The 72,089-nt window shown below is 34.6% G+C and overlaps 2 protein-coding genes across 3 annotated transcripts; both read right to left on the bottom strand.

Annotated features, from left to right (window-relative positions):
• Window positions 1–17,866: 17,866 nt before the first annotated feature.
• Window positions 17,867–37,703, bottom strand: LOC127848416 (uncharacterized). Of its 2 annotated transcripts, XM_052380869.1 has the most exons (5): window positions 37,613–37,703; window positions 30,836–30,979; window positions 21,695–21,883; window positions 20,234–20,540; window positions 17,867–18,033 (listed from the first exon to the last, which is right to left on the bottom strand). In XM_052380869.1, the coding sequence occupies exons 1-4, from the start codon at window positions 37,680–37,682 to the stop codon at window positions 20,326–20,328; spliced, it is 618 nt and encodes a 205-aa protein (XP_052236829.1). In that variant the 5' UTR covers window positions 37,683–37,703; the 3' UTR covers window positions 17,867–18,033; window positions 20,234–20,325. The 2 variants fall into 2 exon arrangements, 1 of the variants encoding a protein (XP_052236829.1); XR_008034496.1 differs by lacking the exons at window positions 30,836–30,979; window positions 37,613–37,703 and adding an exon at window positions 23,145–23,286.
• A 9,024-nt stretch (window positions 37,704–46,727) lies between these two features.
• On the bottom strand, window positions 46,728–51,447 carry LOC127848362 (uncharacterized). The gene is made up of 5 exons (XM_052380784.1): window positions 51,300–51,447; window positions 49,786–49,992; window positions 49,311–49,451; window positions 48,016–48,254; window positions 46,728–47,250 (listed from the first exon to the last, which is right to left on the bottom strand). The coding sequence occupies exons 1-5, from the start codon at window positions 51,379–51,381 to the stop codon at window positions 46,918–46,920; spliced, it is 1,002 nt and encodes a 333-aa protein (XP_052236744.1). The 5' UTR covers window positions 51,382–51,447; the 3' UTR covers window positions 46,728–46,917.
• Window positions 51,448–72,089: the final 20,642 nt, after the last annotated feature.

Raw genomic sequence — 72,089 nt, forward strand, 5'->3', positions numbered from 1 at the left:
CATACGATAATAAAACGGGATGGTCGTAGATATTCTGAAATACCATTATTTAAGCAAAATGATACCGATATTCATATGCAAGATAGTTTGTTTTAAACTGTTTCACTTTATATTGAACAGTTTACGTAAAACACTTATTCGTTTTAAAAGTTCTAAATTGGATTAGAAAAGATATTAATATTGTTTTTATTTTATTTGTCCGGAAACCGGGAAAAAGCAAACAAAAGTACACGACAAGTACGTTTTTATATTTTTAGTGAATATGTAAGAAGTGTTTTATGTCATGTGGAACTATCAAACCACTATGTTAATACAAAAATGCATTAACCGCAAATGCCATACATCTTAATCTTTTTCAAAAGTCCACTTTGAACCTTAAGCTTTATTCACGATCATAAACAATAATAGCTACATAACTAAATCAAAATGTAAACTGTTATCAAACATACTATATGGAATAGTTTTAGAATTATCTGCACTTGCGTTTAGAAAGGAATAAAGGCTGTGTACACAGCATTGGATCAAGTTGCCATCAAATGTCGACCCAAAAATCAAGCTGATTAATTGGTTCCCAAATACACTAACTGACCATCGTTGTACAGTAAACAACAAACGAAAGCCTCAGTTCAGTGCTTGCATGACAGCATTATGGCAAGCGGTTCGACGCATTATCCCAAGAAACTAGGTTTCTCATGAGAACCTAGGTTCTCAGAATGAGAACCTAGGTTCTCGCTTGAAGATTGCACATGGCTTCCAGAACCCAAGTTTTTATTCGATATCCTAGATTTTCAAGAGGACCCAGGATCTCATGGAAAACTAGGTTTTTCATGAGAACCTAGGTTCTCATTTGAAAACCAAGGTTCTGGTAAGAACCTAGGTTCTCAGAATGAGAACCTAGGTTCTCATGAAAAACCAGGTTGCTTGGGATTATGCGTCGAACTGTGGCCATAATCCGTGGTTTTCATTTGGAACCATAGTTTTCATGAGAAACTAGGTTCTCATGATCACCTGGGTTTCCAGAATTACGCGTCTTTTATACTAAATCCGTGGTTTTCATTTGGGAACCATAGGTTCTCATGAGAACCTAGGTTTCCAGAATTACGCGTCGGACAGCGTGAAATTGCTCGTTTGGAATACGGTACACATAATATTCAGGGCGCAGGATCAATGCGGTTCACATATGATTACACACGGGCTTGACAGAATGAAAACACGCCGTTAAGAACTTTATTTTTGCAGATATCTCAAGTTATTGAAATATGTTTGCAAAGTCTTCAGTGCATAAGTTTGTCTTGCAGTGTGGGTCGATATCTTTAGATTGAATAATACATTATTACACATTATCAATAGAGATTAAACGTCTATTTATACCATAGTTATTGCTTAAATATATCACAGACATACTTAAAGTAGAAAACAAAAAAAATAGCCCAATACTATACCGTAGAGTCGTTTGAAGCCCGAACAAGGGAACTGAATATCTGAAACAATGAATTATGTAACGATTGATCTGAATTTGTTTCAATTTTTTTCTCAAAATAATATTTTAAAATTAAAGATGTATTTCATAAACAGTTTGATTTTTTATTCATGTATTCAGACCAGTGTAGACCGATTTCTTTACTGATTTCATTCCTAAGGAACACTCATGCACGGAAAACGTCGTATATATGAACAAGAGGCGGTCACCGACGGCTTATGCCTATTGTATAGTCCCAAAAAACCAGGTTTTTCATGAGAACTTAGGTTCTCATGAGAAACTAGATTTTTCATCAGGCCCTAGGTTCTCATTTGAAAATCTTAGTTTACGCTAGAGAACCTAGGTTATCATGAGAAACTATGTTTTTCATGAGAACCAATTTTCTCATAGACACATAGAACTTAGGTTCTCATGAGAAACCAGGTTTTTTATTGAGAACCTAGGTTCTCATTCTGAGAACTTAAGTTCTCGTTTGATATCCAAGGTTTTCACAAGAACCTAGGTTCTCGACAGCTTTTCGCGTCGTTTTCTTATATATCCTAAGTTTTCATGAGATTGAATCCAAGATTTCATTTGGGAACCATAGTTCTCATGAGAACCTAGGTTCTCAAAATCTAGGTTCTCATTCTGAGAACCTAGGTTCTCATGAGAAACCTAGTTTCTTGGGATTATGTGTCGAACCGCTTGCCATACAGCATTATATCGAACATTTCTCCCATTGGAGCAGGATTTTATGCGGGCTCATGTCAATCCTTAATACATTCATTTCAAAGCAAAGTTTGCCGCTGTTTCATTTTTTTTCACACGACATAAAATACGATTATATTAAAAAAACACACATGAAATTTCAATAACAAAAGAACAAACCTGACCGACCAAAGTCATCTCCATCCAATGTTGACGTAAACGATTTGAAACCGGAAACGTCTGGTCATTCACGTGCTGAATATATGCGCATCTGCCTTATTCGACAGCTCTGTACGTAAATCTTACGTACACAAGTGGGGCGCAGTCGATAACTTTCGACCAGGATCCTGGAAACAACGAAGTCGGAAATCGCTCTGAAATGACAGGAGTATGTGCGGATCTTTCGACCTCAACCGAAGTCGACGACAATGTTTCAAAAGTAGACAGGTTACGCTGGAAAGTATATGGTACATGAAATCGAAAACACACAAATTAAAGAAACGAACTTAGTACATTGTTTGTGTTGCAAATTAATCATCATTTTACCTTCTTTTTATGTGGCACCCTGAATGTAAAACTCGTTTACATTTATTGTTAAGCATTAACATCCCATCTACGAATATGACTATTCTTGGCGATTGCCATGTATTCTAAGTGTACGTTTTACTTTTCTTATAACATCATTTTTATACGTTATTCTCACAATTTCCTACATATTATTATAGTGTGTTGGTTCATATTAAAAAACAATTCACGTCTAGAATGAAAGACAGCGATGCTTTTGAACAAACACAAATTCAACAATGATGTTTAAAAAGCAAAAGCTGTGCCTCCACATTTATATAAATAAAATTGTATGTGACGCCTACCCGCCAGTGAATGCATCTTTACTTGTTTGTTTTCTTTAAAAATATAATTGCTAAATACAAACTGGTTCTATTGACGTGCGAATGAACTCTACATATTGGTAAGCTCGGATTAACATCTATTCTAGTTTCGAACTCTTACATCTTATTCAACTTATTGTTCCTATGTTTTGATCAATTAATATTTTACCTTTAAATAAGATTCAAAATACTTGATACAAACTAATATAAAATTTTAGGTAAAGAAAGTCACAGCGTGATAATATTGTATGTAGAACATAGATGATTGGAAGAACAAATGACGTCTATAATAAGTTTGTGTAACGCTCGCTCTATGTACTTGCAAGACAACATACCTTTATGTTCGCAAACACTTAAATTGTAATTCGCAAACGTCATTAAGCTTAACATACTCATAATTAAACTACGTATAGTTACACTTACAGTAAAATTGCGTATAGTTAAAGATACACTATAAAAGATGCATAACTATTTATTCTTTGAAATGTTTGCATGTGCTGCACCATCTGTTATTGTCAGCTTAAGTGTAACCGCGGTAAATTGATATCAGTAATAAGAACAGATATCAGCTCCATTGTGTAAATTTGTGATTACAAGTATAAGTAAAACTATGAACATATACACTTTGCGACGAGGTGGTCGAGTGGTTAAGGCGATGGACTGCTTATCCATTGGGGTCTGCCCGCGTGAGTTCGAATCACATCCTTGTGGGAAATTTCATTTTTATAAGGCATATAGTAATGCCATAGCGCTTATCATCACATTATCTCAAGTCCTAGGCCCGGTTGGTCAATAATTTAACGGTATTAAGCTGTTTTTTTCTCAGCAAAGTTGTTCATGTGACTGAATTTTTAATCCTTTTAAACACGTGTCATTTGTTAACACATTTGTTTGCTGGAGTAATTTGCATATGGCTGAAAATAGCTTTGCTTTTTAAATCAATTGCATTTGGGTCTGAATTTAACCTACTGTTACCTTAATTGGCGGTTCAAGTTTTGAGCACCCGGGCCAAATCCACAATTCTTTTTTCGGGCATCAACCAACACTTGTTCCTAAGCATACGACTGTTTGCCGTTGTTTAGTAGTTGGCATTCATTTGTTCATCATTCTATAATATAAAATATTCCACGTTTGTTCACAACCATGACTGCCTAATAAACCGGTAAAAATCAGACATTAGTCTTCACAGGGTCATCCGATCCCAGCGCCTGCAAGGGATCGGATTTAGCTGCAGCCCCATGGTGCACCCCTGTCAGACTCAACCGTACGCGTACGGCTACTGCCGGGGCCAGATGAACGACTTAGACTTTGACTTCCACTGCGCACACACGCCCTACACCGGACGAAACTGCAACGCGAGTATAACAGCGTCTAAATGAAGTTGCGTTGAATTATATATACATAAACTCCAATATATTCAGTCATGTTGTTATATTCGCGTTTTCTGAATTGTATTACTAAACACTGTTATACGGAAATATGTCGTGAAATTATATAACCACATATCGACAACTCTATAAGCCCGAAACTTTTGAAAAAAACAACAACAGGTATATCAAGTTTTATATGAAGGTGAAGTCGTTATTACAATGGAACTTCAAACTCAATCAACGTAACTTGTGTTGTATAAGTTTGAACCGGATAGCATGCTGCTTATATTTTATTTGCGAATCTCTGCAATAACGGTTTATGATTTTTAAAGCCTAAACGCATGCCCCGTCTCTTTACATTTACAGTATTATCATACTACTATCATAACCCCATAACTCCACTGTCCGCACTCGTTTACCAAATTGCAGACGCGCTGATCGTGGTTTGGAACGGCAACAACTGTAGCGCGTTTAACTTACTGACCCACACTAACGACCTCTCCGTTCGCTTTTACAGCTTTCTATAAAAGTTAGTACTCTATGGGGACTTTATTCATGATGCAAATATTATGTTCCTTAATATAGCGAAACATCTAGCAACGCTATTGCTTTGACTGCGCAGTACATGATTTTTCGGGGGACATTGTACATATAGTAATATATAATTTGATATATATAGATTGCACTGGCCCATCCAAATATACACTTCAATCCGGGTTTCTCATAATAATTATTCAAGCCAGGTTATACCACATGCGGCCAGTGTGACCAGAATGTGCGGATGGGCAGGCAAGTCTCAAGCTACGCTGTCCGCACATAACACAATACACATTATCGTATGACGCGTGTCAATACGAGTCTTATTCTGGAAAAACTGGCCTTTATTCATGTGGCTCAAGTATCGTCCCATATAAACCAGTGTAGTCCGCACAGTCTAAACCGGGACGACACTTTCCGTCAACACAGGATGTTTGCTACGAAGATACTTCCTTTAAACGGACCATAAACGCGGAAAATATCGTCAATGATTAGCCTGTGCGAACTGCACATGGACCGTCAGAAGAAACGCTAGACCGACAATATTAACGAGTGAACGTCTCTCCTCATGTATGAGCTACTCGCGGTAGCACAAAACCGGTCTGACTGGTAAAGAATCGTTGGTCGTCGTCCCTCATTCCCTTTAACCCAACAACAGGGAATGATGATTATGACGATGGTAATGAGGTTTAACCTTATATATATGGGCTATTTCCTTTATAGAGCTACAATTCATGTTAAGTAATACTCTACAAGTAGAAAATGTAGTAAAATATTAGTTTGAGTAACTAAATATTAATATTAAGTATGAAATATGTATTAATTGCTTTAAACAAATGTGCAGTACGCCAAGAAATGAATGATTTAGTAACTGCATAAATAACACTCCAATAACTATTCGTAAGCATCCGATATGTACTGTGACAAAAGGGAACATAGGAAATATTTTATTTAACGGTCTTTATGATGTGCGCATGCGATAGCTATGACGTACGCACGCGATAGCTATGATATGCGCACGCGATAGCTACGACATGCGCACGTCATAGCTATGACGTGCGCTCGTAATAGCTGACAAATCAAAACAGGTATCAGATCAGAATAGGTAGCGCGTGCGATTGTGCAATTGTAATATTGAGGTGTTTTTGTCAGGGTTTTGTCTAAGCAATGTTGTGGAACAAGTCAGTAAAAATATTTCATGTTATGACATGTAAGTCCTATAATATTTTACATAGTAAATATGTTGCGAAATGAAATTAAAAACATATTGAAAAAATGAATTTAACGTTGGTTTGAAAGGTTTTGATATTTTAAAATAATATAAAGTTAAAACAGACACTGATATATTCAAATTAATGACACATTTTTTTGAAAATCCCCTTAAGGCATTGTTATTTTAAGTGCACAAAAGGGATGCCCGAGCTAAATTTAAAGTTAATCTGAGTATATCTTCTGATGTGATGGTTTATGTTTTGGTGTTGTTTTAAGACAGAAAAAGTATACAAATAAAAGCGTTTGCATTCATTATCAAGAGTAATAACGGATTATCCGGCTGTGAGAGACAGTGAATGTGAACAATTTCAGTATGTAAAACATACGGCTCTTTAGAACTAGTTATATAATGTTATGAAGCATATTGCTTGCCTTGATAAACACTTAACACTTAAAAATTTAGATGGAACAGTTCCCACAGCCATGTCTGATTTGCTGTCCTTCGGAGATTTCCCCTGTGGCTTCCAAAAGCCAATTGACATACATTTCTTCACGCAAGATAACGCATTGACCCGTTTTCCTTATGTATCGACATGTTTCCTGGACTTGTGGCTGTCAAGAGGACATCTACCAGAGACCCTATCTGCCCTCCAATGACAGAGTGTGAATGAGTCTAAGAAATTTTTTAAGATATGAAAATTGTGATGAAAATCGAAAACCGAAACATGCCACACAAACATAATTATTGTAAAAATAATGTCACATTTTAACAACTGAATGGGTTCTGGGCTACACATTATTAACAATCACACTAACATAAATTATGTTCTTTATTGAACATGAACAAAAATATTGCACAAGGAATAGTGTGGTAGTTCTAACTTACAGAAGAACACTTATAGTTGCATTGTGTAATTATAATTGAAATAAAATAAAACTGATTTGTATACATAGTAACTAACATTAACTTTTCTTAAAACAATTATATGCATAATTCAGAAACGGGTCTCCTTATTTTTGCTTTCGATAAAATTCTCCTGACACACAGCAAAAAATAACCTTTGAAAATATTAAAATTACCTATATTAGAAAATTTATTCATATATAATTATATTTGTATATACCCTCCTCAAAAAGTGCATGTTTTTAACATGTTTTGCGTGCATTGGTATTGCATTAATCAGTATTTCTCTTACCGAGTGAGACTTTTATATAAACGACGAAAATCACACACTGCTTCTTTTTTTGCATGTTTTAATGCACACACCTAAATGTATGTATGTTTAAATAAAAGAGGTTTAAACTAAATGTATGTATGTTTTAAGAATCTCGCTAAACAAAGTGAGACAATTATGCGCGTTTAGCTGTGCTTAAAGTATGTTTTAACTGAATCATAAATTATGCATTTTATGCCCCCACTTTCAAAAGTTTGGGGTGGAGGCATATAGATATGCCCTCGTCTGACTGTCTTTTTGTACATACGTGGGATTTTCTTAACTCGCGTAACTCTTAAAGTATTGCTGCTGAAGGGTTGACACTTTATAAGCATGTACACCAGCATGTGAACTTACGCAACGCCATATTTTGGTTGAGATGTTGTAGATGGCATTAAGCATTAAACTTGTCCGTGCGTCTGTTTGTAAGTCCCGAAGCTTGTGTTTTCAACTCCTCTTTAACTACTGGATGGATCTCGCTCTAAACAGCTGAATGACCTTAATGTGCAGATAATCGTTATGAAAGAATTTCCGGCTGTGACAATTCAGGGCAGAATTATGTCTGTTTTCCAATAATGAATATATAGTCCCACAATTTTGTGTTTTTATCTCATCTAACTACTTGGCCGATTAAGCTTAGACTTTCACAGCTAAATTACCTGAATATAAAGATGATTGCTCAGAAAGAAATTTGAGCTCTGAACAGTTTTGGTTGAATTATATGACGCTTTGAAATTGTGTCATGTTTAGAATATATAGCCCCAATATAAGTACTCAACTCCTGTTTAACTTCTTGGCGCAATATGATAAAACTTTCACAGATGAATGGCCTTTATGTCGGTGATCATAAAGGAAGGAATCGTAGCTGAATTTTTTTTTTTAATTATGGCCCTTTTGTATTGAATATATATCAAGATTTTGTGTGTGGAAGTTAGACCTTTTTCAATGACTGGTGGATTTGTCAAAACTCATTAAATTGATAAAGTATTGGTCATTTACTCTAATACAATTAAGGCTTCCTTTAATGTGAGTGTTCACAGAAAATCATAAAAAATATTATTCATTCATTTCGGTGTGATTGTTTAAGTAAAAAAACATTTATGTTAAGTTGGTTTAAGTTTGTACTAAAATTTAAATGGATAAAATAGTTATTTAGTTTATGTTTAAGTATGTGATTCAGTCTGTGATTTATTGTTATACGAAATAAAATCTTTTTAAAAATGCTCATAGTCCTAAACTATCACTTGCCAATGAACTTGGAATGTTGACATTGAATAGCTTAAATTTCTACATCTCTGTTGTCATGTTTCTTAATGTCCATTGCTGGACTTCACTGCTGGCAATGGTGTATTTATTTGAATATTACATCGTCCATTGAAAACAAGAGTATGGTAGATATCGAAGTGCCTCATCTGAAGCCACTGACTCTTGGTTAGCGTATTCACTTGCATGACTCCTTTGTAACCTCGTAAATATAAGGTACCAAGATCGGCAAAACTCTAAGCAGCCTCCTAATTGTGTTTAGTACATCTAAACACGCTCACTTATGGAACACTTTGTTAAACATTAGAATGGAAGCGTAACGACTTAAATTTTTGAAGAAATGTGCATCAGTTAATAGTGCGTAGACATATGTTTACGGATGAAAGGTGATACTGTTATGTTAAGAATTGAGAACACATCTAACCGCACGCGCTACCCGTGCGACGTGACCTATTGGACAATTTTTGAATGTTCAAACCTTAGTCACAGGATAGTTTGTGAATTAAAGGATTCCATTACTGCAATTTAAATTATATTTTTACATAAATGTACTTTACTAAAACATCCATTACATTGATAAACTGTATTATTAAAATATGAGCAATTTGATTGAAAAAAGCACAATGTCAGAAAAATAAAACCCCAAGCGAGTAACAAACTCATGACTTAAATCAAAACGTAACGACGTTACGATCGGGAGACATCGTATGGCAGGTCACGTCCACTTGACATTATCAACAATACAGTTACCAGTCCTGCTGGGTCAAACTAGTCAAATTGCTTTTACATAAGCAAGTTTAGCGATTTTTTGGTGTGGCGAGCCAGTCGGACCCGACTTTTTCTAGGTCCGACAATATAAACGTTTTGAGGGAAAATACTGCAATACACACATCACGTTTCCACTTCACTTGGCAACGATGACAAATGCGAAGTCTATGACAAATATGTCGCTTACACTGAAGTATCGATATGATGTACGACTTTCGTGATGTTAATCAAGTGACGATTGTGACGATTATCTGTAATAAACAATGCGAATGAAAAGTAGTATAATCAAATGACAATCATTCCTGCAGGATCTAAATACATGTGCGTAATAATAACATATGCTATTGTTATAATTGTGCAAAATTGCTCTCAACTGATACAATAAAACATAATTGAAATGAAAACTATATTCCATTCACAAATGACTGTGTGGTTTTCCTTTACTCTTATTACAGAGTGGATTGATCAGACTTTTATATTCACTCAAACGCAATGTATCAATTAATTTACACTTTTAGAAAACTTCACAACATATTAATACAAAACAGAATCATAGAATAACAATATTAACTTACTGTACAGTGCATTTTTATATCCCCCAAAATTATATTTCGTTAATTTGAGACCACGCCCCACTTGTTTCAGAGTCTTAATGTGTTATGATGGCTTCGGTTTCGTTCCAATCGAACGTAAAATAATTTTAAATAAAACCATGAAAATTGCATCATGTTTGACCAATCAAATTTTAGTATAAGCCCCAGCAACAAGTTCTCAATATACCCCTAACCAACTTCAGAGACTTCCGGGAACGCCATCACCATATTCGGAGACCGCTTGTACACCATAGAACGATATGAAACACAGGTTTTCCTATCGAAACTTCAAAAGAATATTAAGCTTTAGATGTAACATAGCAATGAAGATACATGAGCGTCCCTCCCAAATTATCAAACATGGATTCTTAACACAAAGCGGTCTGATCGAGACCCGGTCAACCTTCCCATACCATTTGATAAGGAGATTTTCGCAACAGATCTTCGAGAAAATATCATGTACAGTACATTTTAGGTGGATGACAATGAATGTTCAGCGGTACCTTAGGCGATCAAACAGCCATTGTTCACATTAATTTAATTTGTCTGATTTTATTGATAGAAATGACATGCTATGATAGATGAATGGGAATTATCAGGCGTGTAAACGTTTTAAAGATGAAAATGGTTATTGATTCTCAAAGGACATGTATTGAAACGTGTTCAAGCGTAATACAAATAGCCGTTTCAACAATTATACATGTCATATCATGGATGAATGAAAAGGTAAACGAGGTCTGTGACAATGTAGGACCAGGCACGATATATAAACACAATACTTAAATAATTTAACAAATGTTCTTCTCCAGAGACTTAGATAAATTTAATCCAGTTATCACATGGTTCATACTCATATTACTTTTCATTTTAAAAACACAAAATTACATTGGAAACCACAGTTGTTGGAACAAATATACAATAAACATTGAAAATATGTGTTAACTTCGCATAAGGAATTATATGCAATTATGTATTCTGTTACGTCTTATGTACAGATGTTAAAGACCCACATGTTACCGCTAAGTTTTAAATTCTTCTAAGCATCATTTTCGTTTCATTCAAACTGTCCACATCTTTAAAGACTCTATACGTCACACCCCCTTCTCCCCAATTATAGACACTTCTTGTTCCAGGCGTACTATATTCTCCATTTAGGTTAGCGAATGCACAGTCATTATACCACCAACCACCACGATCCAGACTGGTACATTTGCTTTGGGTGTCATCTCTGTCATACGTGACAAATCAAGATCCACTGTGGTAAGAAAGACCTCCTTTATCACCTGTATCACCTGAAAAAAATGTGTGTTTTGCTATGACACCCTAACAACATTCACAGAATAAATAAATAAAAAAAAACACAATAGGAACCAGATGATCGCTCTCCTCTGTAAATGGGATTGGCAAGTTTCTCACCAAGGGCCTTAATTGGAACAACCACTTATGTGGACCAATATATAATGCCCTATACAACATAAACAATGTTGTTTTTGATGGATTTAGAAAAAAAATTTGTTCCTGTTATTAATTCAATATAATTCAGTCCACATGTAACATATTATACAACACACCCATTATCGGTAAAGTGTGAACATAATGTCATATTACAGTTTGTGTCATTGATATTCCAGAGATTTTTATGTACATATACTTCACTTTAAAGGTCTATTTAAAACGTGTTGGTCATAGGAAGTGGCTAGTTGTTACTCCAAAAGCTTTATTTGAACAAACATTGTAGAAAGTCAGTATACAATATTAAAAACGAATATTAAACGACATAATTATACGAACGACTACAGAAGCATCCACATTCACTTGATCGTTGCATACTTTCATCGGTCCAGTCGTTTTGAATCAACACCTTATTTGGGAATTATATGATTATATATTATATGAATTTTGTCATAGTGGGTTTCGTAAAAAGCGTTAATAATACACTGGTTCATACTAGGGATGCAAGAGGTTTACACAAAACAGTTTATCATTTTTCCGTAACCGGTTACTAACCGGTTAACCGAAAAACATTTAGTAGGAAAAATATAAGTATACGTAAAACATGTCATACCGCTCGTACTAGAACTCTATAAAATGAAAGTAATTTGATAACGCTTGTGTTTATAACATATCATTTCTAAATAAAAAATTAGTATAATATTTTTTTTAATAACTGTGTAAATGTATGCCTTATGTTTTCTGCGTTAAAGAATATACGTTACACATTAAAGGAACTACACTATGTCATTGTTTGTGTCAGTTATATATTTTTGGTTGGTCCGGTTATATAGCGCTCCAGTCGTATCGCATAAAATGATGGTGCGTGTCTTTGTTCATTCTGTTTTAATGTTTTACACTAAAATTAACTCAATACACAATGTTTTGTAAATAATTGTTAAACTAGTTCAACAATATCCCACATTTCAAACAAAACAGCAAAAATACGTGTATATGAAGAACATAAACGAAACAACGGTGTCCATTTGGTTAAGAAAATAAGCTTGTGGCTGAAGCGGTTGCACGATTCACTTAGGTACAGATTTAGAAAGAAATTAACCACACAACAGACTCCGCATATAATTTGGGGCTTTCTGGCTTCCCGGCTTGTGACAATTGTTCCAAGTGTTTATATATGTATTTATAAGTTTATTTATTTAACAAATGGTTTAATTGTCTAACGAGCTCTACAGCATAATAATCAAAAGAATATGGAAGTCCGTCTGTGTCTATTTAGCAGCGCCTAGATATGGATCGTTACGTTTTAAGCGCCGTACACGAATGTCTGGCTTTAATACAATAACATTTTTGCACACATACTACATTTAAGCTATAATCCACAACTATTTAACGGTTTAACTTCCCGTTCGGATGTTTCGACACCTTAAACCAACACATAAATACATTTGTAGTTGAAACTCAATAGCCTCGATTCAAACACGTATCAGAAAACTACCTATATGTTGAGTCATCATAGGACATACGTGAAATCAATTGGAAAAGCTTCAATTTATTTATCTCATTCATCAACCTCGTTTAAAAATGGACATATAGGTGCGACCGGTTTTTAAACTTTAAAGGAGAAGTAAAGATTTAAATGGACTCAACAATTAATGTTTAAATAATGGAAAGATTGATTCAGTTTGTGTCGCGTAGCATCATAGGATGGTACTCTATCATCGTATTTCAAATAACGGCAAATGGTAAACATTTTGCACAGCCTGAGGGACATTGTTTCACTTATATACATATTGAAATGGTTAAAAACAAAAATTCTCCTCCGAAACCGCTGTACACTAAGATTTGAAGTGTACCATGTAATATCAAATGCTGTCCCTATGCCGGGTTTGTTAGAAACATACCCATATATATATATATATATATATATATATATATATATATATATATATATATATATATATATATATATATATATATATATATATATATATATATATATATATATATATATATGTGTGTGTGTGTGTAAATATATATATATACTGAATTTTAACACAAACTCTTCTTAAAGCTCAGAGCCCATGGGTAATGATTTGACTTGTAGCATGGTATTGATTTCTCTTTAGGGGTTGAAACTGCCCACGCACTAGGGGGTACTGGTTGTTCTTATACGTATACGGATTTAAATAAAACATATATATGCAATGTACCATACATTCGAATTGTGTGCATAAATATAGGCATTGCCATGATATATGACACTTTTTAATGCGTTTTTTATTTTTTGCCGGATTGAGCTCGGGACCTCCGGCTAACAAGGCGAATGCTTTACCGAGTGAGCTGACCGGGTCGCTCACACATAAAATCACCAATCCCGCTTAAGTTCAGTACCGTGACAAACAACTGTATTTCATAAATAGTTCAGATATCGGTATTATCGTTTCCCGAATTATAATAATAAAAAGTTAGTGCTTATGCGTTCACCTTTAATTTCATCTTACCAATATATACCTATCTGCAACATACAGAGCTCGCTGTCTATATTGTCATTTAAAAAAAATGAGTATAACGTTAACATGTGATAACTGGATACATGATTACACGAACATTGTCACCTCAGCAGTATGACTCTGGCGAGTGAGTTTAAAAAATGTCCGATTAATGCAGAGGTTACCTCTCGTACAAGCTGTAGTATGCTCAAAATTGATATCTGACCCCAAATATGCGGCATTGACCTTTAATCAACACGTGGTTACGGTAATCTGCTCTTAAATTTCATACTTCAAACAAGGAATGTGTGCGTAAATTCCATATTATAAATTATCAAGTCTCATAAAAAAAATTTTTTTGCTTATAGCGCATGCAAAACATTCGATTATTTGAAATATGGTATATGCCTGTAGTATTTGCAGACACCTTTTTACATTAAAACAAGAACTTGAACTCAAACGATGATGGTATAGGTGTATTGAACAATTTGCAAAAATCAATCGCCTATCTTTAAGCATCTCCAGAAAAAAATATGAAAATAATACTGCTACAGAATATTTGTTCATAACGAACACTTATTCTTTGTCTCATATTTTTTTTCCTTTTAAAGTAACAATATACTTGGTGAAAATGATGCAAATACAAAACTGGCGCTACTTGCATAAAAATGCGCATTGATTAATTAAGTACACTTACTAGTATATAAACACTGATAAAAAAGCGATTGAGAAATAAGCATGCGGTATACATGTGTCTTCATGATTGTCACATCTTGTTTTGAAAATAAATACAAAATGAAATAAGCAGAAACAATACAATCGTGCTAAATAACATTTAAACCTTATCTCAATAAAATCAATAATATCATGCTGATATTAATCTCTGATAGGCATTTTAAGCACAGTGATTATTCATGACATGCTATCTTACATATAATAAATGGCCGTAATTCCTTCATTAGGACATAAAGATGCATGCTTAAAGAACGTTATTAAAACATGTTTAAGCTCGTGTACAATGCGTAGATCCGGCGGTCGGGTGACTCGAAAACTGGAAAATATATGGTCATATAGACTGCACTCATCAGACATATGGAATGTATTTCACATTTATCTTTCACATTTATACAAAATCATATATAATATACGAATATGTTTCGGTAATTCGTTTTTAATTTAAGTACATACATTTTGTTTTTATTGCCTGCTTACTATAACAGTATTCCATAGCGATTTCTGCATTTTTGATTCACTAAAAGGAGTGTCTTATATCTGAAAAAAGTGTCCATTAATCGGGAATGAAAGTGCCATTGTCATTGAGATGATCGGTAAACAAATTGCCCATGAAAAAAATGCATGCGATTCTTAAAACATTTAAATTTCCTCAAATACGTTAGTCAACTAAAATGTAACATGTTGTAACATTAATAAACATATTGATCTTTTATTCGAAAAGTAATAACGTTCTTTTGTTATTTCCAAGTATGTTCATTTTGTTAAAATATGTACCGATCATCCAATTCATGCTGATTATCGATGGAATTGTATCGCTTTTTGTTATAATTCACCGTTTGTCCGCGAATTTATTTCTTCGCAATACGAAGTGCTATACCATTAATCACCCAAACAAAATGCCGTGTCTTAAAACCAAATGAACAGAATATACATGCAAAAAGGCTAAAGAATTCACCTCTCGCGCGTGTCTTTTGTTGTTCTCGGTCATCGAAGTGCCATCCGTCATCAAAGTATGTCATCATAAACGGCGTGATTTTTAAATGAAATAATCCTTTTCGCTTGGTTAATCGAGCAACTGGTACCCTGTTACTCTGCTGGCACCGGTTGGCGTCGGAATCAGCTCTGTATTCAAACGATGGAACCAGAAAAATGAATCTGAACATCACCTCATGTGAAATTAATCGTATGAATATGAATAATATTTTATTTTGTTCAATATTGATTAATTACAACAGGCTTGATACATGCGGTAAGCCATTGCCGTATGAATTACGTTCTTATGGTTTAGTCGTCAAGTTTAGGTTTCATGATGTATGTTGTGTTATGTACTAAAGCATAAGTACAATTCGTAACAATTTAATACGTTTTTGTGTTTAGCCAAACGCTAAATCATCATATATTTCTAAACACAATTTTATTAACTACAACGTATTTATCGTATCATATTTCCCGTGACCTAAATAATGCTAAATATTTATTTTAGGCATTTTACAACCAAGTAGACCACTACTTTAAAAACGAGAGCCCTAACTGTATTTTATTCTGTATTAATTTGTTTCGCAGATGATAACGAATGCCAGAGTACATCCTTTAAATGTGACAACGGTCGATGCATTGAGGGAAGCATCACATGCAACGGTCATAATTCGTGCGGAGATCATAGCGACTGTCGGGCGGATGCATCCTCGTTGATACGGACCGCAACTGTGGTTTGTTGCGTTTTCGGCATAGTTACCATAGCCACCGTCGCTGTAATCTCATGTCGGGTAGTTCGTAGAAATAATTGCAGGACACCACACAATGTTTGTCTATTATAGTTTCCCGTTAATAATGAATGATGCATTTGTTTATTTTTTACTTATTTATTAATTATTATTCATATTTTTTTATTATTGTAATTTTTGTTTCTTATATTAATCTTAGTAGTGCATAGTGTTTCTGTTAAGGTGCATGAAGAAGAATGTGTTAGGAATCACAAATATAGTGTACAAACATACATGGTTATGTTGCTAGAATTAACATTTCTAATTTGATCCCATATGTTCTCGTGAATTGTGTTAACATGTTATAGCTACAATTACTTAGTTTGTGTTTGTATAGACACGAGTTACCAAACTATGATTTTGCGACTCATGTAGTATTTATTTCTGGAATCCCTTCGTGTTCAATTACTATCTCTTTAAAGAAACGAAGAGCAGCACGACGGAACAGAGAGTGTACACAACCAAGATGTGTAAATTTGAAACATCAACTATTTGGTTGTCACCCAAACGATATTAACGCAATGTCCCCAGAGAAAGACGAGGACGGTTTAGACATGAACAAGTCGCTTACAGCAGCGAAGAAGCCAGCATACCCAGTCTCTTGGATAGAGACAAGAAAAGTGTCATTTAAAGAGTGAACAGATGATCCTAATGATCTGATTGATTTATTGGAGTACAATCTCTGGTGTTGCATTATTGATAATACCCACTGGGCCAAGCAAATGAAGTTAAAAAGGAGATACATTGGTTCGCTAGTCTGTCGATGGTCGGTCAGTCCGTAAGATGTGTATGTGTGTTAAGCAACTCTTTTCAAAGTCCTCAATATGTCATTGCCATGACTTGGTAGATGTGCACGACACTTTTTATCATTGAAAGTGGCGATACATTCCTGAGTTATCAACCCTTGAACATGGTTTTCCATGCCCCATGAACATGCCCAAATTTAGATCAATCAGATTTATACTTTTACAAATTAGGTCAGATTTTATAATAAATGCATATGTAAAAACATATGTTAAATGTCAATGTTACATCAATTGAAATTATGATTGCGGAATGGTAAATTGAAATGAATCAAAGCAATCGTGTCTTTTATATTTTATGTTCCATTTAACAACGTAACATAATGTTTTTACTGTACTGTGTAATATTTTCAATGATATCAATATTGTACATGCAAAAACTGAAATGAGAAGCATTGAAATTAAATTTCGTTTTCATCAGAAACAATTCACACTTTGCAAATAATAAACAACGGCCTTATATACATTATATTTCGGTTGGTATATCTTGTTAATTACAGTGAATCGTTTGATTTCACTCACATAACGACACAAATTCATTCTGGTGTGCTACAAAAGCCTTTTGAACTTGCAGGTCTAATTTGTTGGTGCCCAGGCAGGATCATACGGAGGCGGTAACTGGAAATACAATGGCATTCTGTGAGGAACATTTTTTCTTGTTTGTTGCACCTGTATAACGTACAGCTCGTTTGAAAACCCCTGTTTAGTCTGCTCAAGATTTGTTGACTCATCTTGCATCGGAGGCGCAGTAAGACGAGGTTGCGCAATTGGGCGAGTTTGCTTAAAAAGACAGAGAGACAAACATATATATTTAGTACGGTTTGTCATAAACCGACGCAACGATATTTTATAAAAGACCGGCTACTGACAAAAAAATGTGCGAAACCAAAATTGTAACCAACAAAATTACCTTTTTTTAAAAACATTGAAACATAAATCCCACAGGGATGTATACATGTTTGTACCGTGTTTGCGTACTGCATTAAAGTATTTAAACATAATTTGTGAATTATAAAATGGTTTTGTGTAGAAAAATCAAAAAGAATAAGCCATATATGTGCCATAAAATGCTTCTACTTGCGTTGCCATGCAGCTTCTACGTTAACTTCCCAATACGTATACAAGCATATAAATGTGATAGGAAAACTATGTTTTTATTATTAAAAACGTTGTATGAGCATTTTAAAATCGATTTTAATGATGCACAGAGTAAGTGTGTGAGCATATTTACGTCCAACCTATGTTGATGATGATGTTTGCAAACGTTAAGTGGACGCGTCTCAAAGATATTTTGGCACAAAATGAAAATATTACTTCATATGTCTCGTCATACAACGCGCATAAGCACACATGTTAGTTGAGAAGCGACACATGTGGACACAATGCTAATGTGTATGATATTTGAAGGGAAACTGATTCCCACTAGCCGTGTTGGTGTTATATAACCGTGTGTTAACAAGGAATAACCGTGTGATATGTATCAGTTTAAAAATTCAGATTAACAAATGGGATTAACAAAACGATAAATAAAAATATATGATTTAGTGGACATTTGATGAATTGTCTATTTGAAAATATATTGTTTCTAAAATTGACAGTTTGTCTAAATAATCCCTTTATATCTCAAATTATGTCTTATAAACACTTATCAAAGTGTGAAAGTTCGATGCCTAGCGTAATATCCGGAAATTTATTGTCCTGTTTGACATATGTACATTTTTAATTCCAGTCAGTGTATAAATACAAAAAGTAATCTTTTACTTCAGCTGACTTGTTAATGACCCTTGTTGCCGCATAAGATATGTTTTGAATTCATCATAACAACATCACATGTTGCGACAACAGTAAATAAAGAACTACTTGATTCTGTTAAATATTACTAATACTATTGTAACATCAATACAAAAAAACATTTTTAAACAACTGCAGCAAACAGAAAAGCTGCCAAACTGCTGAGCGATTCAGATACACGTAAGTCAAGCTAAAGATATTCAGACTAAATGTCAATTATCATCAATCAAATAATGACATAATATAATATTTGAGTCGAATCATATTTAACTGCAAACAGTTCTGTTCTGTTAACAGCATAACTTCGGCAGCTTTATTGGTTGGTACAAAAGTTAGAAATAGTTGTGTTGTTGTTTATACAGCAGTCGTGGTGCACCACCGCTGACACCAGTACATCTACCACCACAGCCGCAGCTAAAAACACTAACACTGGCGAACCACAAGCACCAAGATACAATCACCCTATTGATATGAATTGTACTTGAATATACACATAGATACTTGATGATTTTGTTACAAATTTATTGTATAAAATGTCTTAACGTTTAATAAAGACGCGCTTCAATTACACCTAGATAACGAAATGCATGTTCCTATTGTGTTACCGATTGAATTGTAGGAACCCAGTGTTTTTATTTAAAAATCATAACACATACAACAAAAGGGTTATTACGTTCGCGCAACTTCGGTTTTGCAAAATTGTTCCCCCGACCAGTATAGCGTAAAACGTAACTGAGTGCTTTCTTAAGTAACAAACTTTAATACAATTGTTACTGATTACATATTAAAATTTACAGAAAATAAATTCCCTATTGTTCCTACATTTTTGACTATTTTTTTTAAGTTAACATTTCATTTGGAGAACTTTGTTTTAAATAAATAATAGTAAATTTGATTTTTTTTCTAACATATACTTATATTATATAATAGTTTGAACATATTGAAATTATAAAAGGCATTCTTTTGTTTATTTGTATTGTTTTGTGTCTTGTTCAACCATTATAGGCCAATGTGACTCTTAAACAAATTGTACACATAATATACCATGTATTGGGACCGGTCATCGTGGTACAAACGTAATTTTTAATTGTCTTCAATACGGTATCTTAAAAATACCGAACGAGAAAAGAAAGCCCTTTAAACTGCGGTACTGAGGAATTTAACTCCTTAAAATTCCGATTGTATTTACCCTAGAAGGCGGTCCGACTTGTATTCGTCTGTAAATGACCCTCGTGACAATAAAAATGACGATGATAAAAACGACAACACCAATGCCAGGCCCTACGAGTACGCTTGAGTTGTCTTCACTTTCGTCACCTTCGTCTTTGTGTCAGAAGTGGTGCGGACATTCCAATCCAAAATCATGGGGTTGGTGGGGTTGGTGGGGATGACCCAACAGCCAGAGTTGTCACCGCAAGAATCGTAGCCGTTGCAATACACTTTAGCGTCGATACATCGCCCGTTGTCACACACGTGGCCCCAGCTTTGACATTTATCTGGTATATAAAATATGCAGTTTTCATTTAATAAAATGTAGCTATTGAAAAAGAACTCACAATGACAAGATAGCAAACATTATTTACTAAACCCTTGTATTTAAAGTGAACTGTCGTTCTTTCTGTATTGCAAAATAAGTATTACGAAACATTTTATAACGTTTGATAACATGATTTAAATGTATATGGTTTTTACTTATTGCTGTGTTGATCAACGTGCGTAATGCATCATATAAACACACATGTTTCTACCATTTGCCAAACAATTAGACATAGGATAAAACAAATGACAGACAAAAACAACAATAAATACAACTGGAGTCAGAGTGAAACCGTTAATGCAAGGAATTGATTTAAGGTTGTAACACTTCGATTCCGATAACTTACGTAACATTGGCAATATATAATTAGTAGTTATATAAAGCGTTTGAAAAAAGTACATTCATGTATGAATCGAAGGTAAGACAACTTGTATTTATACTAAAAACATTATGAATCTCGAACGCATTGAAATTTACGTTAGAATTATGTCAATTGAGATTGCTAGAAGTGCCCACACAATTATATGATTAATATCTAATCAAAACATGTTTAGCAATACCTGAAAACGAAAACTGTGTAATGACCACAGTAAAGGAATTGAAGGTATTTGGTTTACATAGATGTTGACGTATTTTATCTTGACGTCACCATTTTTTGTGTACACGTAGCTAGAGGAAAAGTCACCTCAAGGGCTTCCCGACATTCCTACACGTTGAATAAATATACATCGACCTATTTAATAAATTCCATCTTTGCTTACAAACATTTTTAAACAGTGCATATATATACACGTACATGCAGTTGGTTTTTTATCATGCAAATGTAATTCATTGTTTACACTTAAATAAAATCATTAAGGGGTGCTGATTGAAGTATTGGGTGAATAACTGATGATGCGGTTGTGTATTGTCATTAAAAATGTATTCGCCATGACACATACAAGATAATTCATTTAAGTAAGTTTTAATATTTATTATTTATGTACATTTAGAATTTTGTAAACGAGGTTTTAGTAGCGCATTCGCCGATTGTGATGTGGAAAATATCACATTGCAGAGTAAATAATATTCGAATGTTTAGTATTAATTTGTTTATGTATATTTAAAATGTACCGTCTTGATTTGTTATGCTGACATATCCGGAATCGCAGCTCACTGGAGTCGCGAAGTAAAGCATCAACATTGGGAACTGATTGGTAGTTTCTAAAGTAACCTCGCAATCGTCGTCGCCAGAAAAGTCAAGTATGAGTTGGTGATTGACAAACGATGCGATGCGAGACCCACAATGATCCGTCATGTTCTCTGAAGTATAAATAGTCAAACTTTAATTGCAAAAAATCTTCAATTCTGGCGATTTACCTATTGCGAAAACAATATGTTAAGACACAAACATTAACGACCACAGACGAACGCATACCATATGGAATTAACCATGTTCCCCTGAACAAAATCTAAAAACGTCATTTATAGAAGTTTTCATTTGTATTTTCGTGCTTGATATATAATGTTAGCCAATATATCATTAAATTGACCTACATGTCAGATTAGCCGATAAACATTTTAAGAACACAAACAAACTAAGGCCCACCGTTTTAAATACGCGTCATTATAACACATGTCAAATATTTGACATCATTATTGGACATTCAAGTGCTTATTAAAACCGGGATGATTCGTCGTTTTATGCAATAGTATCTTAGACTGCCCGTTTCAGCGTTGTCTGTGTATATTTCGTTCAAATATGTCAAACTACTAACCAAAGGCAGTACTTGACACGGCGTTAAGTTTTAATGAGTAGAAATTCAATCGCGAGTATGACGCACACACATACTTTGATAGCACACATCTATACATTCTTGTATGAGTTGACCTTATTTACATTTATTTTTAAAATATAAACAAATATAAAAATACACGTTGTCCATAAGTCCCTAGCGCTCATACAAGGACTGATACTTCGCAAACAGGAGAGTAAAATGGAATCAATACTATCCGAACTTGAGTGTTGTTTCATTTTTTCTTTGGGAAATACGCATAACCGACCATAACAGTTTTAAGAAGTTGGCAACTGTTGTTCGTGTATTTTTATCGACTAAATATATAAATGTACATTATATATATATATATATATATATATATATATATATATATATATATATATATATATATATATATATATATTGTATTAACAAAAGGTACATAAATACATATTTAAACTCTTTCACACGGACGTCAGACGCAGACATAAGAAAAACTTCAATACACTAACTAATCCTGCTATTAAAAGTATAGGAGGATTTGCAAACAACTCAACAAAGCAACCGAAATTAGAATAACAAATAACCAATTTTAAAAGTAAAGGTGAACAATTGAACCCATTTAAATTTCATTTATTTCGGGTATTACAAATATAATGATATGAAGTACATTTCGTATGTTAGCATAATTAACCTATATAATATGTATAACGTGTTCATTTTTATTGTGAGCTATTTAAACGGAAAAGGGCACAAACACACAATGATGTTGTATAAATGTACGCCGTGATAAATTAACTACTAACCATGGGTAAATCCCTCCGCTCTTTCAAAGAGAATTAAACTCCCCTAAATTGTACTTAAAACTGACAGCCATAAAGCATCTATATTCGTGAATTCACAATTAAGAATAGTTCGACATTCATTGATCACATCCAAGCATGATTGTCAGCTGTAATAATCAGACACATGGCTGCAATAAACACTTCCTGGTGTGCATAAGATAAGTTTTGAATATAACTGTGATATTGTTTAATGTGCGTGCGTTCAAACGTTATCATAATTTAACTGTATGTATATAATTCGTATGAGTAAGTTAAAGCGACGGAAAGACGCGTGTAAGAATACCTGAAGGTACACGATGCGGGAAAGCTTAGCTGATAGATACGTGATATTTGAAGATGTTTTGATTGTATCAGCTCTCGGTTCTTAATAAGTTCAATGGTTTTTAACAAAAATTAAACTTCAAATATTATTAAATACGTTTGGAAAACCCTTTACTGCATTGTATGCAATAATTCAATCTTAAAACCCAAACAAACACTAAACAATGAAAATATACACAGCCCTGGTATGTTAAGTGGACTAAATCATGATCAATTATAAATCATTACTTATTTGTTAACGGCGCAGCTGCGATTTTAATGGTCATGCAACTTACATTGTGGTTATGAGATTGTATTTTGTAAATGTCTAGTTTTAAAAGTAACATGCCATCTGTTAAATCACTGTTAATATTTATATGTATTTCTTCGGTGGAATAGTTAATATGAAAACGAATACACTTTAGAACTCATATATAAGATACATTCCAAATACGAGTATAAAGCATACTAAAGTTTAAAACGCTTTTTATGCTAGGCGATCGCTAACCGTTCGTGCATGCTCACTTACGCTGATACACTTTTTATGCTAGGCGATCGCTAACCGATCGTGCAAGATCACTAACGCTGATACACATGCACGGTGGCATCGTCAAGTATACTGTTGAGCTCGTCAAACTGTTCAGCAGCTATAGTGTAATAAACATATCCATCTCCGTGTGTATTTACTCCTCCACGCACATATGTATTTTCGTCTGCCTCAGTAAGCTCTTGATTTGTTTCTTCGGACGCCCAATGTGGATCATACAGAGGTGGTCACTGGTCATACACTTGGACGGGAATTCTCTTCGGGTGGTTGCATCTGTGTATCGAACACTCGTTAACAAACTTGGTTAGATGAAGAAGCAATAGTTGGTTTTGTATACAAAATTTCCATTTGAGACTCGGTCGGTCGTGTGTTCTACAACGTTCAAAATAACAAACAAATAAAATAAATGTTAATGGTTTGTCTGCAATACGATACTAAGTATCAAAGATATAAACAGCTTTAGACGTAGAGGTGAACATGTGAAAGTGATACAAAATTATCAATGGATCGCACTTAAGGACAAGCGTAGAAGATTTACTGTGGAATCACAGTGTAACTTAGACTTTGGCATGGCGAAACAGAAATGTAGCACACAAAAAATATTAACCTATGACGGTTTTCAAGTGGTTCATTGTATGCATAACATTATTGCGAAACTAATATTCCAAAGGGCGATAACGCCTACACATACATCTCGTGCAAATTTGCCAACTACTTCAGAGAAACTATTATCTGTTTCGCCGCTGTCGGTGCAATATCCGCAAGAATTATCGCCTCAAGAATTGAAACCGTTTCATTTCAAACCCTCTTGTATGAATTAAATGGCTCAAACGTGACCTCAGCCTGGACACGAACCTTTCACATTTTAATTGTTGCAGTTCATTAAATATACATAGAAAGTAGAATGAATTTAACAATGTTGCTTATTATAATTATCGTTCCATAGTATGTGTATACTGACTGCATGTTATAAAATCGATTAATATACATGTCGTATTTAAAGGAAACAAGAATATTGCCAAGCAATGATGTCCCCTACCGGCTCCACCATTGTCAGAGTTTTGTTTTATATATATTTGTTGCCATAGCAACCAAATTTTTTGACGTAGGAACACAATGAAATGACGTGCATAATGTCCATATTGCCATCCGTCCATGTTTCAAGTTTCATGAAAAAATATGACACACAGAGCGCAAACCATAAGTCCCCTTCGGTGAAACCGGTAGTGGACAATAATGACCCACTATGTAGAGAATACTGGATAGAGTTAAACACAGAAAAGATTTCTAGTGTACACAAACATTGCACACGGCTTTCCAATTAAGATATAAATAAATAATAATAATAAGGATAATAAATAAACGGAGAGACACAGTTTGAGAAAACTGATAGGTTTGATATTGTATTACGGGTATGCTAGCTGAGCAATTATTGAAGCTGGAAGTACATGGATGTGCGTGTTGGTAAAGTTTCAAGGGCTTATAACATGTATATCCCACCACATTCTTTTAAATAAAAGATTGTCGTATTGAGCAAAATATAATACACTTGAACAATTTGAAGCTCGTATTTAACGTTTTAACTTGAGTAATGTAAACAACGGAGTAATAGAGCGCAAGTTTACGAATAGTTATCAATCTAAAAGCCAAAAAAAAGGAAAACGAGCTGGCCAAATATGAGGCATGAACCAGTGACCTTAGGATTAAATGTTATGGCCATTACCACTCTGCAATTGGGACCATTACAGTGCGTGATGCATTTTATACTTCATGTAAGCGATCTACATTTCGTTATTAAAACACAACAAAACGCTCCATAGTATTGAATTGTTTCGAAATCGACCGTGATTGCACGGCATTACAATTTCGTGAATTTTACACGATTACTCATTAACGAACATTTTCTAATGTAGAGTCTTATGTACGGTATTCTTTTAATAATGACAACTATACAAACAGTTGGCAAATCGTCATTTCGACTTTCATCGAAAAAGTCCCTTTCAACCCTTGCAATTTAAGAACACTCAAATCCGTTATTAAGCTCTATATTCATTTACATTTACATTTACAAGGCAAACCAGATGAAAATGTGCATTAAAATACGTCTTTAACACACCGTTTAAAATACCTTAAGTGTCAGATCGATGTTATTGAATAACATCGGTTGATAAGCGTGTGTCTTGAACATGTGAACAATATACATGCCTTGATTGGAATACTGATGCGTATGAGTGAAAGGACGAGGGTGATAGCTCAAAGGGCAAGGACCAAGCCGGATTATAGATTAATGTACACCACCTTTCATCATAAAACTTATAACTATTCAAAAGTTATCAGCATAGTACGAATACATGTGGATATATTTATCAAGAGGTTCGTGCTGTTTTTCCCCAAATGTAAACATTCATGATCAATACGTCACAACTACAAGTGACATAAAACCGTTAAAAACCCACTGTGTTCTGTGTATCATAAGTTATTTACGAGTCAATCTTATACGTGGTAACGATAAAGCTTCAACAAACATACACGTACACGTTGTTACAGGTGGAAGAAATACTAGTCATTATGAAACGTGTTCGTCTTTAGACTAGACATATGAATGAAAACGCGACAAATTACAATTATTGTACCAGTCTTGCGCATACTGTTATTTGTAAATGTATTCTCACTCACTGAATCATATCCGAACATGTAGAAGTTATTACTGTAGCATTTCTATAATATTCGGGTTATCGTTTATCCTAGGAGTATTAAAAAAATACGAAATATTTATTGAGTCATAAATATGTCACATTATTCAACAACAAACATGCCAAATCTAGTTTTAGTAGTATTAATTAGATCTAAATGCACTGATGGAAAATTTTAATGAAAAAGTTTTTATTTGCAAGCTAAAGATGTGTGATATGATTAGTGTAAGAAATGACTTATAAATCATAAATGGCTTGCTTTTTTCTTGCATGCGTTTTGGCTTATTTCCTTGAAAGATTGTGTGCTTGCCTGCCATATTAACACCACATGTCGCCTGTTTGACTACGGATAATTCTGACTGTACACCGTGACACGATATTTCACAGCAAGATAATTCGAAGTTGTGTATTAAATAACACATGTATGTAGTAGAACCTTTACATTCGAACATATAAGCTACATCTTGAAGTACGTGTAACGCTATAAAATATATGAATGGATTGTATCATTCACATTAATATATCTAATGCTTGAATGACATTAGTTGTACTTATTAAGTTTGATGTTGAAATAACTTATCACATAATCATAAAATCATATTGTAAAATACAGTGTAAGTCATAAAGTAATAATTCTTGTATATTACGACTACTGCAAGATGAGCCTTAATTTTAATCAGCAAGGTCAATTTTATTAAAAAAACTATCCTTTTATATTTGTAGCAATTAAACATAACCATGAACATGTATACGGGTTCAGTGTCTATAATAAATGTTACAATTGAGATTTTCAGATATTTGATCATTTTAAATATACCTATGGACATGTTTACCATTGATCATTTCACGTTGCATTTGTGTTATTCCAACGTATGACAAAATACACACATTCAAGGTCTCAACAAGTAAGTGTTTTTAAAGACTTTTCTACAGTTTTAGTGTATGTTTTATTTTACAGAAACAGTTTGTTCAAAAACGACGTTATAATGCTAAGTGTACAAAAAAGGATGAGTTCAATGTTGTGCATAATCCGTGCGTTGATTATCATTTAAATGTACATCCCCAAGCGTACGGTAGTGATCATCAGAACGATCAGCATTGAGATTATACTAAATATATCCTTCTCTGTGCGTGTTCGGCTCTTCGGCCCCTGTAGCTTTCTCAATGTGTGTCTGTATGTTCTGATTCGCTACAAAGGCGTTTTGGCAATCTGGTTTCCTTTCTTTTGGCGCCCAAGTTGGGTCATACGGAGGCGGTGACAGGTCATACGACGGCGTTCTCGGTTGGAAATTAGCTGCTGTGTGTTACATCTGTATTCCGTAAAGCTCCTGTGGAAACCCTTTGTTAAAGTTCCCAGAATTGGTACTGACAGCATACACAACTTGCATCGTAGGTGCTGTGGGTCGGGATTGCTGTAACGAGGACAATGACAACGATATTTGATGTGTACAGTCAGTCAACCAGTTTAGAATCATCCGGCAAAAAAGTCAATTATTTTGACCACAATGATTTCTTTCGGGATTTAGTTTCAATGTGAGAAGATGTAAAAATAAAGGGTAAAATTTATTGTGTATGATAACAGGTAAGGCCAGACTGCATATGCAGTTTTTTGTCAGAAATAGCTAATTAAAGTTAACCCTTCGGGAAATTATAAAAAATCAGTCAACTTACAGAATTAGTATTTCAAAAGATTGTCGGGATTTAGTTTCAATGTGAGAAGATGTAAAAAAAAGGGTAAAATTTATTTTGTATGATAACAGGTAAGGCCAGACTGCATATGCAGATTTTGTAAAAAATAGCCAATTAAAGCAAACCTTCGGGAAATTATAAAAATCAGTCAACTTACAGAATTAGTATTTCAAAAGATTATCATGGCATTTGTTTTCATTCAGCAAAAACTTTAATTGAAAATAGTAAAGCATTCTATATCAATATGCACATTTCAAAACATAACTCATTCAATCAGTTCCGGTTAACTTTTTGCCGCATTTATCCCCCATGCACGCATTATACTTAAGATTTCTTTCTAAAACTTTGTTAGTTTATTCCTTTACCTAATGTATAGCTTAGACACTTATCATTTTGTTTTTCTTGGGTTGGGGCATTCTGGAAAACTAAATACAAATTACTCGGAAATGTTGATTATCCGTAACTGGTTGACAAACTGTATGTGTTTGTGTGGTAAACAATACTGAATTATTAGTGTAAAAATAGATTTAACAGAAGCTTAGTTTTTCAGATTACAAATCAATGTTAGAATAATTATATATGCAAACCGTTTTTTAATATAAGATTACAACTAAAAAACTTTAACTGGAATAATAAATTTAAATGGACCTGTTATCATAATCATTCAAGTAATGCAAAATATATTAACCTGTGTGGGTATTCTGATGGGTCTTCTATTGCAACAGATAATCGTAACTGTGACTATGACGAGGACGATTACATTCCTACAACTATGCTTACGCCTGAACCAACAAATCCACAAGGGTCGTCTGCACAACCGGAGTTATCTCCGCAGGTATTATAACCGTTGCATTTCAAATCTCAGTCAATGCACCGCCCGTTGTCGCAAACATGATTCCTGCTTCCACACGCACCCTTAAAATATTAAAGAAAATGAATATAGTATTAACTTAAGTAGTCCAAAGCAATCACTGCAGTCGACATACATAAATAAAAAATATCAAACACGGCTATGTATTGGGAATGTTTGATCAGTCTTAATTGCCTTTAAAATGGAAGTTAAAAGTGTTCAGTATCGTGACTGTCATACTTTCTAAGTATTGACAATGTAATATTTTCTCTTTATTGATCATGTTATACTTTCTCATAGTTGACCGTAACAATACTTTCTCAGCAATGACCCTGTCACCCTTTGTCATGAATGAAAATGTAATACTTTTTCAGTATCGACAATGTAATACTTTCTCAGTATTGACAATGTAATACTTTCTCAGTATTTACCATGTAATACTTTCTCAGTATTTACCCTAAACATACTTTCTCAGTATTGATCGTGTAATACTTTCTCAGTATTGACCCTTTAACACGTTCTCAATATTGACCATGTAATACTTTCTCAATATTGACATTGTCATTCTCTCTCTGTATTGACAATGTCATACTTTCTCAGTATTAAAAAAGTAACACTTTCTCAGTATTTACCCTAAAAATACTTTCTCAGTATTGACTCTGTAATAATTGTTCAGTATTGACCCTGTAATAATTTCTCAGTATTGACCCTTTAACACTTTTTTAATATTGATCTTGTAATACTTTCTCAATATTGACATTGTCATTCTCTCTCGGTATTGACAATGTCATACTTTCTCAGTATTGATCCTGTACCAATTTCTCAGTATTTACCCTGTAAGACTTCTTCAGTATTGACCCTGTCACACATTCTCAGTATTGAACGTGTCATAATTTCTCAGTATTGACCTTGTAATACTTTCTCTGTATTGACCCTGTCACACACTCTCAGTAATGAACCTGTCATACATTCTCAGTATTGAACCTGTCATAATTTTTCAGTATCGACCCTGTAATACATCCTCAGTATTTTATGGAGTGCAATACCCCACGGAGAGATCAGGCAATCCATATTGCCCTGGTTTAATGAATATCCGATCCATTAAAGATGTATTTAATTTAGTGCTAACTATAGCAAATCGTTTCTTTCTGTACTATATGTTCACTGATTTGATTTATCAAGTTGGGATTGCACTTTTTCATCTGCATCTGTGTATTGATCACCTCTGACAAGGGTTCCTGCACTGTGACCACAGTGGGATTCCAGTAAAGTAGGAGAGTACATGATTTCGGTGTAGTGTTCATATAAAGAAAGCTGAAATTGTGCCTTGTATTAACAATCTGGACAGATTAGGAGTGTTTCAGATTGTGTTGTTTTTTACAAGAGAACAGCATTCTCGTTTACAAGAAAGCTCTAAATGAAAAACGTTATCCAATCCAAGTATAATGTTTGGCTGGAAGAATGGAGTGCTTTTCATAGATTTTAATCTAGGCGGAGTTTAGTCAAGTAAACGTGATAAACAATTCATACATATTCTTACTAGTAAAACCGGTGGACACTATTTTTGCCTTACTTGAATCCGAATACAGCGCTACGATCAAAGATAATGATGCGTGGACCCACTGTAGGGGTCTAGAGGTGTATTTTATCTTGACGTCACCATTGTAAGTGTAGACTTTACTGCTTGACACGTAACCGCACAGACTTTCCGCGATACCTTAAAAGGGCAAAACAGGACATAATCAAATTAAGTCCATCCAATCATTATACGCAATCGAATCAAACAACAAATACATATTTTATTATTGAAAAAATAAGATTAGTCTTGTTCTTAAAAAAAAAATATGTTTGTGCAACGAATTGAGTAATAGTTTAAGTTCAACATATGATGCGTATAATTGTGAGAACTTGTCAAATAATGATGAGAAATTGGGTGAAATATTTGGGTTTTCTTTATGTACGAAATATTGACAAGTATATCAGTGGCGAGTATGCATGCCGGTCAAAAGATTAAATATTTGGATCTGGTGTATGTTTAACAACAAAAGGGGAACGATGCTGTCGACACAAGCCTTAGGCTGTATTTGCATTATTTATTTTTATCACAATGCTGATTAGCGTGCACATACCCAGTCCCATGTTGTAATTCAACCAATCAGGAACAAGCACGTATAGAACACTGACAAATAGGATTCATAACTGAGTTTCACGGGCCAGATGTTGGAGGGGAATAGTTCAGTTAGCGTTTAGACCTAGAGGTGGACAGTTGGGAAAAGACACAATCATGTAGCAATCACAACGTATTTGTATAGCTGAAATATTAGTTAAGTCAGACATTAAATTGGACTAGAAACTGATATATAGTGTTGTTGAATATTTTATCCTTCATTATGCAGAGTAATTAATATTATTAGAGAGGGACGGACTTGTCCCATGCGCGGTACGAGAAGATGTTAGTTAATGCAAATCGTGTCATCTTGGCAATTCGCGCATGACGAGATATCGAATGATAGGCTACACACCGGTAATTTAAGAGTAATGAACATTGTTAGTAACTATGTGTCGTCCTGAACTATGAACGATTACGGGACACAGGACGATAAATGTAGCCGTGACCAGGATTCGAACAAAGAAATACTACCACTTACGATTACGAAGCCATGAAAAACAACGCGAAGAAACTCCGTTTCGGCAACTTCTGTAACCAGTAACAACGACCGTGAGCCGGGAACAACGACATCAGACCGCACATATTCTGCAACTTCCGGTGAGTGACTGTTTTATTTCCTAACGCTTGTATCAACATGGCAAATCAAATAATCCCTGAATTATTTCAAAATTTGAATGAACAAATTAAAGATATTAAAACGGCCATAAGCACTCAGACTATTTCACTAGTTGTACAATCATTTGATGGAAATTCAAAAGAATATAACAATTGGATTAAAAATGCAGAAAAAAATGGAACGCTTACCAATTTAGATGAGAATAAATTAAAATTTGTTGCTTACCAATCTAGTAAAGGGCTTGTTAGTGATAACATACATCGTTTTTTGACTGATGATCCGACAGAGGCATGGACAGATTTAAAGGAACAGCTTAAATTAAGATTTGCAGAAATTGAAGACCCACAATACGCTTTCTCATTATTAAAGACGACTCAACAAAAGACCGACGAAAATGTTCAAATATACGCTGAGCGACTTTTATTTCTTGCGACTGATGCATACGAAAATATTGAAGGTAATTTAGACTATATAGAAAAACAGTTAGTAGAAATTTTTATCGACGGATTATCGCACGATTATTTGAGACTTAAATTAATACGCGAAAATCATGCAACCCTATCAAATGCTTTAAAAAAACGCTATACAGGAGCAAAGTGTCAGAGCTAGAATTGAGTTGCGATCACAGGTAAATAGACTTAATAACATTACGACCGATAATATTCAGACAGATATCGATTATATTAGGTCATCTATTGTTTGCACATATTGCAAGAAACACGGTCATTCTATTGAAATCTGTCGCCGTAGGCAACGCGAGATAAGTGCATATACGGAAGGGCGGAACGGTCATACGATAGATCAAAACGGTATCAGGCGCAAGAACGAATATGACAAAAATTGGAAAGATAAAATTGATTGTTGGAATTGTGGTAAATTAAGACACTTTAGTAGAGAATGTACTCAAAGAAAAACGTACATTAATCGAAAAAACTAGGAAATTCTTACCAAAAAGGGGTCTATGGTAAGAATGAAAAAGTCGAGACATATAATATCGCTTTGTGTGGTAGTCCAAATTCTTGTGTTATTTCAACAGGTGGGTTTCAATTTAGAAGCCTGATAGACTCCGGTGCTGAAGTTAGCATCGTGAGTAAACGTACTTATGATATGTTAAAACAAAAACCAGCACGGATAATTAAAAAAGTAAATCTTAAGTCGGTAAATGGACATTCATTACATGTCCACGGAAGTGTAAAATTGAGATTCAAAATAGGGAGCATATATAAAGAGCACATGTTTTTTGTAGTAAGTAACGTTAATAGAAATGTTATTTTAGGAAGAGACTTTTTACAAGATAATGGTGTCCGTTTGTACTTCGATTTAGGATGTTTGAGGTTTGATAACTGTTATGTACCTCTAGAAGAAGATGTACACCTTTCAACGATAGCGAGATTGACTAGACATACTGTGTTAAAACCACAAACTGCATATAGACTCTTTGCTCAAGCTAAAAGAAACTGCATACGTTCAAATACATATTATGAATTTAATGGAATAAGCAATTCTTTCTTTGATAATGAACCTGGTTTAACAATTGTTAATTCAGTAGTCAAGACAACGCGTGATAGACAATTTCCCATTTTAATTATAAACAATACACACAAAACAATAAGGCTTAGACGACACTGTGCCATAGGGCGAATAAAATCGGTAAATGATAATGAAATATGCTCAGTACAAGAAGTTATCAAAAATAATCAGCCGAAATCAGGCTTATCTAACGATGAAATCTTATCAGATTTACGTGTAGATGAAGATCAAAAAGAACATATTATACCGGTACTCTTAAAACACAGAACTCTCTTCGCAAGAAATAATTTAGAATTAACACAAACGTCAGCGATAGAATTTACCATAGATACAGGGGATCATCCACCTATTAAATTGAAACCATATCGAACACCATTAAAAATTAAGGTATTCATAGATAAAGCCATCGACGAAATGCTAGCCGCAAACATAATAAGTCCATCAAGAAGTCCGTGGAGCTTCCCTATTGTTTAAGTAAATAAAAAGAAAAATAACCATGACTCAAACAAAGATAATAAAGACGAGAAAAGGTTTTGCGTTGATTTTAGACAATTAAACAAAATTACAAAACCAATTGCCTATCCATTACCACTAATAGATGATATATTGGCGTTATTAGGTAAAAGTAAATATTTCACCAGTTTAGATTTGATATCGGGGTATTGGCAAATACCAATAAAAGAAGAGGACAGAGAAAAAACGGCTTTTGCTTCGGGATTCAGGGGTCTATTTCAATTTAACGTTATGCCCTTCGGTGCCTCCTCTGCCGGTGCTATATTTCAAGAATTAGCTAATAAAGTACTCAAAGGTTGAGGAAATTGAAAGTTTATATAACTGACAGACATTTGATTAACGGTCCAGGTCAACCTATAGACATATAAGATTGTTATTACATCATTTATCGTTGAAACGGTAAATATGAAAGCGGTCAACAGAAAATCTTATTTGTACAGGCCATATAAAGTTTTATGTCACACCGAATAATGAAGTTTGAATAATTTATTGTGCAAATATGGTTTCATTTCCCCAATGTAATTCAAGTATCGGGAACTTCTGTTGGTATGGTCTTAGCTCTATATAAACAATTAGGCTCGTAGGTCAACGTTACTTCAAACTAATGAAATTTAAATAATTGATTATATATGTGTGATTCCAATTTCCCAAGATTATCGCAGTGTTACGTTTCATATTAACAATGAGGTTTGTCCATAGATAACATCTGGTTATATGATCAAGTATGCTTAATGAAACGAGGTTTCATGTTCCCAAAGTAATAATTGTGTATATATCTCAATCGGGTACAAACATGACAAAAAGACCACACCTGTCGCAACGGACGGTAAATACCCAATTCGTTTATCGATCTAATCCTATTGACCGACGCTTTTGTAGACCAGCTCATGATAACGCACTTGACAACGACATTAATTAACACTAGCTTATGCCCTACAGCGCTCAAGTACACACCATTTTAGGCATAAATAACATTTTTATATAGTTTGTAAATATCCTTAAAAGAAACTCACTGTATCTTTTATTAGTATAATACAAAAGATACAACTATATTGCTATGATTCATTAAATTTTTGATACTGGTCGTATATATAGTTTTTTCCTTTCTTTATAAGAATAACTACATAAAGACAAGGGATTTTGTTTGAAAATTTTTGTTCTCAAAGTAAATAAAACATAATAAAGCACAATGCATTTCATTGAATAGACAAATGCGTATAGTTTAAATAAAACATAATAAATTTGTGTCATGAGAATCGCGTTTCTTTAGCACATTCATTTTATTTGGGTATATATTATCATAGGTGTGATAAGTAATCTGGGTGCTAATATAACAAATTCCATTTACTATAAATATGTAAATAGAAGGCCCGTTTATCATTTCATGTAATTGACCCTATAAGATTTGCCAATGCGATACAAGTTAAGGAGAAAAGCAGCGCTCCTGACATCGTTGGCGTGGTTTGCATGCAGCAACATGCGTTAATAACGCATTTGAGATCGTGATCAGATCTTAACGCCCCGACAAAGAAGAAGAATATGTCATCGACATACAGATATCTTCGACGACGATGTATCCGTCGACGATAAGATGACGTAATAGACGACTTCAATAAGGATCCAACATTGTCGACATTGATCCAAATTGTGAACCAGCATCAGAACCATACAACGAGTGGACTGTTAATGGACATTTCACGCGTCGTCGAAAATGATTTTTAAAGATACGATGATATGAAAGGACTTGATGATGAAAAATCGCGCGTACGTTGTACATATATTAGGTGAACATTTAACCGTCTATGAACTTATATTTATATATGTGTGTTACCTTAATTACGTGTACATAAACAATTAGTATGATGCTACAGTCATGAGCGCAGTCATTCTTCAGAACTCTATATAATAAACATTTGAAGTATTCTAAATCGTGCGACAACCGAGGACCAACAGCTTCTCCGACCGACCATCATCGTCTTCATTCGGAAGCCGCCGTCTTCAATCGACTGCATGTTACCATCTACAACCAGATGTCACATACTCTCCAACCGGACGTCTCATCTCTTCACCTAGACGCCACATCGCCTCCAGCAAAGATGTCAAAAATGGACACTATTCGTATTGGATTTCCCAAACCAGTGACACATTCCACTTCATTGTGATTGACATTGACTATTTAAATATTCCGACGTTTTATTATTTCAGCAGAAACATTCGATAAAAATTTCATTAATAATTTGCAGATTTTTATCATATATATGTTTTAGTCACTGATGTTTTCATGTTTGCGTGTTTGATTTTCTACATCGTATGTATTAATATGTTTTCGTTTATTTCCATACTTACATTCTTAAAGATTTTTCTGTATCCTAAAATACATAAATATCAAATTGGGAGGATAAGTTGTGTCAAATAATGATGAGAAATTGGGTGAAATATGTGAGTTTTCTTTATGTACGAAATATTGACAAGTATATCAGTGGCGAGTATGCATGACGGTCAAAAGATTAAATATTTGGATCTGGTGTATGTTTAACAACAAAAGGGGAACGATGCTGTCGACACAAGCCTTAGGCTGTATTTGCATTATTTATTTGTATCACAATGCTGATTAGCGTGCACATACTCAGTCCCATGTTGTAATTCAACCAATCAGGAACAAGCACGTATAGAACACTGACCAATAGGATTCATAACTGAGTTTCACGGGCCAGATGTTGGAGGGGAATAGTTCAGTTAGCGTTTAGACCTAGAGGTGGACAGTTGGGAAAAGACACAATCATGTAGCAATCACAACGTATTTGTATAGCTGAAATATTAGTTAAGTCAGACATTAAATTGGACTAGAAACTGATATTTAATGTTGTTGAATATTTTATCCTTCATTATGCAGAGTTATTAATATTATTAGAGAGGGACGGACTTGTCCCATGCGCGGTACGAGAAAATGTTAGTTAATGCAAATCTTGTCATCTTGGCAATTCGCGCATGACGAGATATCGAATGATAGGCTACACACCGGTAATTTAAGAGAAATGAACATTGTTAGTAACTATGTGTCGTCCATGAACTATGAACGATTACGGGACAAACTAAAGTAAACATATTGAGACTTTTAATTGCTAAATAGCAATTATGCAAACATATTTTTGTGGTATTGTACTACATATGTTTTATTAGAACACAAGCAGAGGCATAGAATCGGACGCAAAACATGATAATTATATCATTATAAAGTATCTACTTTCGTTACCTTTACTCTTTATAATCAACCCATTTATGCATAGCGTCTAGAAAAAAGGTCTTGGCAAACAGCGTAGACCCAGATGCGGCGTCTCATCAGAATCTTTGCTGTTTGCTTGAAGGAATTACTGTAAGAAAAAGTCTAAATATAGAAATAAATATACTAGACATCCCTGATTTTGGAAATAAATTGATCCAATTTAGAAAGGATGGGAGAGGCCACTAGGCATAAATGGGTTAAATCGACTATTTGTAAAATGTACCACTTGCTGACTGACCATATTGATTACTTATGCTGACACTTCCGTACAAGCAGCTCACTGAAAACCTCTGGAAGTATAGCATCATCTTTGGAAATTGGCTTGAGGTTGTTATGGTCACCTCACATTCTTCATTGTCAGAAAAGTACAATGAAAGTTGATAACCACCGTAAATTATGAATCGAGATCCACAGTTAAGTGACAACATAAGCGATATTATTTCTTTAAATCAGAACTTCTTTTACAAATTCAGCTAACTAAATTAGTTTAACTTTATTCTTTGTATTCGGCAATTTGTGGAATTATTTAAAAAGAAGGCCAACTGTTATAACATTTCTTTAAAAAGTTGTTTTTCTAATATCAACGTATAAAGGACATTTACAAACAAAATGAAACTCATCTTCAACATCTAATTCTTTACAACAAAGGCAATAACGTTCGTTTCGACCAGAATATCTTCCAGTTTGAATTCTTAGTGGCAGACCCGAAGTTCGAAGCTTTGTAATGTAGTGTCTTAGTGATTAAGGTGACAAATCTAAATAATTTTCGTAAACAAACGTAGACGTAAACACACGTGACCTATCTAAAAAATAGTTATTTTCAACGGATCGAAACAAATATATATGTGTAATATATTTAATATAACAAATATAAGCCAAGTGAAACTTCCGCTGCACCAACAGGCCAGAAAACTGATTATAGTACGTAGTTCTTAATGTATCACAGGGAACTGATTATAGTACGCGGTACTTAATGTATCACAGGGAACTGATTATAGTACTTAGTACTTAATGTATCACAGGGAACTGATTATAGTACGTGGTTCTTAATGTATCACATGAAACTGATTATAGTACGTGGTACTTTATGTATCACAGGGGACTGATTATAGTACGTGGTACTTAATATATCACAGGGAACTGATTATAGTACGTTTACTTGATATATCACAGGGAACTGATTATAGTACGTGATACTTAATGTATCGAAGGGAACTAATTATAGTGCGTGGTACTTAATGTATCGCAGGGAACTTATTATAGTACCTGGTACTTAAAGTATCACAGGGAACAAAAACAGTGTGCCAAACAGTGTGACACAACAAAAAAGAACTCGACAAAATATAAAAATATCCAGCAAGTTATTTGCAAATTATTAACAGTTATACAATATAGTTTTATATAGTATTGAATCAAATAGATGCGTATGACCATTTAATGAAACCAACATGTTTTTGTCCGTAATAGATCAGTATTCTTTCTTTTCATTTATGTATCCTCCCTGTTGTCTCCAATTATAAATAATATATTGCAAATTAGTGCTTAAACACAAACACAATGTCGACACCTTGAACAAAATACACTCCAGTTATGGAATAACTCAATGTATATTTGAGAGGTGCATAATCGTAAGAAAATAATCCGTTTATTAACCAGTTGTAATTGATAAAATAGCATATATAGTTAAATGAAGTGGATAATATGTGTTAAAATAACCAAATCTTTCACTTTGAATATAACATACCGTTTTTTTCTACACAATGACCCGTTACTAACATTCACTACATCAAACACAACTACTATTAATCTTAGTGAATAAGCATAGCGTAGAGATTTAAGATATGTTAACTACCATCGATATAAATGTAATATTTGTTGTTCGCAAATTATTTTGATCACGAACGTTTCATAACTCATGAAAGAGCTCTTCAATATACTCTTTCCCCTTTCACACTGTAGGCCTTTTAATTTATTCATTTTTACTTTTCAGCTCAAAAACGATTTATTTAACTTTAACTTTAAATTTTTTACGCTGTGTAATAACAATTTTAAAACAATTAGATATTTGCAAAACAATGTGTTGCCGTTCAAAGGTGATGTTATCTTTCGTACTGCAAAATAGATAAATCACATTCGATTCGAATATGCACATCGTGACTGCATAGGTCATTGGGTTTATAACGTTCATTTTTATTTATATTTTCTCTCTGATAGGCGTTTCTTTTTTGATTTAATTATTATTAATTTAATTTTTAGCAGTCACATTAACAAACAATCAATGTAATATGGAATTTTTACACCCATTATGGTTGCTTCTTCCTGTATTTGCGCGATGATGATCTGAAATATTAACTAAATGACGCTATATTCTTAAATATTTTTCTATAAAGAAGGAATGTAGTTGACACTTGTTTGAAGTTTCATTTTATCGTTCGTCAAAAAGTTGTAACTTTGTTGCTCTGGTATCTTCAATACCATTGAGTAATTAAATTGTAATTAAATTGAATGCGTTTTAATTCCCTTTTATTATTGTTTGATTTGAGTTACAATGCTATGACGTTAAATTTTATTTACACTTAAATGTATTATGAATATTTCTGGGCCAAGTGTGAGGTTGAGCGCTCTATAACCGGTTTATACCCCAAATGCTTTGCATTGACCGTTTCAAGGCGGGGACCCCAGCTTTATTCATATTTTGTGTTTATGTTGGTTTGTATTGTGCTGCATTGTTATGTTTTGTACTGTTTGGGCAATCGGCCACTTGCCTTAAATAAAACTAATTGTTTTTAATGAGAATTCAATACTGCTCCAGCAGCTGGAGTTTCACTTCTTTATATTGAAGCCAAAAAGGTAATGCACAAAATGGGAAAGGAATTGAGCTGCTGTTAGCTGACCGATAAGAGATCTTAAATTTTAATAAAGTATATAAATATAAAATACAGTGACATTTTCAATCATGTAATATAACACCGTTTAACCGTTTGTTGACCATAAAGTATTGTTTCTATACATAGTTATACCACAAAACGATAACAATCACTGATACACAATTCTTCATTGGGAGCAGACATTATGCTTAAAGAAATATCCCTCATATTACGGCATATCCAAAGATAAACTGCTACTAATATACAGTTGTATTAACACTGTAAATGGGTGTTTGTTTGTTTTTGTTATGTATTTTACTACCAAGAGAAATAAAAAAAAAACATTATAATTATATGTCTCTTTTTAAAATCGACAATTGAATGGAAGGTAAGAGGCTGTAAGAGTTAAAATCATAGCTCAAGAGTTTAAGATATTATTGACTAAACAGGACTTCATAGAACTATTTAACTAAATAAATGGTAATCTTAAAGGCAGAAAGTGTATTTGTGAATCTAATATACCTAGTATTACCACAAAACTCACTATAACTCACTCCATCCGTTCTTTCAACGCGCATTAACCACACACAAATTGTAAATAACGCTGAGCGCCGTAACGCTTCCATTTTCGCTCAATTATAACCAGGTAGTGTTCGACCTATATAGAGCGACTACACAGCATGACATCAACTGTTATCAGTTCTCACCTGACCTTACTCAAACATTTCATGGTAGTGCGACCGATAAGATGGCAATATAGAGGTGCCGTTTAGTGCAGGTTATATTTAACTGTTATCAGGAAGAGGCCGAATGTAAATATAAACGCCTAAAGTTGAACAAATAATTAAAAAATCAATCACATTTTGCTTTTGTGTACATCTTGAGATTTGATACCACTTGACTAGTATACTAGTAATATGGGCTTATATATTCATGAATTTAGCATGGTGCTTATATATTCATAAATTTAGCATGGTGTATGAATAGGTCAAATTACTATTAAATGGGCAGTTTAATTCGCGCCAATTTTAACTAAATCTCCGAAGTTCTGTTTACAAAACGTGAAACTTATTATAGATAAATCAACGGAGATAGGCTTTTGAGAATAGTGTTTGATATTGCTGGTATGCTGTTCTATCGATTAGTGCAGGTTTAAGCCCAAGTCTCACTATTGCAGGTGTAGCCTCGGTTTATCCCGGTTTGAAATAGCCGGTCGACCGGCGACTACCAGGGTTGGCACGAGTCGACCGCCCCCGGTTTTATCCGGCGGTTTTTACCGGTTAAAACCGCCCCGGTCAATGCTCCCAAAGTGGTCATTACTGGTCAATACTGGTCGATTGAACTTTACCCCCAATTTTGATTAATATTCCCTGCTTAATTAAACAATATTGATAATATAAATTAAATAGACATGTTGCCAATAATGTCCTAAGCTATTAATACAGGATTGGCGAAATTGGAAAAAAATGCCGGTCATCCGGACAGGCATTTCAGAAAAGGTGCCGGTCCAGTGAAAATCTAGCCGCACCGAAAAAACAACAACACAACTATGTACCCTTTATTTTAGCTCAACAAGCCACTGCCAGTGGTTTATCCTAATAAGATAACAGTTTTTCGGTGTTAATCAATTGGTCTTCAAAGTCTGGACAATATTCTACAATTTCCATATCTTCTTCGGTGTCACCCATATTATCAATCTCCTTTTTGCAGTATGAGATTATAACAACGTAAACTTTAGTAACAAGAAGTATCGAAAATACAAGTTCGGTTAACTGACACTAACTTGTACAATGTAAAATGATAACATTTTTGGAGACCTACATGTATGACGAAGCCATGCTTCATAAAGAAATTCATATTAAAAATTTCCTTATCTGCTCGAAAAATATGTCAAAGCTATCAAAATCTTTTTTGTTAAAACGCAGTTGCAGATTTTGCGACCAAGTTTGAAGTAGACTGGTGTTGTGTTACCAGTTGGATTTGCTAATTGTACGTAACAAACTTATTGTAAACATCAAAACAATGAGTGATTTCATTTTCATAATGTAGTTAGGGGTTTGCTCTTTGAATTTTCAACTTTGAAAAAAATAATATGTGTTTGCATTCATTTCACATTTTGCCGGTCGCCAGGACCGACATTCTTGTTAAACCTGCCGGACCAAATGAAAATCTGCCGATCAGGACCAGCGGACCGGCCATTTCACCAAGCCCGTTTACACCCACTATTTTATACTTGTTCATGCAATATGTAGGCCAATCTCTCAAAATTTGGCAAATGAGTCAAGTTGGTCATTGAATTTTTCTGGTCGATTGAATTTTTTTTTCAATTCTAACGAATTATGAATGCTCAGAAAATTCTGTGCTTGATTCAACAAGAACCTGTCAATTACTGTGTATTAGTTGTTCCTCATGCCCCACTGTCTCCACAGTCTTTCACAGTCTTCTCACCTATACAGGTTAGGGCACCCAAAACTGATAATAGGGCCTTACATGGCACCTTTGACACAACCCTTACTTGTCATGTATTCTTGCCTGGATTTCGTTAACAAAATAGTGAAAAAATATTTTATTTTCCATTGATATAAAAAAAATATAAGAAATAATTATTACAAGAAAGAAATAATTGACAAGAAGAGTCTAGAGTAGACCCACAATTGTAAACATTATGTGTTGCCAAAATCAAGAACTTTTATTGCTTATTCATTTGAAGACCAATTGAACTTTAAAATATGAAAACACTATTAATATAGAAAGGAGACAAGTCAGAAGTAACTATTAAATTAAAAACGTTAATAGCAAGTTATCTCATTTTGTTTGAGTGAAATGAAATAGCCTAAGGGCAGATTTGCTTCATTGTCACTATCAGAGACATACCAGTGCATGCATTTTATTACCAATTAAGGCTTAGGGGCCAAATCATTTATGACCCTAGAAACCACAAGAGTTCTGTTTGTCCATCAGCTTATCAAATAGATATATCAATAGATCAGTGAAATACTATGGTAACTACAATAGTAATAATACTTCAGTAACAGATGTGATACACTGAGATGAAGATATTGCCTTAGTTCTTTTGTATTTGAGGCCGTTTCCATAAATAATAAAGACGTATTTTTTACAGCTTTAAATATTTTTTTTACAATAGATAACTCAAAAATTTTTTATCAATTACAGAATAATGATTGATTTGATATAGAATAGCTTAAATTCTTCCTTTGTCATGTTTAAATGCTACAATTTTAAATCGACCAGTATTGACCAATAATGACCAGTAATGACCAGTATTGACCGGTTTTAACCGGGTATTGACCGCCGGCCCGGCCATTATGCCAACTCTGGCGAATACCGGGATGATCGATGGTTATTTATTTTTAGCGCGGTCACATAAATTCCCGGTGCTACCCCGGCGCTGCCCGGGTTTACATCCCGGCGGAGTGCCGGTCAGCCCCGGTAGAGCTACGTTTTATCCCGGTGACGATCCGGTGAGTCCCGGTCGTAGCCGGTAGTGCCTTTGTCGAGTTTCGGTCCTAGCCGGTAGCGTTCCGGTGGAGCACCGGTGAAAGCCGGTGGCGTCCCGGTAGAGCCCCGGTGACATAACAAGCCGATGACGTCCCGATTCATGCCGGAGATATAAAACATTTTAATAGTTTGCAGGTTGAGCCCCGGTTGTCCCCGGTTCATCCCGGACGTTCCCGGTGGAGCTCCGGTCCATTCCGGTAGACCCCGGATCACGCACCAGGCTTCCACCGGCATCGCAAAATGTGATAGCGAGACTGGGCCTTTAACGTGTGCATAGTTTTATCTGTTTAGGTAAAGTATGTAGGGATCATTAAACGGTATGTTAAATCAGGTACTATTAAAAAGAGTGACTTGTTTTACAGAATAAAGTAAGATGTTTTGTCGTTACTACTAAAGAACGCTCAAAACAGTATTATAATTCATTCACTCTAAAAACAGCAAACGGCAAACCAGATGAATCTGTATTTACATATTTCCTAAATACGCGGTAAATAATAACCCTTCCGATTACGAACATGTTGCCGAATCATAGCGGAAGTAAATAAGTGTAGGGTAAATGCTATATCGAAAAGAATCGTGATAACGTTTGATACAGCATGTTGCGTAAAATCATCAGAAAATAAAAGGAGACAATTTATTCAACATATGTAATAAAGACTTGCTTTGATGTTAAAATAATAAAAATTGAGTTTTAAGTATTAACTTTTGTATTAATTGTTGACCGTTTAGATTCATGATGCGTAGGAGTTGAACGACGAGGGCGATTACTCGCAAGTTGTTAAAAACAAAGTACGGGAGTTAAAGTCGACTTCTTTTCAATATAAAACGGATAACAGCCCATAATTGTGGCGTGTTCTGACAAAACTGGGCAAAATGCTTGTGCGTAAATTGTCATCCCAGATTAGCCTGTGCAGTCCGCAAAGGCTAATCAGGGACGACAATTTCCGCTTTTATCAAATTTTTGGTTTAAATGATGTCTCATCTTAGCAAAAATCTTGTTTAGGCGGAAAGTGTCGTCCCGGATTTACCTGTGCGGACTACACAGGCTAATCTGGGATGACAATTTACGCACAAGCATTTTGTCCAGTTTTGTCAGAACACGCAATTATTTGTCAAAATAGTATGCATACGACTGGTCATGAATATCAAGAGTTACGTGTTATTTTCTCCTCAATTAATACCTTAAAGAGAAATGCATCACAGCTTAAATGAAACACATACATAATAAATTAACTTTGTATTGTGTATAAGATAATCTATTATTTAAGAAACACGCGCACGCGTGAAATCAATACAGCTTCAACATTGACAATGACAAAACCATTAACTGTTACGGCAAAAAATAGATTATCATATTTACATCCTTGCAAATATGTGCTTCTTATATTCGTAAAAAATATATATAATCTAACCAGTACATACAAAGATGATTTTGTAAGCCAGTGGGACAAAGACACATGATGTTTATAAATCATAGTATATACCAACTCTAGTTACATTACAAATGAACATGTATTAACAAATGTACACTGCTAAATCTTTTCACACGCATGTCCAACAACTGTGCGAATGACTGACAATACCCTTATATTTGGCAAATGTGTAGCCTGGCATTGCTAATAGGTGTCATAGGACTTTCAAGCGTGACATCAAATGTTATTGTTGTTTGTTGTCACTAACCCGGCTTACCTTATTGTGGGTCTCGATCCTTATGTTTTGTTATGGCATTCCATGCTGAACCTGTTTTCTAAATTTAATCATATTCGCACATTCAGCTTTTATGCATATATGGAAAGATTTGTGACACAGACATTTGAAAGAGTTTTGTCAACATGCACAAGTATTTAAAATAGATGTAATAACTTGTTTATGGTATGCAGGTTTAGGAAAAAGAAGTGTGTTTCAAACCGTACTACCCAATTTTGGAGATGCTATTGGAAAAAAACGCGTTTGACCTTAAATTAAAATGTACAAACACCAATCAATAATAATAGATCCATTATTTTAATCATGGGACAAAACATATTCAAACACTTTAAGATTGTGAACTGTTTTGTGTCACATTCTTTCGGTTGGAAATACAAATTATAATTTTTAATAATGTTATCCCAGAAACAGAATCAGAGGAGACCTTACACTAAATTGTTGAAACACCTAACAATTATTTTAATCATAGGACAAAACAGATTCAAACACTTTGAGATTGTTTACTGTTTTGTGTCACATTCTTTCGGTTGGAAATAAAAATTATAAATAGGAAGAATAACACACCAGAAACATAATCTGAGGAGACATGTATTGCCTGTGCGATAGAGGGCAAAACATGACCCATACCATCAAACCTTAACATTTGTGGCGTGTTCTGACAAAAACTGGGCAAAATGCTTGTGCGTAAATTGTCATCCCAGATTAGCCTGTGCAGTGCGCACATGCAAATCAGGGACGACAATTTCCGCTTTTATGGAATTTTTCGTTTAAATGATGTCTCTTCTTAGCGAAAATCCAGTTTAGGCGTGGATGTCGATATGAAATAGTACAAGTCATTGTAGTGTGGATGTCGATATGAAAAAGAACAAGTCATTGTAGTGTGGATGTCGATATGAAATAGTACAAGTCACTGTAGTGTGGATGTCGATATGAAATAGAACAAGTCATTGTAGTGTGGATGTCGATATGAAATAGTACAAGTCACTGTAGTGTCGATGATGTGTGCGTCGTTTGCAAATTTTGTGTGTGCGTCTATTTCTAATGTTTTGTTTGCCTCTGTTGCAAATTGTATGTGTGCGTCTATTTCACATGTTATGTTATCCTCTGTTGCAAATGTTATGTGTGCATCTATGTCTGATGTAAAGATTGTCTCTATTGCAAATGTTATGTTTTCGTCTATTGCAAAAGTTGGATTTGGGGAGAGCTATGTGATATGTTTCATCTATTTAATTATACAAATACAAGTAGACATTGTTTAAATCTCGTTGCAATAGTTTATTATCGATGTTTATCACTGAAATAGTTTTGTTTTAAACTAATAACACAACATGTAAATTCAACATCTCACAAAGTAAGTATATATGCCTGCTTTTAAACCAATCTATTTAAAATAACCAATAGTAAGCTAGGTGTTATATAAGCATAAGTTCAAAGTTGTGCATTATTACTATCATTGATCTTCAGACTGCCCATCAGCTATATCGTCATAAACATGCACGTCTTCTTGTGTATTCGAATCGCCTGTTTTTGCGGCTGTCTGACCATGTACATTCCCAAGGGCACCGACACCATCTTGGTCTATTGGTTTCATATCTTTGGGTGCCCAATCTGGATCATACGGTGGTGGTTGTTGGCCATACACGGGTTGTGTTGGTTGATCATTAGCTGCTGTTTGTTGCATCGATATACCATAAAGACTATGAGAGAAGCCTTGGTTAAACTCGCCAGGATTGGCACGTATTGCATAAACAACTTGCATCGTAGCCGCTGAGGCGGGAAAAGGCTACAATTTACAACATTGCATTTAATTCATTCCATGCATCTTATGTCAAGTTTTCTTTTCAATACTAAAGCATAGGGTGTTAAAAATCAGTTGATATGTAACCGATTTAATACATGGTTAATGATTTATCTTCTGTGAATTAATATTTAACGGACTGATTACACAACTATACATAATCCATTAATCGTCTTTTGATACGCTTACTGTAAATGAGTCTTATATTTAGATTTAAAATATGAACGATGTGTTTATGATACGAATTGTTTATTTAAACGATCGATCTAGATGTTTGAGCAATACATTTCAACAGCGGATAAACCAAAGGTACGGTTGCTTAACAAATTTAAAATGCCATTCCTTACTGCATAAAAACAACATGTTTGATCCCGTTTCATACCTATATTGCATATGCATTCGGACAGGGAAGCTTTTATTATATGTAATTGTTCTTCCATAGCAACACTGCATGCAGTACCTGGTATATTCATTGAGTTATATTGACCCTGAACTGTTCTTACTCTTTCCTCATATATTTAGCCTAAATAGGCTTTTCCAAGTTTGTTTTACAAATTGACTTCATTTGCTTTATGTCAATCAGCAAAACAATTTTATACTAACGTCAAAAACCAAAAACACAGGAAATGACGTCACGACGGCATAACAGCATTGACGAGAATTAGTTATAGTTCAGTTATAGTTCAAGTAATGAGATCTATTTATTATTGTAAACACCAAATCAACTATGGCATCATTCTTCGTGTTTACCTGCGCGGGTCTTCTTCTGCAACATATAATCGTGACTGTGACTATGATAAGGACCAGGACACCGACGGCAACACCTACACCTATGCTTACTGACGAAGAACCGTTGTAATAATTACTCGATATTGGATCGGTCCAACAACCAGAGTAGTCGCCGCAAGGATTGTAGCCGTTGCATTTCAAATCCTTGTCGATACATCTTCCGTTGTCACATACGTGGCCCCAGATGGGACACGAGTCTTCTGAAATTGAAAGGGAATGTAAAATAAGGCGTGCCTTTAAACGAAGTTGACAAACAATGTTTATTTGATACTTTGTAAGGTCATTATACCAATTGCAGTTAGCAATCATTTCGCGATTTGATTTATGTCAGGTGTTTATGTATGTCGATAGTAGTATTAGTTACAATGTTAGTAAGTGATGGTGTATGGGATATACACCCTCAGTAATTTCATACCATACGAGAGCGAAGCTATTATACTATTATATATTATAGGTTCCCCGTCTATATGCATACACATATTATAATAATAAGACTTATCTAGTATTTTTCGAACAAACGCCATTTTGTTTACTTAGTTGGTGTATGGAAATTACTTAGGTAGTATGGAAAATACACCATGGGCACGTGACCGATCTAAGCCAATCGGATAAGGTCATTTTTGTAGAAGGTGAGATATAATAACAATGTCACATGTCTGCCTGATCCACACGATAAAAAGTATAAACACTTTCATACCTTAGGAATTGAACAGAAAGTATCACAGCATAAATGTCCTAACGGTGAGACACGGTATTTAAGTTAGCTGTTTATGCATGATCAGCATTTTGTTCATTTCAAATGTATACATGTTTTATAAAATGTTTGTTCGCCATCAGCTCGATTCGGTATGATAAAGTTTTACATTTATATACTGGATGGCTTCATTGAAACTAATGTATTTAACTCCACAATAGATATATGGTATGTTTGTAGAGTGAATAATAGAGAACGTTAATCAACAGCAATGGTTAATAAGAAAATGTATTGTTCCGGAAAGATACATATTTGTTATTGTAGATTTTGTATAATTGGATTGTCTTTGGCACTGTATTTGGTGTAATGATAATCAACTCAAAAAAGGTCTAAAGCGCAATAACAGATTGAATTGAGTTTAAGTTAAGGATCGACAATGTGATCTCATCTGACTGCATGCTTTTGCTCTAATTAAAGGGTTAAATCAACTAGGATTTCTACTAGGACCAACAAGGTTAACGAAAGCACAGTGAAGAGATGAATAACGGAAAAACCTCTTTACCTGAGTCCGAATACAGCGTAAGTATTAAACTGAAGCCACCATATGACCATGGCATTTCCGGTGTGTATTTTATCTTGACATCACCTTTGTTTGTATAGACTTCGCTTGTAGAAACGTAATCACAGAGATCTCTTGTCAAGCCTAAAATAACAGAAAAACAAGTGAAACGCAATGATCAAATTTTCACATTTATTAACACGACTGATCGCTCATGTTTATTTACATATCCATCTGTGCATAAGCAGCCCTAATTCATGCAAATTCCGTATAATTAAATTCCATTTTTAAGCATAATACATTCATAAATATATATTCGTTGACTTTGGAGACTTAACATATATGATACCAGTCTCTAAACGTCCACATACAAGCTCGATCCTTTAATTTGAAAACGTGTGTTCTGTTTCTTTTGTATGTGAGAATTGTCTTGACTCGTTATTGCAATAGTTAAACTTAAATAATTAGCACAAGGTACCGTTTAGTGGCCGCCCATACTCATTTCTTATACTGACGCTCCCGGAGTTGCAGCTCACTGTAAATCTCTGGAAGTATAACATTATCCGTGGAAATGTGCTGGTCGTTGCTATGGTTACTTCACATGCCTGGCTGCCAGAGAAGAACAGTGACAGTTGGTGGTCACCGTACATTGTGATGCGAGATCCACACTTCTGCGTCATCTGTACTGTGTTTAAAATAAAGAGGAGTGTTGCCAGTTTGAGCACGATAACATGTTAATCGTACACAAAACAGCATGCCAAAGCATTGTTGAGGATTTAAACCGGTTGCTACATCTTAATATACACAAGATCAGTCGGCACGTTTTTAAATAAAACGTTTGACCCTTTTTGGTGAATACCAATCGTAAGTACTATTCGGCTTAGAGTGTTATGATTTCTCTTTCTACAAATCATTATTTGTATCTGGACAAGGTAAGTGTCTATTTGACAAAGGGCAGTTTGATTTGAACAAAGCTTCACTGAGCATAGAACGCTGTGTCTTAATTTACTTTATTGTATTTACTTCAGGTTTCTTTCAAGCCATTGGCCGACAGTTTATTGTTGTTGTTTTGTTATCAAAACCAACAAACAATGCTCGTGTTATTCGTCAAAATAAATAGGTGATAATCTCATGCTAATAAAATCTTATTCTATTACGCAAACAAAACGAATATTACTATAGGCAAATCTAGTTCAATAAAAAAGTGATTTAGTGCAAATTTATGTGTTCATCAACATGAATAGCATTATGACCGTGAAAGTAGAAAAAAGAAGGTTCGTAACAGTATGTTTTGTCATGTTATCGAATTTAAAAAAGTTTGATTGATGTAACTTAAGATAACGTGTGTAAATAAAATAATCTAAAACAAAAACGTCAATGGTATTTAACATATTTCTACTGATAACAAAGACGTGTCAATAAAACGAAACGGACTTCATATGAACGCGGCTGGTTTTAACATCGACGAAATGGATTGTATTGTATATAAATAAAATAACCAATGCCATAGCATCACTATATTAAAAAGTACCAAACTACCAAGACTATTACACAATGTGGTCAAAATAAAACCTTTCTTCGGAATATGATGAAACTTTAGTGTGGATGCGTATGAACAAATGAGCAAAAACCACTTCACATTAAATGCACCATTCTTCTTCAGTGGCAGAGAAAATAAAGTACGACTCAATATATAAATTATCTTAAAAGTGCGCAAATATGTTACAATAATATCAAATGTACAGGTATTCTAACATTTAATGTTGCTGTATTTTTACTTCCAAATAACAAAACTTAATTTACCACTACCTCTCTCTGCGTATATCCTGTTTATATATCAACATTAAAGATTATATGTTAAGTAGTTTAGTATGTTACTATATTTAGCAAAAATATCCATTAAAAACGTAAACATTTTTTTTTATAATCTATATGGTTATCGTTATTATTTATTCGTGAATCAAAACCGAATAGCATAAACGCAATACTTACTATAATAAATCCCAAAAGCTCTTTCAAAGTACAATAAATTCACCAAAATGAAGGACAACTGTGAGAACCTTAACACGTCCATTATCGTATAATCAAAAACGGGAATGATTCAACGGTAAATTGAACGTCTTTTTCAGCATGACCTCAACTGTTATCAGTAGTCACCTGACCTTCTCCGCAAACATTCTATGGTCGTGAGAATGATAGTCGTGAGAAAGATAAGTAAGACATAAAGCTTTAACCTGGCATTCGGAAATGAGCATTATATTCAAACGTTGTCAGTGATATCTTGTGCGTGTTCGCACAAATAATAAATTAACGGAACGACACGTTCTGTCGGACTGATTGTTCGCTGAAGTGTATGTGTTTAAGTAGTTGAAATCATGTGCTTGAACATAGTTGTATGTCTGGAGTGGCGTGTACGAGGGAACGATTGATGAACCCAATGCCTTATGATGATGGGTGGTGCAAGGACGGTATAATACAATCCTGTCTTAAGGTTTATGAATATACTACAATAACAGAACACACACAAAATAAATCAGAGTTTGATAATATGTGTCGCGTTCTGAGAAAACTGGGCAAAATGCATGTGCGTAAAGTGTCATCCCAGATTAGCCTATGCAGATCGCACAGGCTAATCCGAGACGACAATTTCCGCCTTAACTGGATTTTAGCTAAGAAGAGACATCATTTAAACGAAAATTTCCATAAAAGCGGAAATTGTCGTCCTTGATTAGCCTGTGCGGACTGCACACAGGCTAATCTGGGATGACAATTTACGCACATGCATTTTGTCAAGTTTTCTCAGAACAAGACACATATATTTGCTGCCGGTATGTCTGATGGAAATACTACTCAAGGCATAGACATTTATGTACAATACACGTTCGCTTATGAGTAATTAATTTTTGGAATTGATCTTTAATGGAGAGTGTGGAGCTCTCGATTATTGTATGTCTAGTAATTTTGTCAGACTGAGTGCTGAATGATTATGATATCTTAAATATCTTAATAACATTCTGGCGGAAGTGTCCATTCAGCATTCAAAAACAAATCTTTTGAAAAGAATTTAAAAACTGAAGATGTCGCTCCGAGTCATCAATCAACAGCGTTAGCAAAATTAGTTCATCTGTTGACTTTAATGACTTGTAATGTGCTTGTGAAATTATTATTGGAGCGAGACATTTATTTTAACGGGACTTGTTCACAGATCTTGGCATTTTTAAAGAGCGTCATTCAATGATTTAAATTGATAAATCTAATTATCGGAATTTAAGAGCTTCAGTAGTTTTGAAGAAGGGGAACAAGAAGTTCATCTCCCCAAGGGTTCGAACTACTGTCCGTGGGATTCACTCGTCATCGCCAAAACCACACACTGACGCATTTTACACTTACAATAAGCAATCTCGGCATGGGCACTAAGTTTGACAACAACAGAAAAACTCCAAATGTTTCAATCGCTTTACAAACTTGAAATTTCGAACTATGATTACTAATAAACGCAATTGTATTATTGAGTATGAGTCTACGTCATTCGTGTGATAGTGTTCTCTGTTGTACAGCGTTCTTTTATTTATTTATTTTTGTTATTTTTTGAAGTTGGTAAATTTTCATATCGACGACAAAAAAAAACTTACGACTAAAATCAGTTTGAACATACCATTGTTACAGAAAAATTGTTGTACTTGTATTTAAGAAAAGTAAAAAAATGTTTACAAAAAAAGTTTGCTAATAATGAGTATATTTTGCATTATATGTTTTTGGTCATAAGTCTCGCGACTCTTAAATGGCATGCTAATGGTAAAGCATTTTAAATGTTGTTATTAAAATTCATGTTGTTGTGTAATGGTCATTCGATCAATCATTTAATCACTGGATGGACTTATCCATCAAATAATCGATCTTTCAATCAATCAGCCACTCCATGCTGACATTACAAATTCGAAAAAAGAATGCATCTAACAGAGTTCATATCAAATAAGAAATTATTACGGTGGGGATGATATGTTTTTTTCAGTAAAAGTTTGCTCATGTTAAATTGCATACCTATAGTATACGAGAAGTTTTATTTTTACCCCAATTGTTTCTCTGTTTTATTAGATTCATGCCACTATCGTAAGCTTTATATGTTTCCTTTAAAACGTTCAGGGGTTATTTTTATAATAACGTGATACTCGCAAATATTACAATAAATACATATCAATATTATATTGCGAAATTTCTCTGTAATTGTGAATGTGAAATTATTATAATCTATTCATTTCGAAAAGAAGTCCCAATCATTAGCACTGCATTCAAAAAGTAATATTAACATGAAGTTCTCAATACAGTTCAATAATAAGTTTATAGATATTTCAAGGTTCTTAAACTTGAACAGAACATAATATACCAGAAGAATAAACATCTTTTTTTTGTTGCACTAAAAAACCACGTACTAGAACGTTAACAAAGTTTAAGACGCACTTATACAAAAATAAGAGTTATAGATATACCGATACACAACTTTTTTATACTTTATTTTGTAAAGCCGCTATAACAACCTATTTCGACCCCTCCGCGGGTCTCATCAGGTTTTGGCCCACTGAGTCACGTGACCCAGTGGACAGATTTCCCCACGATAGGTTTGTTTTCCATTCTTTTTTTATATGAGTTTTTTTAAGTTTGAAGTGTGGATTTAATTCTGAACTTTCGGAAGTTTATGTTCAAGTATAATATTCCAGGGATATTTGGCGTTTTTTACAGGAAAGAAACAGGCTGGAAAGAGAATTTACCTTTCTATAGCAAAGTTTTCTCTCTTGCCAGAGTTGTCTCGCCCTTTGGTAGAGTTGTCTCGCCCTTTGGAAGAGTTGTCTCGCTTAGCAGAGTTGTGTCTCCTATTGTAGCTGCTCGCTTTCAAGAACGTCTTAACCGCAGTCCGTCTGACTAGCTAATGCTCTTTGAAGTTTGCTTTAAATGGTTGCAGGTGACCTTTTCTTATCAATATAAAAAAGTGAAACTCCAGAAGCTGCAGCAGTATTGCAATTCTATCATACACACCTTCGTGGTCCTTTATTTTTGGCAAGGAACCAATTGCCAAAACGGTACAGTACGGCACAAAACGAAACAACATATACACATCGTAGAATAAAGCTGGGGTCACCGCCTTGGAATGGTCAATGCTAAGCACTGGGGGTTTAAACCGGTTATAGAGCGCTCAACCTCACACTTGGCCCAGCAATATTCATGATACATATAAGTGTAAATTGAAACTCAAATTAAACAGTAATAAAGGGGAATTAAAACGCATTCAATTTAATTAGGTCAAATAGCCCTGTAAGGTCAAATGTAACTGATTCATATGCGAACTTCCCTTTCTTTCTTTGGTGATCACATAAGCTTGCATTCTTTATATCTCGCTTTCTTTTTCTTTGTGTTGTAATAAAGCCAGAGTTACTGCAATTGCTGTCTTTAGAATTCAATGATTCGCCTCTAGAACTTACAACAACATCTTCAAGAAGAGCTTTACCTTGAGTTGCTTGGCTGACTGTGTGGAAGGGATCGGACATACTAGCATTGAGTTGTATTGTGACTGTGTGGGAGGGATCGGACATATAAGCATTGAGTTGTATAATGACTGTGTGGAAGGGATCGGACATATTAGCATTCAGTTGTATAGTGACTGTGTGGAAGGGATCGGACATATTAGCATTGAGTTGTATAGTGACTGTGAGGAAGGGATCGGACATATTAGCATTGAGATGTATAGTGACTGTGAGAAAGGGATCGGACATATTAGCATTGAGTTGTATATTGACTGTGTGGGAGGGATCGGAAATATTAGCATTGAGTTGTAAAGTGACTCTGTGGAAGGGATCGGACGTATAAGCATTGAGTTGTATAGTGACTGTGTGGAAGGGATCGAACGCATTAGCATTGAGTTGTATAGTTACTGTGTGGAAGGGATCGGACGCATTAGCATTGAGTTGTATAGTGACTGTGTGGAAGGGATCGGACATATTAGCATTGAGTTGTATAGTGACTGTGTGGGAGGGATCGGACATATTAGCATTGAGTTGTATAGTGACTGTGTGGGAGGGATCGGACATATTAGCATTGAGTTGTATAGTGACTGTGTGGAAGAGATCGGAAATATTAGCATTGATTTGTATTGTGACTGTGTGGGAGGGATCGGACATATTAGCATTGAGTTGTATTGTGACTGTGTTGAAGGGATCGGACATATTACCATTGAGTTGTATAGTGACTGTGTGGAAGGGATCGGACGTATTAGCATTGAGTTGTATAGTGACTGTGTGGGAGGGATCGGACATATTAGCATTGAGTTGTATAGTGACTGTGTGGGGGGTCGGACATATTAGCATTGAGTTGTATTGTGACTGTGTGGGAGGGATCGGACATATTAGCATTGAGTTGTATAGTGACTGTGTGGGACGGATCCGACATATTAGCATTGAGTTGTATAGTGACTGTGCGGGAGTGATCGGACATATTAGCATTGAGTTGTATTGTGACTGTGTGGAAGGGATCGGACATATTAACATTGAGTTGTATAGTGACTGTGTGGAAGGGATCGGACATATAAGCATTGAGTTGTATAACGATTTTTGCCATTCTAGCATCGTTAACAGTATCATGAAAGGTGTGGATGTCATTCTTTAAATGAACGGCATTGATCTCGTCACGCAAATCGACAACTGGTTTGTCTCTGTACACGAATGGTTTCGCTTTGTTGTCTGTAAGAATCGCATCAACTGCTTTTAGGAATTCATCCAACTCGGTCAGTTGTTTGAGAGCATACTCTTAAAGATTGTCTGACTCATAAGTTTGGAATCAATTGGTGCTGCTCCGTGATTGTCATTTACAAGTATGTCGATTTCTTTCTCAACAGTTACAGTAATGCGATTCAGTATTTCACTCAAATTGTCGCTATTATTAGCGCTAAGAGCTTTTTTGCTATTCGCTTCATTGCATTGATCAGGAGCATTTGTTTCGTTTGGTCTGTGATAAGCCTCTAGTGTGGTTATTTTCTGTTACTTTACCAACCTCATTGCGACCAATTAAGCATGAACTCCCATGGGAAAATACATTTTCTTTTCCGGGATCTGGGCCAGCGTAATAAAAGCCGGTGCGAACAATTAACTGGATTGTAGGTGATGTTTTCCATGCACGGAAAGGAAGTGTATCAAACCATTGTGTAAGACAGCTTCGAAATGTGTGTTGCTCGCTTGACAGTTTGCGCGAAAATGACGTTGTTTCTATGTCACTATTTTACGTTTGTCGTATATTACGTAACTCAGATTGTGACATCACGACGTGGTACACTATACTTTGAGAGCGTACATACCAAAGCGATTATACTAGTCCTATACAACTAAGAACCGTCATAAATTTTAACCGTACGAAAAATGTTTGCGACAATTGTGTGATAATGAATTTTCTCTATGAAAATATAAGTGTTGCTTAATATTTTCAAAATTGCAAACATGAAAGAGGGATGAATCCACACACATCGTTTACACTAGGTAGATCTACGAGGGTTCTTTTTCTCATAGATCTTTCAGCAAGTTTTAAGTTTATTGAAATGAGTGTGTTAATATGTACTGTGACAAAACGCGTGCTCTATCGGTAGCATATAGAAGTGTCACAGTATCGATCCAACGCTCAACCTTAATCGACTAACTCTTTCGCATGGTACGTTAAACCGAGGTGCAGTATACAAGGTGCTCCCTACAGTACTGAATTCAATTTATCTTGCAGGCAAGTGTTTGCAAAAGTTTTAGATCCCGTGGATATAATGTAATAACCCATTTATATACTTGACGCTCATATATTTAGAGCATTGGTTGGCTTTGTATTATTCAGTGAATTCACAATTTCATGCCAAGCTGTACACCCGTTTACCTTTATTGTATGTTATATTTTTGTTTGTAATGTTAATCGCTGAAAGATATGCGAATAAAAGTAAACAGAACATGTTTTGATTTCGTTCATTTATTGGTTGTTTCACTGTGTTATGGATGAACGGATAGTAATGTTTATCAGGGTGTAGAAACAAGAGCGACAACTATTAAGTGGTCTATTCCATATACGAACGTTGTTGTTTCCCTCAGCATACTTTTTCTTAAAATATAAACCAATGAAATGATTGAAATATACAAGTAATACTATTATTGAAAAGTTGGGAAAAACTATGATTAGCCTTTTATTTTTATCGTTGCAAACATAAATACATATTTGCCGGTAGGAACAATTTGTCAATTAACGTGTAAGGTATCGTATGTAACTGTTGAAAAATAATAATGGCGTCTACGTGCATTGATGTATACGTGAAACTTTCTACAGGAAAAGCAATAGAGCTGCAACATTTACCGTCAGAAACTGTCCGGCAAATTGCGCAGAAAATTGCCGACTGCGAAAAAGTTCCCGAAAATTACGTGCGTTTGAAATATCAGGGGAAAATCATCGACAAGTCAAAAATTATCCAATACCTAGGAATCTGTGCGGAGACAATTTTGAAGGCTGATATCGTTTTTCCGCAAGATGTCGCAGTGATGATACAATTTCTTGACACAGAACACCACGTGACACTGCAGACTGTTGATACACTTGCAGATTTACATCAGAGAATTTATGCTCTGACTGGACTAACGGAAGCCGAACAACTTGTCAAATTAGGCAAAGTCGCTGTGAACAAACGGGATTTGATTTTAACGGACCTAGGAGTAGCGGACGGATCTGTTTTGATTGTAACAAAGAAACCGACGCAAACTCCAGGCGACAATACAGAGAATGCGGACGAACACAACGAAGTGAATGAAGATTTCAAAGAAGAGATTCTAAGCACCTTTGACAGCCGAGGTCGACCTGTCGACGTTGTCTTCTGCTTCGATACCACCGGAAGCATGTTCAGCGTCTTAACAAATGTCCGACAAAAGCAAAACGAGACCTGTACACGGCTTATATCGGACATACCTGGCATACGAATCGGCATAATTGCCAACGGAGACAATTGTGACTCGGACGTGTACGTCGTGCGGTACTTCGACTTAACGACCGACGTTAACGCGCTATGCCAGTTCGCAAACAACGTTCCGCAAACGGGAGGCGGTGGAAATGGCGGTGATGCATACGAATGGGCCCTCCGGCGAGCGCAGCAGTTGGATTGGGGCGAGGACAGCGCTAAAGCCTTTGTTATGATAAGAGACGAGCCGCCTCACCACAAACACTACACGGACCAGACATTGTTCTTGAATGATGAGCTGGAACTGCTGGTGGGCATGGGAGTGAAAGTGTACGGCGTTCGAGCGATGAATGAGACTCGATCTACGCCATTCTATCAGAAATTGGCGTCACGGTCGGGTGGTTTCTACTTGAAGCTCAAGGACTTTCGCCTCATCACGGACATGTTTCTCGCGGTGTGTTATCGAGAGGCGGCCAACGGGCAACTGGAAACATTCGCGGAGGAAGTAGAGAAAGAAGGCCGATTGACTGAAGACACTAAAACGTTCCTAGACGAACTAAACAAACAGGACCAAGCTATCCCTATTGCAGAGAAGGAAGAGCGTAAAACGAGATACGTGGCCGAGGGTTGGTGGGACCCTTCACTTGTAGAGCACAAGCTTCCCAAGTATTTCTATAATCAAGAAACAGACCATTGGGTCTCTACGCCTCCAACAACCCGATGCTGCTACGAATAGCCAAATCCAAGTGTTACCAGTAATCGCTGCTCAATCTTCGCAAACGATCTAAAGAGAAAATCTAGACTTCGGAAAATATTGGGCTTTTTTAAGAAAGCCTGATGTGTTCAAACAAAGGCTAAATGGATTTAACAGACGAACCAGAATTAATGAGACATTTACCTGTACTATTATTAGAGTGTTGTTTATACTTGCGTTTTAGTATACAGTATACTTTTTTCACCACATTCATACGTATTATCAGTATGTCAAGAAATGACATGTGTGTACCGAACTGTTAAGCAATTTTTCTTATTATAAATAATGTACATACATAATACCTAGTTTATGCCATTTATGCGAGTTTTATATTTTATATTACCGTTTTCTACAGTCGATATGCATTGTAAAATCGTGTGCATACTCGTCTCTTAAATTCACGATAGTCATAATAAGCAAATATATTTGCTATTTAACAATATCATTATGAACCCACCTCGTATGTACAATTGCGAAGCGTGTGGAAACCAGTGCGTGAGTTTGAATGATTGTATTGTTTGTATTTATAATTAAAATATATTTACATTTATGTTTTGTGTATGATAAAACTGCAATACTGCTGCAGCTTCTGGAGTTTCACTTCTTCATATTGGAACTCGATATTCTTTACGAAGATGATATGTATTATTTTATTTATATAATTAAAATACATTTATAATTATGTGTTATACTTGTAATTGTTTCTTTACAACGACGATACCAGTTAGTAATTTATTTACATATTATATGATACAAACTTGTGTATTCAGTGTATATTATACATAAGTTTGTATATACACGGCGTTTTCTTTCTACATTCATTATGTCAGTGATAAAAATATGTTTTGCTATATACATATTATTATGTAAATATAAAATATTTGTTAATTTATGACAATTAACATGTTCCATTTCAAACAAAACTCGCTCGTTGTTTTTCCTTCAATTTAATACACAAGTTCGATTTATCAGTAAAATATACACGAGGACAATACACCAAAAATATGTATCCATCAAAACTGAAATAATCACGATAGAAACAAATAAGCACAGCTCTATAGAATAAACGTCTCTATATGTATCAAAAGAGTCAACAACACGCATGTAACGAATCATGCACTGTTATTTGACCGACGAGTTCGTAGAAAAAAGTGTTCTTAGCGCAGTGGTACACGCGCTTCTCATCGAGGATCCTTATTCAATCTCCCCTCTCAGTGACTTTGATTTTGGTTGGTGGTCATCATACCAGGCAGGTGGGTTTTCCATCTGTCATTCCGATTTTCCCATTACATCAAAATTGAATATTTGTTCAGAAAAATAAATAGTTTGATATTGCTGCTATATTTCAAAATTCACCCGAGCCTTCCTGGCTATAATCAGTCTAGTCAGTTACCGGTAATTAGGCAGGAGAGTGCTACTCTGGCCCTCACTAAATAGGGCGTAATTAACCTCATACACTTCGAAAAACACACTGTTCTTTAACGTATATAATATTTAATTTGAGAGAAAAAAATTGGTATGCCAGCAAAAAGAACCCAAACAAATCTGCAATTAAGTACATATATGATGGCAACCGCGTAGAGATAACACTGGTTCCTCCTATCTATTGCTCTATCATGTCCCTGCCTCCAGTACACATACATGTAAATTAAATAAGTAGTATTGTTATTTTATTTGATTCTTAGTTTTTACTCGTAATCCTCGTTCGTTCGTTCATTTTATCGTCCGTTAAAGGTTAACCCAAAACGAAACATTCATATAACATACATAATGGTTTCCCGAATGGATTTCATACGTGCATGTATTTTACCTATGTACACTCTCAACACACCGCCATCGCCTTACCTCAGTATTGACCTACTTTTTTACTTCGACTATGAATGATGGTCCAAATTCTTGGTTAAACCAAAATAACGCTTTCGTTCAACATAAAAAACAGCTTACTACAAACCGTCGATATTTGAATGCATGCTATATGTGTCCACTCTTAACACACCCACATCACCTGACGTCATTTAACCTTGATATTGACCTTTTTTTGGACTTATTCAATGGGCCAAATTCTGTACTAACCTATAACGACACGTTTTTCCCAACATTTGTACAGCTTGTTACAAAGCTTTAGTTTAAACATGTTTATTTTAGCTCAATTGCATCGGAAGCCTAAGGCTTATTGAAACGCTCTCGAGTCCGTTTTCTGGGACTAAGAACCAGTACTGTGTGTCTTTGCGGAAGATCGAAAGAACTTTCCTACGGTGGGGATCGAACCCACGACCTCCCGATCGCTAGGCGGACACCACACCAACGTAAACCACGGCGACGAAAGCTTTGATATTTGCCTGGATAATAAATATGAATACATTAAACACACCCGCATATTTACCTTATTTTGAACAAGTACGTACTTTTGGACTCATTCAGAAGGTACACGTCCTTGTTTAACCCAAAATGACAAGTTCTTCTGACATCAATAATGCTTCCTACAAAGCTTTGATATTTGCACTGGATGTCGTTGAACGCTAACAAAACACCCACATCACCTCACCTAAGTGTGCCATTAACGTTGATATAATTTTGGACTTAGGATTATTTTAATGGGTCCATAAATCATTACTGACTACGTTTCTACTTAAGGCATAGTCTGCGTTTATTTAAAAAAATGTACTTACTGTTAACCATGTATTCATACAAAAAAATCAATTGCATGGATGTGGATATCATTCAAAAAAGTTGAATTGCATGTGAAAGCAGTGTACAGCTACCTTAAACCAGACATGTAAGGTAAACATTTCGAGGAGTTTGACATGCCAATCGACGTAAAATGTTTTGAATAAGCTTAAAAATGGTGCGTTGTAACCTATTACAACAACAACAACAAAAACAACAACAACACACACAAAACATTCGAAGATAACAAAACAAAGCGTATTTTTTGGCAAATTTAAAGGTTTACAAATAACGAACACTCAACAGCATATCATGCTGCGGCCATTGAGGAAATCTGTACCAGTTTGTAAACACGTTCTGGGTAGAACACGGTTTCTCGTATTTCTTTAATCGATGTGTAATTCTCACAGAACTATTCAGCTTATATTGCGTCAGTTTTTGTTCTTCAACATTTTTGGAATGGGCCGTGGGAAAAAATCGCGTCTTTTTAACTTAAATAAGAACATTGTTGTTTTTTTTTATTTGCTGACAAATACTTTAAAAATTTAGAAAAACAAGTGTTTTCAATATTATATTTACTAAGGTTCAACATAGAAAGCCTAATATGGAAATTAAGTAAAAACATTTTTATGTCCCCCAGTCTATACTGGGGGACATATTGTTTTTGCCCTGTCTGTTGGTTGGTTTGTTTGTTTGTTGGTTTGTTTGCGTAAAACTTTGACTAAATAAAATTTCGCACATTGTTGTTAGTGAACATTTTTTTAAACTGCTTAAAAATCATTCATCATGTACAGGTGTCGTTTCTACTTGTTGCAGTGTAAGTGGAAATATGCAAACTACAGTGCTTTCCACAGGATGTTTTTCAGGCGTCCTGGGGGTGATAGGGGTGGTTTTAGCTATTCTTGAATGCTCTGAGCTTTTTTGAGTACATACGTACAGCTCAGAGTTATTCCTATTGACCACCGTTTTTCGTGTAAAAAAATATGTCTCTTGATGTCTATAAAATCGAGTTCATCAACTCATTCATTGTTACAAACACAATACCTGTTACAATCGACATTAATATGCGTGTATTTTGTTGAGAAATGCTCAAAACATAAACTTGATAACAAACTGTCTATAGCGGAAGTTAGAGCAAAGCAAAAGAAAAGGTTACACTGCACAAATTGTTTTAACCGTAGTCTCTTACGATCTGGTCTTATGCAAGCAGGTGAAAATTCAATACTGCTCCAGCAGCTGGAGTTTCACTTCTTTGTATTGGTAGTGTACACTTGTTAAGGAAATGATTATTTAAAAAAAAAACAGATAAAGTTGTTTGGTATTTTAATTTTAATCAATTCGTAACAAATATTTGAAATATTACATCGCATCTTAGAAGGTTCATATGCGTGTTCAAATAACTAATAAGTTTGTTAAGATTTTATTTAAAACACTTAACACTTATAAAGCGCCATTTTATGGCATAGACTTTGTATTTGTGAAACATTTGTAAAATTATATATGTGTCCAATACGAGATGTTTATTGATATGTCCTTATGGTCTAGCCCATATTCGATTTTAAGGCGAAGTATGTTGTATAGTTTTGTTTCTTTCCAACTGTTATTGTTATGGAGGTTGAAGTAATTTGAAGTTTGATGTCATCTTAAAACTTTCAAAACGCACATATTAACACTTAATCTTGGAAATTTATCATGCGAATTGAATACAATACTGTTTGTTAAATGGTAGATATAATAATGTTTTATGATCTATTTAAAAAGCAAACATTGTTCGGTATTCAATAGTATTGCTTTGATTTGGAAATAGTCTGAATTTAGGTTTGCGATGAAAAGTGTCGCCATTTAAATAGCACTAAAGTATCTATCTACAGCACTGTTTAAGATTAAGTCTTCAACAACATATACAATGAGTTATTGAATGTAATGCTTTTTATTTCATATTAAGTCGATTCCTGTGTAATCAGATTCATTGTATTTTTAAATGTTATTTTAGTAAAACTCATTAACACAATTGGCATAGTTGCTCATTCTTAACAATTATCTTAGACATTCTACATGATAGAATGTGTCATTTATAAATGCAATATAATTTTAATTGTAAAGCTAATTGATAATTTTACATTCGGTGCGCTTACATGTTTGGCCTTAATGAAGACTCTATAAAGTTCAAGGTAGTTAAATCACTTCACGAAATTTATTACAATTATTATTTTATGACATTTATGTTCAGGATTATGTGACTACATTTTGTGACATAGTTTTTGGAACATAATAAACGTACTCAAAGTACATTTCAGTTTTCTTTGCGTTTTATTTTTGCTTATTTCGTTCCAACACAACGTTTTCCAGTGTCCGTACAATATTCTGAACGACAAGATACATGTACGTGCGGCGGCATAACGGCCGGCGCCGTCCCGCGAAAACAACAAAATGTGTGCTTTCTATCCGGCTGTGTGTGTACTACTATCCAGTTACTAACGTAAATATATAAACAATTAAACAGTCTATTATAACGTGTGCAAATTCTGATGGGCCGTGTGCAAAGTCACGTGTCTGACAATTGCAACATAAATATGACGTATGCAACGGACACATAACGCATACATACGGAATTGACCGATGTTTGACGTGTTATACCCGGGGCAATACAATTATGGTCTAAGCGTGACTGTCTTTTGGAGATTGTATGAAATTTAGGTAATTGCGTTAATAAAATTTCGATTATTTTATTTATTCAATAATGCACAAAATATTCGTTACGTTACAATTTTAAACTAAAATGAATAATGAAACTCGGCGTTATATGACTTAACCCTGTCCTTTATATCTATCAATGGACTGCTTTAAAATATTTGCGCAAATGGTACAAATGTAAATGCTCAAACAACATCTTAGAAAGGCGCATGATTTGTGTAGAAATATGCATTAAATGCACTTAATGTTGTATGCCTTTAAAAAAGAAAACAGATTTGAGGTTTAGTGTTTTTGTTATGAAATTTGCATATTTTGACATCGAAATGAATTTGAACTTTAATTTTGATGAATTTGATTATCACTTTGTTTGAAATGTTTTTTTAAGTATATGAATTGTATGAACATTTGCTTACATAACTTTACCCATTTAAACCTTTCGTTGTTGAACATGTCGCGTAATTACGTATCGTTCGTGGAGAACACACAGTAACAAACAAAGTTCATTTCTGTTTTCATCGAGATTTATTTCTGTTAAAAAATTTCTAACACAACGCTTCTAATGTTCATGAAGTACAATTTTACAGCGCGGCGGCCAATTGGCCGCCACGTCGAGACAGCGTGACTGCTCTACTCGATTGTCAAACTAGGACTCTAGAATCCTTCTTACCACAAAGCACAGCATTTTATTCAAGGTACATGAACATAAAATTTAGATATTTCCTTTTTCATTCTTGGTTGGTTAACTGTTCTCTTACCCCGATTTTCTAAACCCACCCCTTCGAATAACCCTTGTTGATTGGATGGATCGCTTATACACCTACCATATGTCACAGCAGAAGAGTGCAATATACAATTATCACTTTGGGAAAAGGAGACCTCATTTCATATGCATACTTGATCATACAAACAGATGCTCTCTATGGACAAACCACATTAGTAGTGTGAAACCTAACACTACTATAATCGATTACGTAAACCCCGATACCCATAAGATACACACTCAATCCGAACTTACATTTGTTATGTACATTGGAAAATTGGATATTTCAATTATTTAAATTTCATTATATACTTTATCTGAATTGGGGCTTGTTATGTACGAGCCGAATGTTCCCGATAATTGAACTACATTGGTGAAATGAAACCATACTTCCATAATCAATTTTTCAAATTTCATTACATGTCCCTTCCGGACTGACATCTGTTATGTTAATACCTAAATACCCGCAACATACAGCAACGTTAAATACTCAAACATATTATTAAAATATTTCCCTATTATTAAATCTATCTGTACTTAAATTTATATACCGTTATGTTACACAACCCTCCCTCTTATTTTGATTTTTTTTGTATTTTATGATGCAAAAAAATCTTTGAAATTTAATTATCGAATTACGAAGTACTTGAAAACATAATGCATATAAACACATCTATGATGGGAAATATGCGGATAACAATAATATTTTTCTTTACAAGCGTCTCGGCTGAAATAGATATATTAGTTATTGTTATACAATGTCAATGTCAATCGGGATGTATTGGAGCACATCATCTGTTGATCGTTGGTCTTCAGTACATATGTTGTCGTCCATGTAGTATTGAAGCTGCGGCTCGCGGCGAATGAATTCGCTTGAAGTCGGACTGGTTACTGCCGTCGCAGAGGTTAAGATCGATCCGTCTTCAAGTCGTGTAGGCGAATCGGGTCTATCCCTGTTGCTGTGATGATTAATATAAGCCGATCGTCAGGTCGTCCTTGGCGATACGCGTGCGTTTGGTGTTCCTGATCTTATTTCTGCTGTTCATATTGCGTCATCTATTTTCGTTTCCGTTGTTGTTGTATTTTCGTTGTTGGTTCCAGCGTCTTCTTCTTTTCTTGGGACATTAAGATCTTCTATTGGCCATAATGCTCACAAGGTATTAACTATAGCAGTATTCCCTTTGATGTCTTAAGTCTCGGAAGTACCATTCCGAATACGTTATCTACGCATGTCAAACAGTTGAACGGCTGCATCTAACTCTATAGTTTTTAACGTCACAAGTATTTTGTCCTGTGTTGCGTCACTTGTTGTCCTTCGAAAACTTCTTGCGGTTGTCTTCTTTTAGCGATAGAACCAGGTATTCACTTTGAGAGTAAACGCCGTGATGTCCCTTGCTAACCACGTTGATTGTTTCTTCAATTCGTTGTGAAAGGCGTTGTTTCGCGATGTCTTCTTCTTTTTCGTTGTCTCCAAATCTCGATATTTTTATCTGCGTTGTGGTGATACAAGTATCAGTTGTTCAAAATCACGGCAAACACTTATAAATATTCCTAAAGTTCCTCTTAAATACCATCATGACAACTTACTATGAAGTCTTAGTAAATACAACCTTTATTACATCGCTTACTATCGATACACTCCCTTAAACATTACATAACAGCTCGATATTTTACGAACGTGCTTCAAGTAAATTTGTGACAGGTATGCGCTACTTTATTTACCTAGGGTATTGAACTTTAAACAGACGTATCGCGTTCGTATCTTAACATCACAAATCTTTATACCATAATAGTTTAGGTATTTTTCTATCTACATATGACCCTGCTCGCTCTTAAATACGCGCGTTGGTCTAAAAATGTGTGTAAACTTTTATGAAAAGGGCAGACTTTTATATATATGCATTCATAATACCAAAACATTTATCGGTATACCTCAAAATTCAGGTCTTTGCTCCTAATCGAACTAATCAAATAATTCTTATGCAACATCGCATCTTCTGTCCATATCGTAATTTGCTTCGATGGCACAGGGATAAATTCTCTAACTCATGAGGACGCTAAGGTTATCACAACCTATGGTTCGGTATGCCCGAACGCTGATCAGTCAGCCGTGCTCATAAAATATAATTGTAACCCTTAAACAATTATATTAGAAATTTAATGCGTACAAATCGTTATATTTTAACTGCGCTATACGCGTCAGATCGCATTAAATTCTTACTTAAAATTACTTAAGACCTTCAATATTACCGATATCCTACACATATTTGCAATCAACACAATGACGTATATACATATTTACATAATATTTTTTTGTGTCTGCTCTATTCATATTCGCATAAAACCACATACAATTAGTCAAGTATACTGATTTTTGTGTACGTCTCTAAATTCCCATTTATGTACAGGTAAATGACGTCAAAATCGGATACTCTCTAATTTTTAGTACTACCTTATAAGTTCCTTTAATATAATATCAAAATATAAAACTGCCTTCAAAAATCCTTAATTATAAAAATGTATACGCCTCATATATCCGTATTCCTATAATGTCAAATTAATGAAACATTCCTCAAATATTCTCATTTCCTCACACGATCTAATTTCATGAAAACTTGCAAAAATATCAACAATTTAAAAAAAACACCATCAATTACAAATGTATTTATGTTATGCAAAAATGTGTCCGTACATAATTATATATTCTAATAATACAAAAAATATAGAAAATTCTTTAAATACCCTCAATTATTTGTGCGCATCTAATTTCAGTATTTCTATAACTCATAAAATTATGTAAATTTCAAATACTTTCTTATTCATTTATTTTATACTCAATTTACCGATATTTTAGAACAAATACTGATCAATGAAAAACTGTATTGATTTTGATAATTGCATAATTTCTCCGTACATGATTAATTATTTCTTTAACACCTTACTACGTAAAATTCTTTAAAACAATTCTTAAAAATTTCGTTGTCATGACGCCTTTTACTTTTTATTTCTTACTTGATAAAATTTGAAATAAACCCCTGTTTGCCATAATTTATGAAAACACTGACCGTTTTTTCCATCTGCGTTTTTTTTCTCCGTTGGCCCGTGAAAGAAGTGGCACTTCAGGTTGATCCTGGCACTGCGCACCATAAAATGTACTGTGTCGCGTAATTACGTATCGTTCGTGGAGAACACACAGTAACAGACAAAGTTCATTTCTGTTTTCATCGAGATTTATTTTTGTTAAATAATTTCTAACACAACGCTTCTAATGTTCATGAAGTACAATTTTACAGCGCGGCGGCCAATTGGCCGCCACGTCGAGACAGCGTGACTGCTCTACTCGATTGTCAAACTAGGACTCTAGAATCCTTCTTACTACAAAGCACAGCATTTTATTCCAAGGTACATGAACATAAAATTTAGATATTTCCTTTTTCATTCTTGGTTGGTTAACTGTTCTCTTACCCCGATTTTCCAAACCCACCCCTTCGAATAACCCTTGTTGATTGGATGGATCGCTTATACACCTACCATATGTCACAGCAGAAGAGTGCAATATACAATTATCACTTTGGGAACAGGAGACCTCATTTCATTTGCATACTTGATCATACAAACAGATGCTCGTTATGGACAAACCACATTAGTAGTGTGAAACCTAACACTCCTATAATCGATTACGTAAACCCCGATACCCATAAGATACACACTCAATCCGAACTTACATTTGTTATGTACATTGGGAAATTGGATATTTCAATTATTTAAATTTCATTATATACTATATCTGAATTGGGGCTTGTTATGTACGAGCCGAATGTTCCCGATAATTGAACTACATTGGAGAAATGAAACCATACTTCCATAATCAATTTTTCAAATTTCATTACATGTCCCTTCCGGACTGACATCTGTTATGTTAATTCCTAAATACCCGCAACATACAGCAACGTTAAATACTCAAACATATTATTAAAATATTTCCCTATTATTAAATCTATCTGTACTTAAATGTATATACCGTTATGTTACAAACATATGCAATGTCGTACGTTAATAACACCAGTCTTTTAAACGCAATCTTAATATCCATGGTAACCTACAGTACGACAACTGTTCACACTTACTGAAATTGAACTGTATTTACATCCCAACATGACTATATAATTATTAGAGACTATCTGGAGGTAAAAAATGGATAAATACCTCTGAGGACGAGACTACTTTATCCAGTCTTTTCTAATTGACACTGTGTCATGGGCTGACCTTCTATATTACCAAGACACATACTATGTAATGTGTTCGCCTTTAAACACGGGGGCGTTGTATTCGTGTGTGTTGTTGATTTAAAGGGATCTTTTTACGTTCTGGTAAAGTGACACAATTATTTAAAACGAATTCAGATTCGCAAATTTTCGATGTAGCTTTGATATTTGTGAACAGTAAAACTACACATCAACCATGCTTCAAATTATCCGTAATATGCATCTTTTGACGATTTAAAAACCCGAAAATCAAGAAGCGTTGCCATGCAAAACGATTTAAAAACTTTGAGAGTTTTGATGCGGTCGCTAAATTATTTGACACGACAAGGATTGCTTAAATAAAGCATACTATACAACACTCATAGTATGAACACGGCTAGTCAAGTGGTCTAAGCGATATATTTTCACTCCAGGGGTAGGTGTTTCTAGCCCAGTTGGGGGTTACTTTTTTGTTTCTGTAATTGTATTCTTGCTTTTTGAATTTAGCTTTTTAGATTCAATATTTACATTCATCAATATAATGCATTTAATGGCAAACTTTAATATCTGCCAAACTAATAAAATAAAAATAATTAAAGCTCAAAACTGGGCTTGATCCCTTGAGTAAAAGTTTATCGCTTAGACCATACGGCCATCAATGATCATACAATAAGTGATGTTATTTATACTTGATATACGCAATCCTCGTAGCAACGCAAAATATAAAACCAACAGAACTCTCCAAATTATTGAATCTTTTCGCGTTGCAACGCTTTATAATTGCCAGGATTTTAAATCATCAAAAGATGCATAAAATGGATTTTAGCGCATGGTAACTGTTCACAACTACTGTTTCCTCACAAATAAGATAACTACAACAAAAATGTGCGAATCTGAAACATTTTTTTTTATTTTGTCAATTTACAAAAACGTGAAAAAGCCCCTTAAAAATGAAAACAATTAGTTGTTTTATATATGCTTTTATAGCAGTGTTATACTTCAATTATATGTTCGATACTATAAAAGATACAAAGCTTGAATTCGAACAATAAATGTTAAACCAAAACAACCACGCGGTAGAATATGGATACTGCAGGACATAAATGTAAATATCAAATTAGCAATTATATTTATATTGCTCATCACACACGGAGAATTGTTCATCAAACATGTAATTAAATAAATTCGATTTTGGATGCCAGCTGTGTGTTTAGTGCGGCGTTTGCGATAATGAAAAACATCAAAAGCTAACGTCTAGAAAAATAAAACATATGTAATTGACAGCTCAGGTGCCTGTTTTGGTATTATCAACTGTTATCTTTTGTGCGGAGCGTTAAATGGTCGTTCATAATAGTCATAAAATAGCATCATTACATGCAGCGGGGAACTTATTTGACTGGACAATTCAACGCAAACTCACATAGTAATATTTTGTTATCGGGCATAATATGAGAAATTTACTTGAGAAAAAACCTTTTGAGAGCTCTACGAGAGAATATGCTTTATGCTTGGAACATCCAAGAGATGCAGAAAAATTGTCTCCATACTTTACCGTACTGTTTATTGATTTATTTGACGATTGTTTGGTATTATGCAGTCAATGTGCCATCCCCGATACCAAGATTCTTGTTTTCTTAATGAATTACCAATGTGTGTTGTTGACTTGTACTTATGAGTAAGCTGCATGCTAAGAAATGCTTAATTCGTAGAATCATTGAAAAACTATAATATTATTTATATAATTTAATTTTCGTTAACAGCATTTTTCAAACGAAGTATTTACTATTCAGGTACTTATATGCGGTTTAAATTTAACATCACACCTCAATCTGTTCACGAAGTGTTTACATCTCGGAAAGAAAACGGCATTGTGTAAGACGTTCTTAAAGAATAAATCGGCTGCGTTCGTTATTCGCTTTAAACGTTTATATTTACGCATTTTAGTTATTAGATTTAGTTTTAATTTAATGCTTCTAGCCACCGAAACATACAGTTTAACAAAGGTCCACATTTGGAACGCGAAATAAATTAGTCATAATCAGTGTATGACGGTTTTCTCTGAAATGATTATAACATGTTGATGTTTGATTCTTAAATATATGACAGTGCATTCAAGCGGGACAACACAGTGGAAACAAATCAAGGGAGGTAATAAACTAGAACAAAATGTAGCCTGGTACTGAGAAAATTATAAGAAAGTAATTCATTTAGAACTGTTAATAATTAATACGTAGTCATCAAGTTTTATCAAGTTTTTATTATATGTGATCCTCAGTTATACTCGATGCAACTATTGTTTTTATCGAAGGCTGGTGTGTCAATTTAATATGTGACATGTTCGTTAGTTATTCTTACTTGACCTGTGGCAGTATGTAACATTTGTTTGGGTTTGTTAAAATGTCTAGTGATTTGTTTAAGTCCATACACATATTTCTCCGTGTTACATATGTTTTGGTATGAACAATTGTTTACGGCATATGGTATCTATGTACAAACGTGCAAATAAAATATTTGTGTCAACTAGGAAAATGGTCACATTTACAATTGTCTGAACAAACACGCTGAAATAAAATAATTCTCGAAACATTCTTCCAAGAGTATCGGCTTGTTCAGGTGGCATGAATCAAACTAAGTGTACGCCTTAGAATAATACTTTCAACATTTTCTGGTACATTGGTCATAAAAGCTGCAAGATATGAAATTTTAA

The sequence above is a fragment of the Dreissena polymorpha genome, chromosome 10 (genome assembly GCF_020536995.1).
Source record: "Dreissena polymorpha isolate Duluth1 chromosome 10, UMN_Dpol_1.0, whole genome shotgun sequence".
NCBI classification, from domain to species: domain Eukaryota; kingdom Metazoa; phylum Mollusca; class Bivalvia; order Myida; family Dreissenidae; genus Dreissena; species Dreissena polymorpha.

Coding starts and splice junctions, on each gene's coding strand:
- LOC127848416 (XM_052380869.1), bottom strand. CDS start 37,682: ATGATGCTATACTTCCAGAGGTTTTCAGTGAGCTGCTTGTACGGAAGT. Junction 21,884..30,835: donor AGCGCTGTATTCGGATTCAA/GTAAGGCAAAAA, acceptor TTTATACTTCAG/AGAACATGACGGATCATTGT. Junction 20,541..21,694: donor CAGCATAACAAATCAAGACG/GTACATTTTAAA, acceptor TTTATATACCAG/ATAAATGTCAAAGCTGGGGC.
- LOC127848362 (XM_052380784.1), bottom strand. CDS start 51,381: ATGGACGTGTTAAGGTTCTCACAGTTGTCCTTCATTTTGGTGAATTTA. Junction 49,993..51,299: donor AGCTTTTGGGATTTATTATA/GTAAGTATTGCG, acceptor TTTTAAACACAG/TACAGATGACGCAGAAGTGT. Junction 49,452..49,785: donor GTATGGGCGGCCACTAAACG/GTACCTTGTGCT, acceptor CTGTTATTTTAG/GCTTGACAAGAGATCTCTGT.